The sequence below is a fragment of the Myxocyprinus asiaticus genome, chromosome 46 (genome assembly GCF_019703515.2).
Source record: "Myxocyprinus asiaticus isolate MX2 ecotype Aquarium Trade chromosome 46, UBuf_Myxa_2, whole genome shotgun sequence".
In the NCBI taxonomy this organism is placed as follows: Eukaryota; Metazoa; Chordata; class Actinopteri; order Cypriniformes; family Catostomidae; genus Myxocyprinus; species Myxocyprinus asiaticus.
This window is the reverse complement of record NC_059389.1, coordinates 22,088,325-22,160,413: the sequence shown is the minus strand read 5'-3', so window position 1 is coordinate 22,160,413 and position 72,089 is coordinate 22,088,325. Positions and strand designations below refer to the sequence as shown.

General features: G+C 38.4%; 1 protein-coding gene across 1 annotated transcript; it reads right to left on the bottom strand.

Moving 5' to 3' along the window:
- Positions 1 to 11,534: 11,534 nt before the first annotated feature.
- On the bottom strand, positions 11,535 to 52,376 carry LOC127435714 (coiled-coil domain-containing protein 33-like). The gene is made up of 7 exons (XM_051689331.1): positions 52,342 to 52,376; positions 39,662 to 39,795; positions 34,528 to 34,637; positions 26,800 to 26,901; positions 24,812 to 24,903; positions 20,966 to 21,042; positions 11,535 to 11,667 (listed from the first exon to the last, which is right to left on the bottom strand). Exons 1-7 carry the CDS (start codon positions 52,374 to 52,376, stop codon positions 11,645 to 11,647), a joined length of 573 nt encoding a protein of 190 aa, XP_051545291.1. The 3' UTR covers positions 11,535 to 11,644.
- Positions 52,377 to 72,089: the final 19,713 nt, after the last annotated feature.

Genomic DNA, 72,089 nt, shown 5'->3' with positions numbered 1-72,089 from the left:
TTTGCATTTTCCATTCCCCTTTTTGATTTGTAACTAGTAGCCACAAAGAAACTTGCAAAAAACAAATTTTTTCCTTAGATGAAATAGTTTTCCTAAAAATTGATATGTGGACAATGTGACTAATTTGTGAAATTTTAAGTACTACCAAGCTATAGAAAGTCCGATTTTTTTTTTTTTTAATCAAATTGTTTATGATGTTTCCAGGAGTGTTGTTTATTCATGTTTTTGAGACGTTATAGTAGGGATGTGCCCGAAGCCGAATACCTTATTCGGAAAGGCACGAATAATGACTTCAAATCGAATAACGGATTCATCCGAATAATATTAAAAATATTCGTATGACTGATTATCCAAGAGGCACAAGGATAAAGTGACATTTTAAATAAACATACAAAATGACAAAGGATTTATGAATCTGTGCAGTCAATATTTCTAAAGTGTAAACCTTATGAATGAAAATGCGCACGTTGTGATTTCAGATCGGATGGGTGCGGTCTCGACTCTGTTTGCGGTCTCTGTAAATTGTGCGTGTCTGGAGCTTATCAAGTGTAACATTAACTAAGATACAACATCATATACACTTTCCACTTCTTGAAATGTCTATGTTAATGTATCACACGATTCACACGTGATTCCCATTTATAGCCTAAACCTCAGCGCGATGTTAAATTCCTGACCTGAAGTGATGATTTCACGTCGGAGCTCGTCTGTCCGTCTTTTAAAGTTGACCACAATTATGTCCACATCAGCGATTAAGGAAATTATCTGGACTTTATTCAGACAAAAAGGTAAAATGCTCCATAAAGGTTTAAATGCTTCATATAGTATTCATCTATTAGGAATATACCTCCATATGTAAAACGAAGAAACTGAAACATGCTCTGTCTTTTTTTTTCTTCTTCTTTAAACTGTGCTACATCTGGTAAGGTGCTATATAAATGTATCATTATTACCATTATTATTATTATTATTGTTTAACTATATAATGTTGTCTTATCATAAAAATTCCTGATAGATTTACGGGACTTTCACCTGTTTGTAGGCTATATTGATTTTATTTTCATTTATTTTAATGTTTGAATTTGTATTTATTATTCACTGCAAAATGTGTGCTTGACATTTCAAATTTTTCTTGACACCTCCTGCCTTCAGAATAATGTTGTTATGCATGCAGAGACAAAAGAAAATTCTGTTTCATGCAGATATTAATATCTGAAATACCAGGAGAAACCACAACATATTCCACAGTTAATGTAACTGGTAATATAAATATATAAAAAAAAGTAATAACATAATATTTTTTAAATAATTGTATAATAATAATAATAATAATTATTATGAAAAGGCATATACAAGGCATATTTTATTAACAGAAACTATAGATGTAAGAGTTAGATTTAAAAATGGCCATTTCATTTAGTTTTGACGCACTTTCAGTTTAAGCCCCGCCCACACTCGGTTCTATCCGAATACAGAGACAGATACAGATAATTTTGTCATATGAACAGATACAGATACAAATACAGATAATGGGTTTGCTGCACACCCCTACATTACAGACATTACATCAGAAATTATCATAATAAATTTTGATTCAAAGTAATGGCCCGCATCATCCAATCACTGCCAACCATGTTAAAATAAAATTATATAATATAAATTCTGAATCTATGTACTGATTACCATTGTCTCATGGCTGACAAACATGTTGAGTGGTCCAAACATAATCTGCAGCCTTTGAACAGAAATTAGGAGTGCATTTGGCTGCATAGGAAAGCTATAGGATGCTCACTTGTTTCCCTGCCTTTTTTTTTTTTTTTTTTTACACCAAGACATTTTTAATGCACTTGCATTCCAATATAAATTTAAATTTCTTCTCTCCTTGTCCAAAATCCACTTTACATTCAGAAATTCGCCTTTGTCCATTCTCTCATCTTCCTGTCCCAACTCCGCTAATGATAAAACACATAAGTCGGGGAGACACTCCCAGTTCCTGAGGGCCACTTTTCTCCTTCCAACAATTTTAGCCAGCAGCAAAGGCTTCAAGTCTCTCTACTCGCCTGCTCTCAACAGTTCTTTGTTCATACTCTCATCTGTGATATCAAAACCAGTGCTCACACACAATTAACAACCTGACACCCGAAACGCCCGACTCCCCCACACAGTCTTACAGGCAGAGAGCTGGATTTGTGCAGTGTACTTGAGGCCACATGTTATTTTTATGCAAATCACAACAATAATGATTAAAAAAAAAATAGGTGTTCCCCTGAATGGTGGTGCTAATTAAAAAATTATTCGGTAATCACCTCCTCCAGAATAATAACAATAATGATAACTTGATTTATACATTTTCTGAAGAAAATGTGAGTGGTGCTTGACAGTGCAAAATGCTATGGTGTTCTGGGTGGTTGCTATGCGATTGCTAGGGTGTTTTTGGATGTTGCTAGGGTGTTCTTGATGCCTGCAAGGACATAGATAGGATATTTTGTGGCTGCTAGGCAGTTGCAGTGTTCTTTTGGTTGTTGCTAGGGTATTGCTAGGCAGTTGTTAGGGTGTTTTGGTAGGTTGTTGCTAGGTGGTTGCTAGGCGGCTGCTAGAGATGTTTTGGTTTTTGCAAGCGCATTGCTAGTCAGATGCTATGGTGATATGGGTGCTTGCTAGGGTGTTTTTTTTTTTCATCTGTTTTATCATCTACCATGTGAAAATCATAATTCCAATCAATTAGAAAAGTAATAGAAGGGTACAACAGGGCAAAATGCACCCTTTATTGAAAATGTGCCTTTTTTTTCTGGTCTCTAAGTAAACCAAGATTAACCATTTTTTTTTTAATAATTATGGAGCAACATCATTTGTGCAAAAAGAAATAATAACGAAAGGTTGTTTTGCGGGGGAACGGAGTTCCCGGAGTGAATTTCGTGGGGGAACAGCATTCCTGTTCAAACTGGCTAAATTTGTTAGGGGAATAAAGAGTATTTCTATATTTTCTCCACTAAATAGCCTACAAAAGCTTTGCAGGATCTGCACATAAATGTGTGGGATTTTCTGCATCTCTATAATCTGAAATAAGTGTTTTAAATTTTTATTTATAATAAAATGTAATTTTTTATCCATAATGACAAAGCCCCATTTTCAGCTGCCATTACTCCAGTCTACTAAGAAAATAATGTGTCACTAAATCCTTAAGGAATCATCTAATATGTTAACTTAGTACTAAAGTAACATTTCGTTTTGTTAGAATGGTTAAAATATTTGTGCTACTTCATGAAGTGTGGAAATCGCAATATAGTGTCTTTTTCCAGCTGAGGTATTACTTTTTTTAGTTACTTTACAGTAAAGTTACTTTACAATTGCAAGTCAAATTTCAGTTTTAAAAATACCCAAAAAGAAGCATATTTTTCCTCAAATTCATCAATCTATTGTTCTTTTGAGAGATGAAGGCTATTCCATGCACTTCTGTTTTGAAAGAATAACTCAAACGTGATCTAACCGGGACAGAGAGAGAAGTGGACAACCCAGATGCACAAGAACAAGAATACAAGTACATCAGAGTCTCTAAATTGAGAAAAAGAACTAGCAGCTTTAATTAACTTTAAAAGCTTTAAAAGAAATAGTCAATTGTAACATTACAAATGCCTTTCCTGTAATATTTCAATTATTTTCAATCAATTTAATGCATCCTCGGTGAACAAGTTAAGCAGAAGAAAGAAAGTCATACACATCTGGGATGGCATGAGGGTGAGTAAATGACGAGAAAATATTCATTTTTGGGTGAACTATCCCTTTAAAATGTGATGAAAATCCGCGGGTGCAAAAAATGTGCGCATCACGAGCTGCTAATGTGGCACAGATCAATTCAGGCAGCGCTTCACTTTCGGTGAATGTTCAAGTAAAAACGTCCGCTTTGTGTTGACCGCACTGTGCAGTTTAGAGGATGACAGTCTATATTCTCTTGTTTTATTTGTTACTTTTTGCTTTCACAACAACATTTGATGTAAACTAGAATATACCACTATCAATTACAGATTTTCAACCCAGCACACACGCTCCTTAAACCACAATGAAGATTATTCTTCCTTAAGAAAATTAACCCTGGTTTTATTTACAGCAGAAATCATGTTTTTGGCAGAAACCATGGTTTTACTATAGTAATATTGTAGTAATCATGACTATACCATGTTATTTCAGCAAAAAACAAAAAAACAAAACATGGTTTTAATACAATAAACCATGGTTTTACTACACTAATACTGTTGCATCCATATAGTAACCCTGGTTTTACTTTAGTAATATTGTTAATTTTCCAGCTACTATAATTTTACTACGAATACCATGGTTAAACTTTTAATGGTTACTGTAATAAAACGTCTCTGGTTACATTTCTAACCTCAGTTCCCTGAGATGAAGGGAACGAGACATTGCCATATCACCCTGTAGCTCAAGACCGGTTGCCCACTGAAGCTGAGCAGGATTGAGCCTGGCCAGTACCTGGATGGGAGACCTCCTGGGTAAAAACTAAGGTTGCTGCTGGAAGAGGTATTAGGGAGGCCAGCAGGGGGTGCTCACCCTGCGGTCTGTGTGGGTCCAAATGCCCCAGTATATTGATGGGGACACTAAACTGTAAAAAGGCACTGTCCTTCAGATCAGATGTTAAACCGAGGTCCTGACTCTCTGTGGTCATTAAAAATCCCTGGGCACTTCTCGTAAAGAGCAGGGGTGTAACCCCAGGGTCCTGGCCAAATTCCCTCCATTGGCCCTTCTCAATCATGGCCTCCTAATAATCCCCATCCATTAATTGGCTCTATAACTCTACTCTCTCCTCTCCAACAATAGCTGGTGTGTGGTGAGCATACTGGTGCACTATGGCTGGAGACGTTCCCTATCGATTCAGTTCACGAGACATTGCTGCACGCTTTGGGGAATGGAGTCCCATCACGCTGCTCTATGTAACGTAACACCCTTGGATGCACCAGGGTATAAAACACTTAGAAGAATATGTATATAAGGTCACAAGCCCGTCGGACAGTGACTCAGTATAATATCTCTTTAGTGTATTTGAAAATGTATAACCCTACATGGTGAAAACCAGACAGGAAGTTAATCATATTTTGAGGATGTGTATGAGTCATATAATACACACAGTATAATTTAACACCTTCATACCAGAGGTATGAGGGAGGTTTTATAATTTTTATTGGAAGTGCTTGTGACTTATAGTGGGAGTAAACTGGGTAGCGGCCTACACAGGCAACTGTATTAAAATATAACAGGTAGCCCACCCGTGATAAGGGGCTCGGGATCACCTGCCGGGTGTTGGAATAGTAAGTTCTCTAGACAGAGAGGACACGTGAAGCAATAGACGCCACGTCTAGGTAATATAAAACCTCGCAAATGTATTTTGTGAAGACCATCCTGCTGCAAAGCATATATCCTGTAGGGATATACCATTTGTCCATGTCCATGAAGAGGCCATGTCTCTAGCTGAATGTGCTTTCACGCCAGTGGGGCATCTCACGCCCTGTGATTCATAAGCGAGGGTGATCGCATCAATGATCCAGTGAGATAGCCTTTGTTTGGAGATGGACATGCCTTTTGTGCATCCTCCATAACAAACAAAGAGCTGAACTGACAGTCTAAACTGGCGAGTGCGCTCCACATGCATGTGCAATGCCCGCATGGGGCATAATAAATGCGCCAACTGCTCCTCATCGGAATTAAATGGTGGAGAAGAGAAAGCTTGTAGGTATCTGAGCCCTAAAGGGTGTGGAAAGCACCTTAGGCACATAGCCTTTTTTGGGTTTGATGGTGGCTTTTGAAAGCCCGGGACCGAATTCCAGACATAAACTGTCAACCAACAGCGCCTGTATATCACCAACCCATTTGACTGAGGCCAGAGCCAACAGCAGTGCTGTCTTTAAAGAGAGCACACGTAACTCAACGGATTCCAAAGGTTCTATTTAAATATTTTTAATTATTTATAAAGTCCTATTTTGGAATCGTAGCAGGGCGAGGGGGGGGTTCAAGCGCCTCAATCCCCTAAGGAACCTTATGATTAGATCATGTCTGTCTATAGAGGAGCCAGCCTCTGGGGCATGAAATGCTGAGATGGTCGCTACATAAACCTTAAGCGTTGATGGAGTAAGACCTGCATCCAACCGCTCTTGGAGGAATGTAAGGATGATGGGGAAATTCACAGGATCTTTGCTGAGTAAAGAGCACCAATCCGCAAACGCACACCATTTTAGTGCATAGAGGCGTCTCGTAGATGGCACTCTAGCCTGCAAAATGGTGTTTATTACAGACTCAGCCAATTCTGGCTCATTCGTTGCACTCCGTTCAGGTGCTATACGTGTAGGTTCCATAGCTCCGGCTGGAGATGCCAAATTGTGCCCTGCACTTGAGAGAGCAGATACCTGATAAAGATTTGAGCTGTCCATGGTGCTAGGGCAGCCAGACAGCAGCGAGTCACGGTGACCCTGACACCAGGCATGACTCGGTACATGGTGTTTGAGCCAGCACTGGAGAGGTCTCATGTGCAAAAACCTAACAGTATGACGGCAGATGCTGCCGCCATAAAACCCAGCATTTTCTGAAAAGTCTTCAGTGGAAATGTTTTTCCCAGTTTGAACTGAGACAGACACTGGTGAATGGTCTGGATGCGCTCATTCTTGAGGTGCGCACGCATGCTCATGGAGTTGAGTTGAACCCCCAAAAAGGAGATTTGTTGGCTGGAGGAAAGTGTGCTTTTCCTCCAGTTGACACTGATACCCAGGCTGTTTTAAATGGTGAAGTATAATGTCCATGTGCACGCATAGCAGAGTCTCTGATCGGGCCAGTAATAACCAATTGTCGAGGTAATTTAGAATGTGCATGCTGTTCATCTTCAAAGGGGCGAGCGCCGCATCGACACATTTTGTGAACGTGCACGGTGCCAGAGACAATCCGAAGGGAAAGACTTTGAATTGATCTGTCATCCCTTTGAATGCAAATCTCAAGAACAGCCTGTGGCGCGGTACAATTCGGATATGAAAATATGCATCCTTTAGATCTATTGACGCAAACCAATCCCGTGGGCGGATGTGCAATAAGATATGTTTCTGAGTTAACATGTTGAATGGGTGTTTTGCCAGCGTGGAGTAAGGTTAGCAGCTGTAAAACCCTTTGTAAAACCCTTTGTGGCCGTAGTAGCTCGGAACAACCTCTGTCGCAATTTTTGCAAGGAGATTGTGAATTTCTGCACGTAATAAAGGTACATCCTGTGATGGAACTGTCGAGGACAAAACACTGTTGAAGCGAGGCGGTCTGCATGCGAATCGGATCGAATACCCATGTTCTATAATTTTTAGCACCCAATCTGACATGCCTGTGAGCGCCCGCCATGCATTCACATAATGGGATAGCGAAAAAAAGGCCCAGGTATACTTAAATTTTCCATGTTTCAGATCAGATCGCGCCCGGCCAACCGTGTTACCTTCCAAAGTGTATTTTTCTGACTGCGAGCGAATACGAACGCGTTCGACGCATGCGCACTACTATGGTTTGTCATACTCTTTTAGTACAGTCAATGGCTGGTGCATGCGCCGATGATGCGCACAGAAGTGGACCGCGTCTGCGGGTCAAGAAAATCTTATATTTGACACTAATTGTGATTGCGTGGTGCTCACCATTGGGAAGCGGTTGTGCACAATGTGTGAAATGGGGAAGCAAGGCAAATTCTCAAGAATGACCTGAGCCAAAGTTAATAAGTACACTAAGGTATGGTTTATGAGTGTGCAAACATTAGAGAGAGAATTGTTTGTATGTGATCATTATGAACAGAACTCAATTCAAATGTCACAGGTGCAGATAGGCTAGAGGCCACCGTCTTTCTGCGTTTTGATGAGAAAATAATGGATGTGACATTCTCTCTATGCATGGTATGGGGAACGACCCCATTTCCTCACTCACAAGGAGATTTACTACCTCGGAGCGCAGAATGGGCATGTCCTGCAATGTAACGTGGAAGATAGAATGCTGTTGAAGCGAGGCGGCCACATCGCGAACTGGAATGTATAATCGCATACTACCACTTTTTTCAACACACTGAGAAATGCTCAGCAATGCACGCCACGGGACTGCGTAATGCACGGGTGGACGCCGAGTTTCCTGCGTGTGTTGAGGGGAGCTGACATTTATAAGACAGGAGCATATGTGCAGCTAAAAGGGCGGGGCTTAAAACAGCATTGCTAATCATAAGATTGGCGTTATGATTCAAAGGCTTCAACTAGGTCATGGAAAAGGAATTCCCCAAAGCGTTCAGCAATGTCTCGTGAACTGAATCGATAGGGAACCACGGTTAATTTTCATAAGGGCTCATAATTACATCATTAAGATAATTATTAAAACATATTTAAAGCTGAAGTATGTCATTTCTGTGCCACTAGAGCCACCAAACGGAATTGCAAAAATAAACAGCTTTCTGAACACAGCCCTCGCTTCTCACGCCATTGGTCGAGTCAGTGTTATTTTCTCTCTTCAGACGGGTCACTCAAAACAAACAGAGGAATTTTCATAGCGCCACAGAGATATGGTGTTTACAGTTTTCAAGAAAATTTAGCTATGAAGTTGTCTCTGCATATTAAACTGGGATAGGAGAAAGTATTTTAACAGAAAAAACTTACATCAGCTTTAAAGAGCAAACGCAAACATACATAACAGGGTTCAAAATCTAAATTAAACCTGAAAATAAAAAAATGTCTAACAAAGAAACATTATGACATAAAAATGAATAAGAAATATATAATTTTCCACAATTTCTAGGTCACTAATCCTGCATGGTTGTGCATTAACAAGGTTAACTCCTTTTGTACAAAAGGTCAGGTTTTCTTGCAACCACTGAAGCACACAAGATTCTCTGTGGAACGTGCTCATATCATGCTGGATAACACAGACATCCAGATTTGGGTTTAAAACTTAAGCTTAGGGGTTTGCTCCCTATCTCTTAATGCACAATAGGAATTGTGCAAGCACCACTAATAACGGCAATCATCCTTCAAAACCATTTTCTTTCTAATTTGACTTAAGAACATACATTTACCTAGTTTGAAGCACTATGCATTCTGAAAATTAAAAATACTGTATATTGAAAAATGTAAATGAATTACCGTTCCTATATGTTTAGAATAGAATGATATAGAATTCTCATATCTTGTTTAGTGTGGCACAGAATGATCTAAATACTAAAAAACATGGTCATGTGACTGATGATATTTGGGAATTGTAACCATAAAGCTGTAACCACTTTCAGCTGGTTAATCATCACTCGTAATGCAGAGAGGGATGAGAGGAGCGAGGGAGTGACAGACAAATGGAGATGGATACAGCGGCTAAGAGTGCTCCAGAGAGAGCTACTAAACCGTTCCCTGTCCCCTCCAGCCAATAAAAACGTCTGCATTAAGATCATAACGCTGTATAGCAATTATTAAAGGGCAATAAAACAGCTTTAGAGCCCTCTCCAGGCCATGAACTGTGTGTGTATGTGTGTGTGTGCTGGGCTCTAGCTATGCGACTGAGATGGATTTTCTAACATACTAAGATATTTTGTAATCCAATAACCGTGTTAAGAAATCTTGTTATCCTGATGGCTGGAGCCTTTATAAACCAGCTAGTGATCTGACTCCAAATCCATTAGGCATGACTAAGAGTAAAGTATGCCTGAATATTGCATATTAGGTCAAAGAAAAGGACCTTAGTATTATAAAGAGCTTAATAAAATGGGTAGGTTAATTGTAACAATACCAATACAGAAAGTAGTGCAACAAGTTATAATTTTTTCACTTTTCTGCATTATATGAAAACATTTAGCACATACATACAGATCAATAGCCACACGTTCCCCAGTATGGTCAATTAAAATAATTTTTAAATGATTAATTATTTTTAATTCTTAATGCTACCCTCCGCACCATAAAAGGGGGGTGGGGGGTTGGAGGAGGCAGTCAAATAGAGCTGTTCACTGATTCATACAGGCTGGTAATGATTACTCACGTCTGACCCAATCAGATGAATCACCAGGCTGACAGTGGGTGGAGTTTCTGAGGTGGTCAGGAATGAGCAGCCCTAGGCAAAAAAAAAGCATAGTAGACCGCATCAATATCGATGTATTGACAGCTTGGAAGAGTAATATATCTTAAACTATGCACACAAACAATGTGAGCTGCAAATTAGTTAAACTTTAACTGTGTTCCAAACGACACACTATACACTATGCACTCAGCCATGTAGTGTATGAATTTTCAAAGTGTAGTATCATCCCAAATGGAACACTTAACGTTTTTTAACTACACGGAAGCATTCGCCATTTAAAAGCTGACGGAAGCGCACGTGATGTGTCGCCGCTAGCTTTAGCATGTTAGCCAACCTCAGTTCAACAACATACATATTCACACAGGGGTGATGTTAAAGCATTCATCTCACATTTGTAGGTGCTGTATCCACTGAAGTTTCACTAGCTGCTACATTCTTCATTATTTACAATTATTTACACTTCTTTTTGCTGCATTTTCAGTATTAACATACTACTTGCACTACATACACTACAAAATGGCATAGAATAGTGCAGAAGTGTGCGGTTTGGGACGCACCTTTTTCTTGTTTCACAGTGTATGCATAGAAACAATGTGTTAACCACAAACGGACCACACAATTTCACTCCAAACAGTCTATAATTAAACTGAAATCACTGTTTTCTTCATGTAAACAGTAGGAACCTGTAGTGGCAGATGTGGAACTCTTAGTCCTCTCTCAGCTATCAGTTTCCTATAGAGTGACTGATCCAGGATCAGGGCTGAGAATGCCACAGGGTTCTGGACGAGCCAGCTCTCCATGTTCAGAACTACAGGGTACAATAAAAGGCATTGTTGCACTGCAGGTGGTGTTTCAAAATCAAAAAGTCACAAATAAATAGTCAAATCAGTGGCCTCTGCATTTTCTGCGTGATTTTCAAAAGTGCCTGTGTTTGATTCTTTGCTTGATTTTCAGGTAGAAAAAACTTGAAAGAATACATCACTCAAGAAATTTCTGTTATGTTTTACGCATCTTCATGGTGTTCCAAACCTGTATAATTTTCTTTTTTCCATGGAACACAAAGGGAATTATTTTGCTGAATGTCCTTGCCGCACCTTTCCATTCAATGAAAGTCAATGGGGACTGGTGCTACTAGTGTAATATCTGAACTCTTTAAATGTTATTCTGTTCCTCAAAAAAAGCTAGTGTATGACTTAAAAAGACTGGAATATTATGCAATACATAGAATAAAATTGTGTGGACTACTTTCATGTTGCTTTTTGTTATTCTTAAAGCTTGAAATCCCCAGTCCCCTACCTCTTCCATTGCACGGAAAAGAGGAGTGTAAACATTCTGCCTAACATCTCCTTGTGTTTTTCACATAAGAAAGGAAATCATAAGGCATGAGGGTGAGTAAATGACAGACTATTCTTTTTTGGGGTGAAAAATCCCTTTAATAGCTCCTATAAAATTTGACTATATTATCATTATTTTACCATTTGTTGTGGGGTAGAACTCCAGAACAAGTGCTGCCCCTCCTGTGAAGATAGTGGCACAGTCTCGACCCAGGAAGAGGAAACAGTGATTCCACACAGGATGTTCCTCAGGAAACCCTGCCAGAGAGACCTTCACATAGAACAGATGACATAGAAGATTTAAACATAAATGAACAAGTAACAGCAACAAATCATTCATGTGAAATGTTTTAGCATTAGTTTGAACTCACAATTTTTAAGTATTGTACACTTCCTACTCTATGCTGAGGGGTGAATTCACCATAAAGTGTACTCACTGTTAGTGTTAAAGGAGTTATATAATGAAAAGCAAAATCTTTCCTTGCTCTTTTGAAATAAAAAACATAGACTAACTCACAATACAAAGCTCCCGCTAATACAGACCAAAAACTGGTCATTCAGAAATCGTCACGGTAATGATCTCACAACTATGAGCTCATTAACATAAGACATTAACATAAATGTGCACTAGTATGGTTTGTGATACTCTTTTAGTACAGTCAATGGCTGGTGCATGCGCCGACAATGCGCACAGAAGGGGACCGTGTCCACGGGTCAAGAAAATCTGGGTGGCGCACGGTCAGGCGAAATTTGTATCACGCATACTGTGTGTGGCGCGTTCAGCAACGCGGACAACTGAAGTACTGTATAATCTGGCCTAAAATATACTCCATATAACTGTGCATGCATAGACAGGTGGTTGGCGCATGCAGGCTATGACTGCTATGAGACACCCGACTATTCTTCTTCAGGAGTTTAGACCCATAAATAAGTCTTTATATTCCTTCAGACTCCAGTTATACAAATGCACTGATCTCCAGACCTCCTCACACACATGCTCTTGACCTGCACATCCACTGTTGTTGTTTTTACCTTCATCACCTGATGTTAAGCGCTGATTGCATCTTCTTCTAGCATTTCTTTGTGACAACAATGGCTCAAATGTGAGTGTTGCCACCTTGTGGACCCACTTTTTAGTGCATAGGTGCATTCTGTGCATTCAAAGATACACGGTCAGAAAAATTGGGCTGCGCACGTTCAGTGCTCGAGCACTCTGCTAATGACAAGATTTGCGCCATGCGTCCTGTACGCTGACCAAAGTATACTTTGGGCTTTTCTCAGCATGTGCACAGTCCTCATCTGTGCACATCGTTGGCACATACGCCAGCTGTTGACTGTGCTAAAAGAAAATCACAGAGCAGTCGTAGTGCACATGCGTTCAACGCATTAGTGTTCGTTCGCGGTCAAAAGAGTATACTTTGAAAGCTAACGCGGTCGATCTGGCTCTATCCGATCCGGAACACTGAAAAACCGCGCCTACTCTGAACGCGCAGTATGCGCATGCGCCTGGAATTATTTGCACTAATTAGTGGGTCCACACTCACAGTTGAGCCATTGCTGTCATGATGAAGCGCTAGAAGATGTAATCGCCGCCAAACATCAGGAGACAAAGGTGAAAACAACAACAGTGGATGTGCACGTCAAGAACGTGTATGAAGAGATCAGGAGATCCCTGCATTTGTATAACTCGAGTCTGAAGGAATATAAAGACAGCGGCTAAGAGTGCTCCAGAGAGAGCTACTAAACCGTTCCCTGTCCCCTCCACCCCAGGAAGAGGAAACAGTGATTCCACACAGGATGTTCCTCAGGAAAACCTGCCAGAGAAACCTTCACATAGAACAGATGACATAGAAGATTTAAACATAAATGAACAAGTAACAGCAACAAATCATTCATGTGATATGTTTTAGCATTAGTTTGAACTCACAATTTTTAAGTATTGTACACTTCCTACTCTATGCTGAGGGGTGAATTCACTATAAAGTGTACTCACCATTAGTGTTAAAGGAGTTATATAATGAAAAGCAAAATCTTTCCTTGCTCTTTTGAAATAAAAAACATAGACTAACTCACAATACAAAGCTCCCGCTAATACAGACCAAAAACTGGTCCTTCAGAAATCGTCACGGTAATGATCTCACAACTATGACCTCATTAACATAAGACCGCCCACTTTGACACATAAACGCCTGTTCCACATTCAGCAACTTCTCACCCTGATGAATAACAGTGTGAATACAACTTTACTTGAAGGGCATCCAGTCATAATGGAAATAATTTACATACAGAAGTCTTGATCCCAAAGTATACTTTGGTTAGACAGGAATGCTAGGTATATACGTACAGAATGCATGATGCAAATTTCTTTTTCAACAGAGTGTTAGAGCACTGAACATGTGCGTCCCAATTTTTCTAAAGGCCATAGTATACTCTGGTTGTCCGCGCTGCTGATAGCTTCTCACACAGATGCAAATTTCGTCATCAGCACAGTCTGTGTAGACTGTCTGTGCACGGCCCAGATTTTAGCCCTAGGTATATTTCCATTTTGATGCGAACACTCAGCGTTTGCATACAGTCGAACGTGAGTCTGTCTAAAGGCCCAGGTATACTTCAATTTTCCGTGTTTCAGATCGGATCGCGCCCTGCCAACCGTGTTGCCTTCCAAAGTGTATTTTTCGGACTGCGAGCAAATATGAACGCGTTCAACGCATGCGCACTAGTATGGTTTGTGATACTCTTTTAGTACAGTCAATGGCTGGTGTATGCGCCGACAATGCACACAGAAGGGGGACGTGTCCACGGGTCAAGAAAATCTGGGTGGCGCACAGTCAGGCGAAATTTGCGTCACGCATACTGTGCGTGGAGCGATCAGCAACGCGGACAACTGAAGTACTGTATACTTTGGCCTAAAATATACTCCATATAATTGTGCGTGCATAGACAGGTGGTTGGCGCATGCAGGCTATGACTGCTATGAGACACCTGACTATTCCTCTTCGGGAGTTTAGACCCATAAATAAGTCTTTATATTCCTTCAGACTCGAGTTATACAAATGCACTGATCTCCAGACCTCCTCACACACATGCTCTTGAACTGCACATCCACTGTTGTTGTTTTTACCTTCATCACCTGATGTTTAGCACTGATTGCATCTTCTTCTAGCATTTCTTTGTGACAACAATGGCTCAAATGTGAGTGTTGCCACCTTGTGGACCCACTTTTTAGTGCATAGGTGCATTCTGTGCATTCAAACATATACGGTCAGAAAAATCGGGCTGCGCACATTCAGTGCTCGAGCACTCTGCTAATGATGAGATTTGCGCCATGCGTCCTGTACGCTGAGCAAAGTATACTTTGGGCTTTTCTCAACATGCGCACAGTCCTCATCTGTGCGTATCATTGGCACATACGCCAACAGACTGTGCTAAAAGAAAATCACAGAGCAGTCGTAGTGCACATGCGTTCAACGCATTAGTGTTCGTTCATGGTCAAAAGAGTATACTTTGGAAGCTAACGTGGTCGATTTGGCTCTATCCGATCCAGAACGTTGAAAAACCGCGCCTACTCTGAACGCGCAGTATGAGCATGCACCTGGAATTATTTGCACTAATTAGTGGGTCCACACTCACAGTTGAGCCATTGCTGTCATGATGAAGTGCTAGAAGATGTAATCGCCGCTAAACATCAGGAGACAAAGGTGAAACAACAGTGGATGTGCACGTCAAGAATACGTGTATGAAGAGATCAGGAGATCCCTGCATTTGTATAACTCGAGTCTGAAGGAACATAAAGACATTTGTATGGATTTAAACTCCTGAAGAGAAATAATTCAGCATCACATAGCAGCCGTAGCGCACATGTGCCAACTGCTAAATGCGTCCGGTGTGCGACCCCCTTAAGTGGACAACAAAGCAGCTACAAAAGTAGCAACAGAAAAGCAACAGAATACAGGGCATATTTTGTTACAAATTTTTTTAAGCAACCTTCAGCATGAAACCCTGTCTATTATTACATCTAAATTAAATGAATCCCTGGCTCTGTTGGCATGGAGACTGCAGTCATCAACAGTTGGTGTGGTTGTTGATGCCTACTGAGGGCTGTGTTGTTGTGCAGGGGCTTAGGTGCGAGTATGCATGGCACCTGCCCGCTGCTCTACGGGTGGGGTTGGCATTGCTAACAGATGGCCGTACCCTGAGGGCACCGAACAAACCCTGATCTCTGGCACAGTGCCCTGAAGATGAACTGGGGCTGTTTGGAAAATAGATGGTGGAGAAGGGGGCAAAGGGTACAGGACATTAAGGTCTTAAGTATATTGGGTGAAGGGTCAGTATGTTTACAACTGCAATCGATTCTGATTTAATTTAAGATAAAAGCATAAAAAGAGGAATAGCCAAACAAAGATAACTAAGACTAATAATATGACACTGGTACCAAAACTAAATTAGTAAACTACGATCACAGCCACTGTTTGTTTCAGTGTGTACGAACAAACCAAGTAAATTAACGGAATGTTCTGTGTTCATTAAAATGTTAACTCTACCTTTAAAAATGTGTATTATTTGTAGGGCTGGGTATCGATACAGATTTCCCAACTTGATTTGATTCCGATTCACAAGCTCTCGATTCAATTTTGATTTCATAAAAATTTACATTTTATTGTGATTCACTTTGGGTATATTTCAGTTATTATTCATTCTTATAGTTGAAATAAATTCTCTCTCAGTCTCTCTCAGTTTGCTCTTCTAACTTGGTGCATTATGAAAGTATTATTTAAAAAAAAAAAAACTGTAAAGCTGTCTAAAGCATCATTTTTGTGGTTGAACTACAGTTGAACACTACTGTTTAACTACTGACGGACAAATTCATGTATGTAATAATCAACATTATGCCACAAATGCTGTTAAAAAAAGAGCTTAACTTGTATTGAACCCAGAACATTCCATTAACATGAAATAAAACACAGCTAACACAACTGGCATACTAGTTCTTATTTTCAAGGGAAATTTTCGAGAGCTGTGAAAATTGGCTTGCAAACAGCAGGAGGTGAATATTGGCAGCCACAGATGAGCACTCCTCCCCTGAGATGATCAGCCCTAAAATGACATTGGCACTTTGGTCCCTCAGTGCACACAAAGGTCAATAGTGACAGAGACTCCTCACGTCTGCATCGATTCAGTCTATAAGGCCATTACACAGGGTAATTATGCAGTCAACTTACATTCTAATTATGGAAATACATGCAGATTTTAAGGATTTGGCTTCGGAATTCTAACACTGTGCAAATATGACTTCTTTGGACCACCACTAATATAATGTGTGATACTTAAGACATACCGTATTATAATATATTTACTAGCCCTTTTTAGTAGCCAGTTCAAAGATGCTCACTTGAATGGAACTGACCAAATTAAATTACCCATAGAAAATCAATTATTATTGACTTTTGTACAAAAAACACTAAGGTGTAGTGTGAAATTTCTGTCTCACCAAATGGAATTGAAAAAATAATGATGGTTTCCCCCCCAAAAAAGGTTTCCCAAAACACTTTGGCCACTGGTCGTCCAAGCAGATGGCCCCGCCCCAAACTCATGTGATTGGTTGAGTTAATTAATTAGTTAATTATTATGTATTTCAAAATTGACTAATTGTACACATGACCTGCATGAATAGTCATAATGACCAAAGAGAACTTACAGTAAGATGGACATTGGCTAGGTGATCACCTTATGTAATAGGGATGAACATGGTACAATATGGCTATCTATAGTGTCGCACATGGAGAAATGCCATAAAACTGACTGGGAACAGATGGCACAAGAGCAGGAAGACAGACCTATCATCTCACCTCTATATGCACACACAGAAATGTACACAAGCACATGTAAATACAAACACGTCATGCTAAAAATCATGTTTCTACTGTTATCCAAGCAGATCATGTGGTGAAAAAAAATCAAAGATATATTTATGGATGGATGGATGGATGGATAAAGACAGAGAGATATGATGGATGGATGGATGGATGGATAGAGAGAGAAAGAAAGAGAGAGAGAAGAAAAATGTGTGAATTGGCAGGAAAGAGGATGGATGGAGAGGTTCATGTGATCGATATGGTCAAAGCAGACCTGTGTCTCAGTGGGATACCCTTTAGCCTGAAGTAAGTGAAGGAGATGACACATCCCCATTAGACCAGAAAGCTATGTGTGTGTGTTTGTGATGGCAGAGGGAAAGTATATGAAAAAGTGTGTTGGCAAAGACTCATGGGATGTAACAGCAGAAACCCATTCCTGCCGGGAAAAGGCAGGGAAAATGCCAGTTACACACATGGGCAAACACTCCTTTATCATCTGAGAGATGCCAAAATCTCTACACGAAACCTTGTTTATTAGAAAAAAAAGCAAAAATCCAGGTTACAGTGAGGCACTTACTGTACAATGGAAGTAAATGGGGCCAGTCCATAAATGTTAAAATACACACTGTTTCAAAAGTATGGCCACAAGATTTAAACATTGTATGTGTTATAAGGATTTTAGTGTGATAAAATCAGAGATTTACCAGCATTTACCAGATTACAGGGTACCATCATTACGTTGTCATGACAACAAAGTTGTAATATTGGATATAAATTTACTCAGAAAAGGTTAGTAAGCAATGTTATCACAGTAAATCATGTTAACATGCATTTTGTTTACATCTTTGGCTCTACTTTTGAAACAGTGGGCATTTGAATGTTTATGGATTGGTCCCATTCAATTCCATTGAAAGTGCCTCACTGTAACCATGATTTTTGCTGTTTATATTTAATTTTTTGCCAAACAAGGGATGAGTCAAAATAATTTTCGGTGGTAATCAACATTATGCCACAAATGTTGTCGATTGAGCTTGACTTGTATTGAGCCCGGAACATTCCTAGATAGCCTTAGCCTAACCCTGCTAAAAAAAACAGCTTAACCAGCATACAATTCCCATGCTGGTCTAGGCTGGTTTATGCTGGTTAGAGCTCATTTGGTGCTGGTCTAGCTGATGTACCAGCATAACCATGCTTTTCAGCAGCAAAACCTAGATGGTGAAGCTGGTTTACCCTGATCTTTCTGATGGAAGCTGTTTAAGATGGTGAGGACACCAGCAAGCCAGCATCCACGGCTGGGGGACCATCACCCGAAATACAACATTAAGCTGGAGACCAGCAATGATGGTCTTTTCAGCTTGTTACTCAATGGCACAATGGTGAAGGCTCATGGCTTGTGCATTGTGGGGATCGAACCAGCATCCTTCCGATTACCAGCCTTAAGCTTCGACCACTCCACCACTTCCGTTTACCACAGTTTTTAATACATCTTTTCACACTATCACCATTGCAAATCATGTTGGTGACCACCTTGGAGAAGAAAGTACTTCACATCGTGCAACCTTAGCCCTTGATTACCTCCCCAATCCAGCCAAGAGATCTTCTCTGATGTTCTGCATTACCTCTCAAGTGCTCTGAGGACATGCATATCCAGCAGAGCTGTCCAATCTGACTTAAATGACCTCAGTACCTCAATACTCAAACCCAACGTAGACCCTTCTGATGTCAGAAAGTACCAGGCTCATTGCTCCCCTTCCTGGTCACACTTTGGAACATGCCATATGCAATGAGCAGCTGTATTATTAATAGTTGTACTTGTCACGGTCCTGTCACTCTGTCATTTGGGGTTTTTGTCTGACAGGACCATGGCATTATCATCCCATGTCTGTCTTGTGTTTCGCTGCCTGTCTTTGTGTGAGCTCACAGTTTCGGTTGGATTCCCTGCCGTGCGCTCTTCGGTCCATCTTGTTTTATGTCGGAAGCACGGTGTCTGGATCCTGACTTCCTGTCTGGTTCGGTTTCGGTTCGTGTCGGGATCCGGAACACTTGTGCTCCATGTCTGTCTGTTATTGACGTGGGTGCATCGTGCTTACGTTATCTTGGCAGCTTGCACTCACGTCAGTATTTTGTCCGGCTCTCGCGAACGCGGGTGCACATCATACTCGCGTTGCGAGTCACGAGCTGTCTTCATGTTGTGCTGAGGTTTGGTCACTTCGGTCTAAGGTGTCGGGGTGTGTGTGTTCGAACTCTCGCAAAGGTGTCCTGTCTTGTTTTTTGTCCCCTGTGTGGCGTTCGCCTCGCGATGTACACTAAGGTTTCGTTTAGTGTGAGAATGCATGGCATCGCTATGTTTGGCATTGCTACACATTCTCTCGTCTTGTTTGTTGTTTGGCATGGGTGTATATTGCCTTATTGTCTTGGTGATGTGCGCTCATGCCATTCAGGTGTTTTGTTGTCTTTTGAGAGCACGTGGCTTTGCTTTGCTTCTGTATCGCCGCATGTCTCTCTGTCTTACATCATACCCCGCCTCCTTGTTTGCCCATTATTTGTCTATTAGTCACACCTGCCCTGTCTTGTTAACCTGTTGATTTCTCTCCCTATTTTAGTCTCCTCATGTTTGTTGTCCAGTGCTAGTTCATCTTGTTTCCAGTCTTGTGTGTCTTGTGTTATCCAGTCAGTCTTGTGTAGTCGGTTGGTCCTGTTTGTTCCTCATCCCATCGCTGTCCGGTCCAGTTGGTCTTGGTTCCCCGTTTCAGTCTGCCCCAGCCCTGGATTGTTTGTTTTCCGCTACGGGTTTGTTTATGTTTGTTGTCCCCCTTGTGGGAGATTTGGTTGAGTTTTTCCCCTTTATTTTGTATTTAATAAATTCCCTTTTATTTCTTCAACTCTGCGCCTACTACCAAGGTATATGCCTAAAAACCATGGTATTATTAACATGGCACGTATCCAAAAAATATTAACATGATACCATGCCCAAAAACTATGGTAGTACATTGGTACTTTTTTCATTAGTGTAGAAAGCCCCTGTTAACCTCATAAATGTAGGTGTATTTCAGTCATGACAACTCTCAGAATAAATTTTCAAGTATTATAATGGATATGAAAGTTAGTATGTCTGGTCTTGTTGGACTTAGTTCTGCTCATGCTGCTGATGCCAAAGACTTGCTACTGTTGAAACACACAGACATGCTGTGTTGAGCATGTTAACATGCTTCTGCTGCACAATTAGACATCCAAACAATGCCTGTGAAGCTGATTAAGTGGTGCTAAGGAGGAGGAGGGTTTTAGCGAGGAAACTGGCACAGCGTGTTGCAGTGAGACCAGCTATCTGCAAACAACTGAGGAAATTCAAATGCTACACAAAGAGGGAGTACGCTAGTAGAATGGCTTAACAGATTACATGTCAAGGGACCTATCAGAATGGGCCATGAAGGATGCGAGCTGATTGGCTAACAGGTGACATGTTCAAAGGACCTATCAGCTATGCACCATGAAGTCATTTGTTTAGTAGACTTGTCATAATGGTGAGTTAAAGTAGGTAGAGATCTTAGTGAAGTACAGCTGATGTAAACATAGTGGAGTATCTTGAGCAGACAGTTTTGGAAAGTTAAAGAAGATGTAGATTTGAGATATATTGTCAATGAATGGTGAGACAGAGGTAATGTGGCTTTTGAACCTGTGGCCAGCCGTGTGCAGTGAGAGGTGGAACTGTGAAAGTACCGTCAGGCGGTTCAGGAAACAAAACTGATCTCAAGCAGATGCCTGCAACCCTCAGAGTATGCTGCAGCATGTTGTTTCTAAAAGGAGATAGACAGTATGTTAAAAATATCTAAACCTTTTTCCTGCAACTGACAGAAACACAGCTTCTATAGAACCGGTAATTTGTTTTTGAGATTGGTTGAATGTAACAACCATCTCTGCACACACACAAGAAGAAATGAACACATGAGAGCGGACAGACCACCTGCCCTCCTGTGATTACTGTTACAACACCTTCTGATGAAACCATTTGAGAAAGGTGAAGATGATAAATAAAACATGAATTTGCACTTCCATTTCGCTTGCCTTGCCAACAACTCCACTGTTATTAGCAGCACAGTGTGTGTGCATGTGTGTGCAAGACCTACTGAGGGTTTGGAGATATCAGAGGCAACCTGTCTATCAACACTTACACACTCACACCTTTTATCTTTACATTGGACTCTACCATTTTAAGCTACAGGGAGGGGTATTGTACATTAAACTACTGATGAGAGTGATAAGCCAGTAATAGGCATTTTTTTTAGGCAAGCATCACTACTATTGCTCACACTTAAGCCCAAAGTACACTTCGGTTTTAACACGAATACTTAAGCCCAAAGTATACTTCGGTCAGATTCGAACACTGGACACGTGACACAGATCTTGTCATTAGCAGAATGCTCGAGCACTGAACGCGTGCAGCCGATTTTTCTAACCCGCGCGTCTTTGAACGCGCAGACTGCACATGCTCCTGTATATGAGTGCATCGTCAAATGGAGTATACTTTGACAGGCTCGCGTTCAGCTGTACGCAGACGCTGAGCGTTTGCGTCAAAATCGAAGTATACAGGTGCATCTCAGTAAATTAGAATGTCGTGGAAAAGTTCATTTATTTCAGTAATTCAACTCAAATTGTGAAACTCGTGTATTAAATAAATTCAATGCACACAGACTGAAGTAGTTTAAGTCTTTGGTTCTTTTAATTGTGATGATTTTGGCTCACATTTAACAAAAACCCACCAATTCACTATCTCAAAAAATTAGAATATGGTGACATGCCAATCAGCTAATCAACTCAAAACACCTGCAAAGGTTTCCTGAGCCTTAAAAATGGTCTCTCAGTTTGGTTCACTAGGCTACACAATCATGGGGAAGACTGCTGATCTGACAGTTGTCCAGAAGACAATCATTGACACCCTTCACAAGGAGGGTAAGCCACAAACATTCATTGCCAAAGAAGCTGGCTGTTCACAGAGTGCTGTATCCAAGCATGTTAACAGAAAGTTGAGTGGAAGGAAAAAGTGTGGAAGAAAAAGATGCACAACCAACCGAGAGAACCGCAGCCTTATGATTGTCAAGCAAAATCGATTCAAGAATTTGGGTGAACTTCACAAGGAATGGACTGAGGCTGGGGTCAAGGCATCAAGAGCCACCACTCACAGACGTGTCAAGGAATTTGGCTACAGTTGTCGTATTCCTCTTGTCAAGCCACTCCTGAACCACAGACAACATCAGAGGTGTCTTACCTGGGCTAAGGAGAAGAAGAACTGGACTGTTGCCCAGTGTTCCAAAGTCCTCTTTTCAGATGAGAGCAAGTTTTGTATTTCATTTGGAAACCAAGGTCCTAGAGTCTGGAGGAAGGGTGGAGAAGCTCATAGCCCAAGTTGCTTGAAGTCCAGTGTTAAGTTTCCACAGTCTGACGATTTGGGGTGCAATGTCATCTGCTGGTGTTGGTCCATTGTGTTTTTTGAAAACCAAAGTCACTGCACCCGTTTACCAAGAAATTTTGGAGCACTTCAGGCTTCCTTCTGCTGACCAGCTTTTTAAAGATGCTGATTTCATTTTCCAGCAGGATTTGGCACCTGCCCACACTGCCAAAAGCACCAAAAGTTGGTTAAATGACCATGGTGTTGGTGTGCTTGACTGGCCAGCAAACTCACCAGACCTGAACCCCATAGAGAATCTATGGGGTATTGTCAAGAGGAAAATGAGAAACAAGAGACCAAAAAATGCAGATGAGCTGAAGGCCACTGTCAAAGAAACCTGGGCTTCCATACCACCTCAGCAGTGCCACAAACTGATCACCTCCATGCCATGCCGAATTGAGGCAGTAATTAAAGCAAAAGGAGCCCCTACCAAGTATTGAGTACATATACAGTAAATGAACATACTTTCCAGAAGGCCAACAATTCACTAAAAATGTTTTTTTTTATTGGTCTTATGATGTATTCTAATTTTTTGAGATAGTGAATTGGTGGGTTTTTGTTAAATGTGAGCCAAAATCATCACAATTAAAAGAACCAAAGACCTAAACTACTTCAGTCTGTGTGCATTGAATTTATTTAATACACGAGTTTCACAATTTGAGTTGAATTACTGAAATAAATGAACTTTTCCACGACATTCTAATTTATTGAGATGCACCTGTACTTTGGGCTAGAGTGTCTGAGTACAGTCGAACGCGAGCCTGTCAAAGTATACTTAATTTAACTGTGCGCGCATTCACAGGCAGCTGGCGCATGCACGCTACGACTTCTTTAAGATATTGGACTATTTCTCTTCAGGAGTTTAGCCCCATAAAGACCCATAAAGACTTTATAGTCCTTCAGACTTTAGTTATACAAATTCATCTATCTCCTGACCTACTCACATACGCACTCTTGACATGCACATCCACTGTTCTTGTTTCCACCTTTGTCTCCTGTTGTTTACTGGTGATTACATCTTCTTCGCGATAGCAACAGCTCAAATGTGAGTGTTGCCACCTTTTGGACCCACTAATTAGTGCAAATAATTCCAGGTGCATGCACATTCTGCACGTTCAAAGACGCACAGTTAGAAAAATCGGGCTGCACACGTTCAGTGCTCGAGCATTGTTCTGATGACGAAATTTGCATCACTCATCTAGTAATGCCCAACTTTCACATCTGACCGAATTACTTTGGGCTTTAGGGTAGGGGTTTGAACACAGTTTGTGATACGGGCGTGAATGATACCTTAAATCACGTGGCTTGTTAAGGAGAGGTATGCTATTATTATTCTAAGCTATTAGATTTATTTTTGCCTGCTGGTTGATAAAACAGGTGAAAAAAAATAGACTTGCATTGAATAAGAGCCATATTTAGGGACCAGAGCCATATTTAGTCGGCTCTTTTGATTTAGGCCAGTAATTAACTTTCAAAAAGAGATAGGGAAAACAAAATAAAAAATAAATTCATCTTTCTAGAAAATCAGCTGTAATGTCTATAACGTCTCAAAAACATGAATAACCAACACTCCTGGACACATACTTTCTATAGCTTGCTATTTCTTAATATTTCACAACTTAGTCCCGTTGTCCACATATGAGGACATCAGTTTTTAGGAAAACTTTTTGCTTGTTTATTAGGTGCTACTAGTTACAAATCAAAAAATGAAATCGAAAATGCACACAGAAGTCACGAGGGGGGTCTCAGGAGGATATACCTCAAAAAGTATTGAGGTCCTCCTAATGGACTCAGGCACAAACAGGCGCACAACCAATCCATCTACCCACCTACTCACTAATTCACACACTCACACACATAAAGTGAGCCCACATGAGATCACACAAGTGTCTTTTGCTTTGACACAACCCCTCCCTTTTTTATTTCAGAATGGAGATTTTAAAGTGCTATTTTTAGCATGTGCTGCAGTGAGTGTTGTCTCTGTTAAATAAGATCATGGATTTACAGTAAGTGCAATAGCATGTGACACTGTAACATGCACTCTGTTAGCTAAAAGGCAAAAATGTAGGAAACTGTAATTACTGTATACCACTTATGCATTACGAAACAGCACATTGTACCTGAATAAGTCATAATCAGCAACAATCCACGCCACAGCCAGCAAAGGACCAACTGGATCTCTAAAGGGTTTGTTCATCGACTGTAGCAGCACCTGGAGGCAAAGTAGGATATACAAACACATTTATGTCCCAGGGGTTGATTTTAAGTAAAGCTGCACTGAAAAAATTATTTTGTGGTGAAATAAATATAGCAGAAAAAGATTGAGCACTTTCTACATTAAACAAGTTAATTTAAGCTTGAACCTAAAACATATTAAGTAAATTCTACATTTGTACACAATTCAATCTTGTAATAATTAATGCTCTAGCTAATAAGTAAATATTATTCATGACTGTTTGTCATCTTTACAATGCGTCATCATGTATCAATCCTAAAGCAGAAAACTTTGTCATGTTTATTAGCTAATTTGAGTAAACTGTGGAAGGTTTCTGTTTGTCATGAGATACATGATTAAACGTGATTATAAGAAAAGTTTGAAATTTGAAATTTTCTAATAAAATGTTCATTTAAATGTTACAAAATTTATTTAAGTACCATGTACATCAGATTTGTAAGTAAAAGTTACTGTATTTCAGTAATTCAGTATTTCAGGAGATAGATTAAAGATTTTTATTGATTATAATAACAGCGATGTAAGCTTAGTCTTGGCGGACTAAATCTGCTTTATGTATGCTGCTGCTGTTTTCACGAAAACATGATGCTGCTGAGACAGAAGAGACATGCTGCTGCTACTGTACCAACATCAAGATAAAGCCCCCCGTAAAGCAGATCTAGACAGGTGGTGCTGGGGAGGTGGAGGGATAACGCTACATATGAGGTGAGTAGCAGCTTTATATATTTTGACACAAGGGAAAAGCTTCTGATTGGGTGCATAGGACAAGGTGCACCTGTTCGACCTATCAGCCGCACCGTGTAGAGTTTCCTAACTGAACTTACTTGTCATTAATTTAAATGTATATGTTAAATTTACTCGCTCATTTTAATCATTATGTCATAAAGTCGATTTTGATGAATTTTATACCTTTAAAATTTACTTTAAAAAATGTTGTGCAAAAAAGTTGCGAAATAAAAATTATGAGAATCCTTCTAGTAATTTTTTCAGTGTGAAAGATTTTTCTTGTAGTTATAAAAAGGACACCTTAACATTGTCTAGGAAACTTTTTTTTATCATGCCCTCATCTTCTATTTTTGCTACTTTTCAAATGCCTTTTTATTGTAGATTTTTTATTTATTTTTTTTTGCTTTACCCCTGTCCCAGACCCAGACTTCCAACATTAAACTATGAAAATCCATCATATAAACATATTATTACATGTTTCTTCTGTGATGCATGTATGTCCACTTGTGAAAGTTTTACGTTTATTTTCTAAGAGTTCACAAGGCCGTATGTGGTCGAAGAAACAGTCTTAAATGGTAGGGGAAAATAAATGCAAGTCCTGATGGATTTGAGACAAAGAAAAAAACATTGGCTCATTGTTCACACAAAGCACGGCTGCCCATCTCTGAGATGCATGCGGTGGCATGCACCAGCATTTTAAACTCATCAGCAATTCAATACCTCCTGGCACAGAGTAGATCAATGCAGAGATTGGATTAATAGGAAACTGTGAGAGGGCGTGATTAAGTTAGATCTTACATCACAATAACAGACGGGAGCCCGCAACAGGAAGCTGGATATCAGGTATCTCAATTAAACAGGATCTAATTAGCACAAAATACTTTTACATATATAAATAAGTCTGGAATTCATTATTATATTTTGTAAAGATAATAAACCACTATCCAGTCTGTGTTGTTGAATATGGAGGTATGAGTATCATACAACAGAAATCCACTTAATACATAAAGTGCAGGTTGTGTTAACCCCATTAGAGGATAATATGTGTGCCAGTGTGCCAGATCTCTTTATTTAATATTAAATACTATAGCATATATCTAGCCACTACTATGGATTGGGGTTGTGATGTGACACCTTAGTGAGCTGTACCTCAAATCCAGTAAAAGAAAAGCAGGGTTGTCTTGGAAGGAGGCCGAGTTTACGCACTACAGTGGCATAGAGACGCGTCCCACAGGAGGCTGCCCTGGGACGCTAGGAATAGAAACACAAGGAGTTGTAGTAAAAGACCAACAAATCAAAACAATTCAACTACATTTTCACATCCAGAGTGTCTGAGAAGGTTTTGAGGATATATTTTTTTATATTCTGAGTGTTTGAAATATCTGAATCTAATGATATATGGGTGACATGTTACAATGAATGTATATATATATATATATATATTTCTTAATATATTATGGATGGATGGATGGATGGACGGACGGACGGACGGATTTAGACTACCATATAAATACTATGATGCATGAATATCGTAATCCTTCATTATTACGGCCCATGGTATTTATAAGTTATTTGTTTTCAAATGCCACATTCTCAGTCGCAGAACAGTACATAAACCCTCAGCCATCATTGGTTTTACCTCCTTAAAATATTATCACCTGTATAATAGAGACGGCTTGTGTTTAAATGTGGTTTATTCTCTCCCCTGTGTGCACATCTGTGTGTGTTGTAGGTGACACACAAGGCCATTGAGCATGTGTGATTACAGCTCAGTGCTCTCCTGAGTGTCCTCCATTAAAACAACACTGAGAGGATCAATGTTTATGAGCGTCATAAAGCATCGCTAGTGAGGGTGAGAGAGACCAGCGTATTCATCAGAGTTGCTTTCTTAACATTGATGCATGACTGGTGAGGGTTATCCTGAAATTCATCCAATTAATCAATATCACTTTGCCTTGATTCTTAATGAAAATATAGAATCATCTTCAAGATAATACAGAAATGTTCCTGTGTACTCATTCCACATGCTGAGATACAACAATGTATTTATAATTAATAAAAAAAATACAAAAATACAAAAAAATATAAAATATAAAAACATAAAATAAAGAAATGACAAAAATAGAAATTAAAAATGTAAAAACAAAATTACTGAAAATTTAAAATAAAAAGTATTTTTTTTTTTTATTACATTTTTAAAAAAAATTATTAAACAAGTAAAATTAAAAAAAAAACTTAAAAATGAAAAATTAAGGGGGCCTGGGTAGCTCAGTGAGTAGAGACGCTGACAGGTCTCCTAAGCAACCAAATTGGCCCGGTTGCTAGGGAGGGTAGAGTCACACTGGGTTAACCTCCTCGTGGTTGCTATAATGTGGTTCGCTCTCGGTGGGGCACGTGGTGAGTTGTATGTTGATGCCGCGGAGAATAGTGTGAAGCCTCCACACGTGCTATGTCTCTGCGATAACGCGCTCAACAAGCCACGTGATAAGATGCGCGGATTGATGGTCTCAGACGCGGAGGCAACTGAGATTCGTCCTCCACCACCCGGATTGAGTCACTACACCACCACGAGGACTTAGAGCGCATTGGGAATTGGGCATTCCAAATTGGGGAGAAAAAAAAAAAAGGAAAAGAAAAATTTAATAAAATATTAAAAAGATTAAGTGTTTAAAAAAAAAAAAAAAAAAAATGCACAGGATTAAAAAAAAATGAATACAAAATTAAATCATTAAATAAAAAACATAATATATCATAATTTTTTATAGAAATACATTTGATAAAAGAAATTTAAAATAATTCATATAAAAACACAATGAAAAATGCATCCAGTGAATCAATCATTTTGGATTGATTCTATATGAAAAATAGAGGAATAGACTTATTTACTCATTCCAAAGGCAAAGATACTAATAATAAATAACAAAAATATAAAATATAAAAAACATGGAAAAAAAAAATAGAAATAAACAAATTCAAAAAGTTGCTGAAAATGTAATATAAAAATTCTTTTAAAATGTACGATTAAAACACTTACAATAATTACTTCAAATGTACAATTAAAAAAGCCTTTAAGAAAATTACAAATAAAAGATTAAACATTTTAAAAAGCGTTTAAAATTTAAATAATAAAAATGAAAAAAAAAAAAACATTACAATCTTAATATTATATATTATTTAATTATTTAAAATTATTATTATTATTATTTTAATAATTATATATATATATATATATATATATATATATATATATATATATATATATACACATACACACACTCACTGAGCACTTTATTAGGAACACTATGGTCCTCAACATGGTCTTTTGCTGTTGCAGCCCAACCACCCCTAGGTTCGACGTGTTGTGCATTCTGAGATGCTTTTCTAATCATTTTATTCATTGCACTGCTGCCACACGATTGGCTGATTAGATAATCGCATGAATAAGTAGGTGTACAGGTGTTCCTAAAAAAATGGCCAGTGAGTGTATATATACACTACCGGTCAAAAGTTTGGGGTCACTTGCCTGAAATGTTTCTCATGATCTTAAAAATCTTTTGATCTAAAGGCGTATGTTTAAATGTTTGAAATTAGTTTTGTAGACAAAAATATAATTGTGCAACCATATTAATTTATTTCATTATAAAACTAAAATGTAATAAAAAAAAAAAAAGTTTTGGAAATTAATGACTTGGACCAAATAATAAAGAAAAGCAGCCAATAAGTGCCCAACATAGATGGGAACTCCTTCAATACTGTTTAAAAATCATCCCAGGGTGATACCTCAAGAAGTTGGTTGAGAAAATGTCAAGAGTACATGTCTGCAAATTCTAGGCAAAGGGCGACTACTTTGAAGATGCTAAAATATAACACAGTTTTGATTTATTTTGGATTTTGTTAGTCACAACATAATTCCCATAGTTCCATTTATGTTATTCCACAGCTTTAATGACTTTACTATTATTCTAAAATGTGGAAAAAAAAAATTATATGAGTAAAGAATGAGTAAGTGCTGCAAAACTTTGACCGGTAGTGTATATATACAGTATGTAAGGAATTCTTGGCGACGGACCACTGAATTATTGAAAATTAATGCACACCCGAGGTGGTAATGCGGTCATGACGTGCAGCGGAGTGACCATTGCACCTCGGGTGTGCATTATTTTTCAATAATTCAATGTGCCGGAGTCAATTATTCAGCTTATACCCCGTTTACCACATCTTAAGACATCGTTCAGGATTTTATCTCAAGATATTTTCTGGTTTTAGTCCCTAAAACGCTCTTGTGAGTGGAACTACTTTCTTCCACCATGGATTCAGCGTCTTGCTCTGATACAGCTCAACTCTTCGTTGCTACAAGCAACAGAGGATAGCGTGGCTTGTGCTGATTTACTGGAGTACTTACTGGAGTAACAAGTTAGTGCTTTTGTGCGTGTGTGTGTGAGTTTGTTTTTGAGGGATCGAAAGAGAAAAGCACAGAAACTGAGAGAGATTGCCTGTGTGATTACCTTTATTTGTTGCAGCCCTCGTCCGAAGTAACATTGCTTCAAAATCGGCAAGATGTAAGTTTAAGCAGCAGCGAGTGTCACCATATTTCTGATGTAATCCATAACAACTGTTTTCAACCCTACTGAGATGCCGGTGATTGACACGAAGGCTCTATTTTTCAAGTGTGTGCGTAATGTGTATATGTATGTGTGTCCACATGTGTGTGAGAGAGCTTAAGAGAGGGGGAGCGCAAGGGTGTTTCCCACAGATATTTCAGATAATGTAGAAACTGTTGCATTGATCAAGCGTATCTAGCTTTGATACAGCTCAAGCCTTTGTTGCTAGTTTGAAAACATCACTTTAGAACTAGCAATGGTGGATGCGCTGCTTTTTGTCATTGGAGTAACAAGGTAGTGTGTGTGTGTGTGTGTGTGTGTGTGTGTGTGAGCGTGCGTAAGTGTGGGGGAGACGAGGGAGCTTTTCAACCGAAATTGAAATAAATGTAGGATATTATAGATATTGTTTGTCATTCTTATCTGATGTACTTAACCAATGTCTTTGTTTTAATTGGTCATTTTGTTGTGGTAGCCTGTATGGCTCTTTGAAATAACTGAAATAATTTGGCGAAGTGATATGGAACAGTTATGAGGTCAAGACCTGGAGCTACTTTATAGCAGTGCAATTACGTATATATAAATAATTGCACACCTTAGAACGTCCGTCAACCAATCACAATCAAGCATTCAACAGACCCGTGGTATAAATAAATAAATACTTACAGTACTGTGCAAAAGATTTAGGCACATAAGATGTTTCACAAAAACATTTGTCTTAAGATGGTTATTTATATCTGCTACTTTAGTGTGTCAATAGGAAATATACATTTTATGCTCCCAAACAATCCTTTTGCAAATAGAACAGAACAGAAGAACAGGGAGCCCTGCAATAGATGTCATGGCCCTCACAGAGCCCCCACTGAACATTGGGTCAGTCTGGGATTACATGAAGAGACAGAAGTAACTGAGACAGCCAATATAAATAAAAGAACTTTGGCAAATTCTCCAAGAAGCTTGGAACATCCTATCTGCTAACAACCAAGAAAAACTGTGTCCAGGTGTAAGTAGGAGAATTGGTACTGTTTTGAAGGCAAAAAATATTGATTTAGCTCTTTTTGTGTTTACTGGACTTTGTATGACATTAATTGATTAATGATAACTATATATATATATATATATATATATATATATATATATATATATATATATATATATATATATATATATATATACATTCACCGGCCACTTTATTAGGTACACCTGTAGACCTACATATTCATGCGATTATCTAATCAGCCAATCGTGTGGCAGCAGTGTAATGTTTTAAATCATGCAAATACGGGTCAGGAGCTTCAATTAATGTTCACATTAACTATCAGAATGGGGAAAAATGTGATCTCAGTGATTTAGACTGTGGCATGATTGCTGGTGCCAGATGGGCTGGTTTGAAAATAGAAAATGGTACAAAAAACAAAAAACATCCAGCGAGAGGCAGTTCTGTGGGCCAAAATGCCTTGTTAATGACAGAGGTCAGAGGAGAATGGCCAGACTGGTCCATACAACAGGTGTACCAAATAAAGTGGCCAGTGAGTGTATATATATATTTCAAGTTAAAAATATATATATATATATTTATAGAATAATAGACATTTATATAATAGAAATACAATTTTATCAAACATATAAATAAAAAATATTGTTTAGACAGGGCTAGTAAAAAAAAAAAAATAAATAAATAAATTTTATATACAGGTGCATCACAATAAATTAGAATGTCGTGGAAAAGTTCATTTATTTCAGTAATTCAACTCAAATTGTGAAACTCGTGTATTAAATAAATTCAATGCACACAGACTGAAGTAGTTTAAGTCTTTGATTCTTTTAATTGTGATGATTTTGGCTCACATTTAACAAAAACCCACCAATTCACTATCTCAAAAAATTAGAATACATCATAAGACCAATAAAAAAAACATTTTTAGTGAATTGTTGGCCTTCTGGAAAGTATGTTCATGTACTGTATATGTACTTAATACTTGGTAGGGGCTCCTTTTGCTTTAATTACTGCCTCAATTCGGCGTGGCATGGAGGTGATCAGTTTGTGGCACTGCTGAGGTGGTATGGAAGCCCAGGTTTCTTTGACAGTGGCCTTCAGCTCATCTGCATTTTTTGGTCTCTCGTTTCTCATTTTCCTCTTGGCAATACCCCATAGATTCTCTGTGGGGTTCAGGTCTGGTGAGTTTGCTGGCCAGTCAAGCACACCAATACCATGGTCATTTAACCAACTTTTGGTGCTTTTGGCAGTGTGGGCATGTGCCAAATCCTTCTGGAAAATGAAATCAGCATCTTTAAAAAGCTGGTCAGCAGAAGGAAGCATGAAGTGCTCCAAAATTTCTTGGTAAACGGGTGCAGTGACTTTGGTTTTCAAAAAACACAATGGACCAACACCAGCAGATGACATTGCACCCCAAATCATCACAGACTGTGGAAACTTAACACTGGACTTCAAGCAACTTGGGCTATGAGCTTCTCCACCCTTCCTCCAGACTCTAGGACCTTGGTTTCCAAATGAAATACAAAACTTGCTCTCATCTGAAAAGAGGACTTTGGACCACTGGGCAACAGTCCAGTTCTTCTTCTCCTTAGCCCAGGTAAGACTCCTCTGACGTTGTCTGTGGTTCAGGAGTGGCTTAACAAGAGGAATATAACAACTGTAGCCAAATTCCTTGACACGTCTGTGTGTGGTGGCTCTTGATGCCTTGACCCCAGCCTCAGTCCATTCCTTGTGAAGTTCACCCAAATTCTTGAATCGATTTTGCTTGACAATCCTCATAAGGCTGTGGTTCTCTCGGTTGGTTGTGCATCTTTTTCTTCCACAATTTTCCTTCCACTCAACTTTCTGTTAACATGCTTGGATACAGCACTCTGTGAACAACCAGCTTCTTTGGCAATGAATGTTTGTGGCTTACCCTCCTTGTGAAGGGTGTCAATGATTGTCTTCTGGACAACTGTCAGATCAGCAGTCTTCCCCATGATTGTGTAGCCTAGTGAACCAAACTGAGAGACCATTTTGAAGGCTCAGGAAACCTTTGCAGGTGTTTTGAGTTGATTAGCTGATTGGCATGTCACCATATTCTAATTTTTTGAGATAGTGAATTGGTGGGTTTTTGTTAAATGTGAGCCAAAATCATCACAATTAAAAGAACCAAAGACTTAAACTGCTTCAGTCTGTGTGCACTGAATTTATTTAATATACGAGTTTCACAATTTGAGTTGAATTACTGAAATAAATGAACTTTTCCACGACATTCTAATTTATTGAGATGCACCTGTATATATATATATATATATATATATATATATATATATATATATATATATATATATATATAAAATGACATTGCATTGACCACAGTGCTGTGAAAGCTGTGTTAAATGAATAGTTAATGTCTTTCAGTCTGTTCATGAAGGGCCTGTGAGGAGAGAAGTGCAGTCCAATCATGTGTGAACACATCCGCACTCTCTCTGTGGGTTTGGGCGAGACGCTGACAGCTAAAGGGCAAAACTCAGAGAGAGATGAACAGAAATAACACTGCACAGGATTCAAAAGCTGTCTGTCCACCTCTGTCTGCTTGTCTAGCTTTTCTCACTCTGTCTGTTTCTCTTTCTTATCCTGTAACTCTGAACAAAGCATAATTCTATTTCTGTTCCTAAAATGCCTTCTAGACAAAAACTCTTTCCAACACTCTATTGGTGCTTCGCTACCCTCCTCTACTCCACAACAGTAGGTGCAGCCATATTGGTATACGACCACAATCTCATCTTTGTTTATCATATTTAATATATTTATATGATATGTATATCACAGTCGATCACCAACTCGACTAATAGCTAATTTTGGAAAATGGACAACACATTTAAAAACTCTAAAATATACATTTACAGATATTTGGCCCACAATCTAATAATTATTCAGGACAATATCCCTTTTAAACAGATTACTGATGTTCAAATACCATTACAATACACAGCCTGTGAACCCCACACAGACCAACAGAGCTGCAGGTATCTTGCACCCTCACTGAAGCCCAATGGTGGGGATGATGGGCTGTGTTCAAATCACTTGAATGCTTTGGCAGCCCACTGTTTCACCTCATTGCAGTGTGTGGTAGGGCTGGATGGCCAGAGGTAAAGTCAAAGCTAAATGTCAAGAGCAGGGTGGTGAATTGTTTCATGTTATATTCTGTCTACGATGAAGAGGTTGCTAGTAGGAATTGATGAAGGTTAGTTTTGCAATTCTGACTTTTTTTGCAAGTCAACAGCATTTAAGACTTACCTGCATTAGCTCAAGGTGATAGTGATGAAAGGGCTTTAGCTGAGACACAGGCAGCCGATAGACTGCCAGGAGCTCTTTGGTTCGACCATCCACCACACTGAAGATAACATCTGTTAAAGAGAGATGTTATCATACTATCATACTAAGAAACATCATACTATTAGGCTGTCTCAAAACCTAATGGGTTACCATAACTTGCCTACCGTGACATCATTTTTTGGGCATCCACAATGGACACACTGCAATCTAACAAAATTAGTGTACCTTAGAAAGTAGCATGTGAACATTAACTGAAGCATTAGAAATTTCACTACCTACAATTTGACAGCCTTTGCGCTGGAAGCATCCCTATGATGTCCAAAAAGTGAAGGTAATCATCTTACAGATGTAAGACTAATTCACACTGCCCCAACAAACTCCAGCGATACAAAAAAAAAATTGGTTGTTGAGTTTGGTTGGGTCATTGTGTTTACCCTGTTGGTGTTTGTTTGGGCAGTGTGGAAATGACAGTTATGTTTCTCAACAGCAAACTTTAGGATGTTTGAAATGTTGGAGCTTGTTGGCGTTTGTTGTCTGTTACTATAGACTGTACTTTACTGTTACTGTAGACTGCGTTATCTGCGTATAGAGAGCTGCGAAACTGCAACTCTGTACATATCGTAAATGGGTCATTCCTACAATTCGGTGACATTCCGGCTTTGAAACTTTTGAAAAATAAAACATACTTTTGCAGGTTTCTTCATGTTTCATCATTACAGGGACATATTAAAGATTGTATTAGTCATACTGGTCAAGCTAAATTACTAAAAATTCAGATGACCATCCAGTTAAATGGGCAGCATCAGGGTGGACAATAACAGGGTGGATATTCAGTGGATAAATTAGCCACTACATGCTCTGTGAATAATAAGTAGGAAACATATTTGCAAACTAATATTTGTGATTTTATTTCTATTAACATAAATACTGTATATTGAAATTTTAAAATTATATGAATTTCCCATATATCTTCCCATAAGAGGGTGGACATTTTATGCTTGACCACATACACCGATCAGCCACAACATTAAAACCACATGCCTAATATTGTGTAGGTCCTCTTCGTGCTGCCAAAACATCGCCAACCCACATCTCAGAATAGCATTCTGAGATGCTATTCTTCTCACCACAATTCTTCTCATTTTCTGTTCTTGGCTAACAGAAGTGGAACCCAACATGGTCTTCTGCTGTTGTAGCCAATCCACCTCAAAGTTCGACATGTTGTGCATTCTGAGATGCTATTCTGCTAACTACAATTGTACAGAGTGGTTATCTGAGTTACCGTAGACTTTGTCAGTTCGAACCAGTCTGGCCATTCTCTGTTGGCCTCTCTCATCAACAAGACATTTCCGTCCACAGAACTGCCACTCACTAGATGTTTGTTGTTTTTGGCACCATTCGGAGTAAATTCTAGAGAGTGTTGTGCATGAAAATCCCAGGAGATCAGCAACTACAGAAATCCTCAAAACAGCCCTTATTTTGCAGTGTGTTTGGCATATTTAGTTAATTCATTTTATCTGATACTGCTTCAGCATGAGGGTGACTCTCTCTCCTGCTCCACTCACTGTCATAAATTCTCTCAGTTGATGATGGTGGTGACAACGGTTGTCAGGGGTGGGGAATGGTAGAGTTCAAGTGATAATGCACCAATTACAACAAAGACTCTCCAATTTCACAAAACAGCATCCAATACAATTAAAGGGAAACTAACAAAGCAGTAGATTATGGACTTCTGAAGCAGCAAAACAAGGGGGTATACCAAGGGTATATGCAAATATTGATCCTTAGAAGTCATTATATGCAAACAGCCCTGGGAAAAAAGTAAGCATACTGAGAAAATACACTTAAGATACACATAAGCTACATATAAGTTACACATGCATTACACATATGTAGATTATGTGTTATGTGTAGCTCAATATGTGTTTGACAGCCAGTTGTATCTCATGAAAATTCATAGTGAAAATAATGAATCCTGTTCTTGATTTTTCCTGAATTATTACATAATCTCTTTAATTTATGAAAAATAAAACATCAAAATATATTTTATTTTATTGCTTTCTACTTGTCTTGAAAATATTTGTACAATTTTACACTAGCTGGGCATTTTGTACATTCATTTTTGATAGATATAAGTGCCGGGTCTCTAAAGACCAGAATATGTAAGTGTTTGGGGAAATTACCATGCATTTAAAAGTTAAGCTTAATGCGATTTAGCCAGGCAGAACCTGTTTCTTGATCCACATCTTTGTTGGTCCTGGAGCAACATTCCTATGAAATGACCATAGTCCAAAACTTATCCCAACCCTTACATACCAATAAAATCATCATCTAACCTAACCCTAACCCTAACCCTAACCTAGCCCTAAGCCTAACCCTAAACCTAGCCTTAATACCAGAGGGATTGGTTGATAAGAGTGCTATTCAAGCCACTAAACCCAGCCCAAAGCCTAAACCTAACCTTAAAATCAGATGAAAATAATTGATTGGAATCAATGTTGTTCAAACCCCTCAACCCAGCCCTAAACCTAACCCTAAACCTAAAATCAAAGAGAAATGATTGGCTAATAAGAATTTAGTCCAAGACCCTGAACCCAGACATAAGCCTGACCCTAACCCTAAACTTAACCCAAAAACCAGAGGAAATGATTAGATAATAAGATGATTAGATGATAAGAATGCTGTTCAAGAACCTAAACCCAGACCTAAGCCTAACCCTAAACCTAACCTTAAAATCGAAGGAAATGATTGGTTGATAAAAATGGGGTTCAAGAACTTCAACCCAGCCATAAGTCTAACCCTAAACCTAACCTTAAAATCAGAGAGAATGACTGGATAATAAGAATGTTGTTCAAGCCCCTAAAGCCCTCCCTAAGTTTAAGCCTAACCCTAAACATTACCTTAAAATCAGAGAATCACTGGTTGATAGAAATGTTGTTCAACCCCCTAAAGCCCTCCCTAAGTTTAAGCCTAACCCTAAACATTACCTTAAAATCAGAGAATGACTGATTGATAGAAATGTTGTTCAAGCCTCTAAAGGCCACCCTAAGTTCAAGCCTAACACTTAACCTAACCTTAAATTCCCAAGAAAATGATTAGTTGATTAGAACTTTGTTTACGCCCCTAAGCTCAGCCCTAAGTCTAAGATACTGTAACCCTAAACCTAACCCTAAAAGCAAAGGGAAATGACTGATTAATAAGGATGTTGTTTAAGCCCCTAAACTCAACTGTAAGCCTAACCCTAAACTTAAACTTAAATCACAGATAAATGAGTGGTTGCTAAGAACAGTGTTCAAGCTCACAAACCCAGCCCAAAGCCTGACCCTTACCATAAACGTAACCTTAAGATCAAAGAGAAATTATTGATAGATAAGCCTGTTGTTCAAGGCCCTAACCCAGCTCTAAGCCTAACCCTAACTAACCTTAAAATCAGCTGGAAATAATTAGTTGATAAGTTGTTCAAGCTCCTAACTCCAACCTTAAACCTGGCCCTAAGTCTAAACCTAGCCCAAAAAACAGATTGGTTGAAAGCAATGTTGTTCCATGACCAAGAAGGTACAACAAGATTGATCCAGGAATATGTTCTTCTTAGTAAATCACATTGTGTATGAATGTGGTGTACGGATAAAAAGAGATTTCAAGACTATACTGCGAAAAAACAATTTCTTCATAATCTAGTGGTCTGAAGGGCGCTGATCCAATGAAGACGTGCAAATTCCAGGTCATTGCTTAGTTTCGGCCTCATTTCCACCTCGAGGTAATCCATGCCATCTTCTCTTATTTAGCAGCCAGTGTGATCATCTTCAACTGCATCCAGTATCAGAGGAAACTGCTCCTAGACTCCCCAGCATGGTGTCTTCAATCTTATATATGTCCAGCAATGATTGACTTCATTTCCAGCCTATAAGATTCTTTCCAGGCCTGGGGAGGAGTGCCAAGCAAACCCATAAGAGATGGACAACACTCAGTGCATAAGAGACATCTCAGATTCTTCAGAAATCCAATCAGTGGACACAATCAGAATTCCACATGCGTCCAGAGCAATCATTCCTCTCTCACTCTTTCTCTTTGGTAGAGCCATTAATCCCGGTGTGTAATTATTCTGTCAGTTAACAGAAAGCATGTGGCTAGAATAATCAGGCCCACACTCTGCAATTATCATCAACACACGGGCCCTTTCAAAACACAGCCTTATAGAGCAGGGGAAAGCAATTTCACACCGATAGATCTTTCTGTCATTCCTTTCTTTTTTCTTTATCTTTCTCTCTTTGCTCATGGTAGAAAAAGAAAACAACTTGTCGATTAGTATTCAGTATGGGCCAGTCAAGTGCAACAATGGTTCTGGAATATCCACCATATTTATTTTTTTCATTATCTAGAAAGGGATGTAATTAAGAATACAAAATGTTTGCTGTGTTTATCTGTAAATTTGTTCTTGAAAGTTCAGTCAAAGGGAAGTTGAGGTCTCAATCTGTATGGTATAGGTATGATTGAGAAAATACAAATCTGAATTAATGACAAAAAGATGAAAATATTTGGGCACAGCCTTGTCACTATTTTGTGTGTCTGTGTCTGCTGTCATGTGTAATCAAAGTCCTTTTTAAAGCAAGTCAGTCCATTTGGCGGCCATCTTGGTAATGCCCATGGGGATTAACTGAAATCTCCAAAACTGTTTTTCAAGCTCATGTTTCAACAAATCCGACAAAAGTAGCATCACACTTTTTGCTTCTTTAGCTCAAATTATGCTAAGAAACTGTTTTTTTATGTTGACAATAGAATGCTTTTGCTAATAGGATGATTGGCTCTTCTACTCTAAAAGTGTGGCTTAACAAGTGGCCATTAGACTTATGTGGTCTTGTCTTTGCCTTCAATATCACATTATTTCCCTGTCCTGTGGCAGAAGTTTGTTTCCATGATATGTTTGTTTGAATAAGGGCACAGCACAGAGTTACAGCAGGCCACTTCTCTGCAGACTTATTGTTTCTCTCAATTTGGCTTTCATCCTATGGTGTAACATGCATTCTGCATCTAAACCCACACGTCATTACACAATAATTTGATCCTATTTGCTTGTGTTAGCTGAGAGGCGGCTCACCCTTCCCAGAGGTCTGCCCATGCCGGAGCTCAACTGAGAGTTTCTCTACCCATGAGGGGTTGTGTGTAGGCTGCGGTGGGCAGCGGGTCACTGCATAGCTCCTCCAATCACAGGGCCCGTCCACTTCACTCCTCCTGTACAGAAATATACAGATAATGCACAACTAATTACTTAATCATTACTTTATTGTTAATTACGCTTTCTGATTCTGTAACAGTTCAAATCAGAATACACCTTTACAGAATCTATTTGTTTTAAAAGAAATTATATTTGGGGGGCCTGGGTAGCTCAGCGAGTATTGACGCTGACTACCTCCCCTGGAGTGACTCCAGTCAGGTCTCCTAAGTGACCAAATTGGCGCTGTTGATAGGGAGGGTAGAGTAATATGGGTTAACCTCCTCGTGGTCACTATAATATGGTTCTCGCTCTCGGTGGGGTGCATGGTGAGTTGTGCGTGGATGCCACGGAGAATGCCGTGAATGTTTCCGCGGTAACGTGCTCAACAAGCCACGCGCAGATTGACGGTCTCAGACGCGGAGGCAACTGAGAATCGTCCTCCACCACCTGGACTGAGGTGAGTCACTACGCCACCACGAGGACTTAGAGCACATTGGGAATTGGGCATTCCAAACTGGGGAGAAAAGGGGAGAAAATAAAAAAAAAAAGAATATTTTCTATAAAGTTTAAATTACTACAATTATTATTATTATTATTAATTATAGTTATAAACATATTATGAATGACAAACTAATATAAAATTGTATTATAATATATTATATTATATTTTAGAACAGCTATAAAAATAAGCTTAATTTTCATACATAAAATGCAGCTCAAAGTGCTTCAGAGAATATAAATATAAATAAACCAATTATAGAATATAAGAACATTAAGAAAAAAGCATAAATAACACACACACACACACACACACACATATATATATATATATAAACTTAAAATCTATAGTCCAATATAAATTTGTAAAAAGTTCTATATTTTTTAGGCATAATGTCTATAATCAGATTGAATTAATCTCATTCTCCACCATAATATTTATATCAGAGATTAGATGCACATGCAATCCAACCATCATATTTAAATAAATATGTCCATGTGGTTTAATTTTGCTTTTACACAATTAGCCATCATAATCCTTTTGGGGGATTTTGCACTAAATATAATCCTTCAGAAATGGACAGGTTGGCAGTTCACCAGTCTAGAGAAGTTTTTATAAGTATCCCTTTGCCATTCCAGCTCGCTATACCCTCAAAAACAACACTCCGCCTTATACAAAACACACAGGGAGCTCAATTCAGCCTGCAAATGCCCACTAATCACACAAATCCTTCCTCTGAAACCTTTGAACTGTTTATTAAAGAAGCTAACACCGTATTTATTCTGTTGTGGGCTAAAAACGGCATAGAAAACAAATATATACAGAAATTTTGCAACAAGCCCCATTGTAATTTGTCTGACCATACATCATGTGTGTACATGTGTAGGTAATGTGACAAAGCAATACAGAGACCCTGCAATGAAACTACCTCTGTTTTTGGACATGTACACATGCTGCATTGATGTGTGAGCAGCGTACAGAGGCTGGGATTAGAAAGGGGCCCATCGCAAAGACAGCTGAGATCTAAAGAGAGATATATCTGCCTAATCAGCTGGACTTAATGCGAAGCATACTTCAGAGACAGGGGAAAGAAAAAATGGGTAAAGATAAAGAAAGTGAGAAGGCAAGATAATTGGAGTTATATTGAAATAAATAGGAAAACAATGTGCATTTGCAGCATGATGGTGAAAGTTTTAACTTGTGTGAATTGCACAACAACTGTCTTTGCTAAGGCAAGCATCACTATTTTTATTGTTCATACTTAGGGTTAGGGATTTAAACAAACCTCTAAACCCAAGTTTTAAACTGTGATATATAACTCGTCCTGCACTGTATGCCACAGAGGACTTTCAGTAGGACTCCAGTTTAAACACATCACTTGTGACATGTGAATAATGTACCTTTCTCAAACCCACTCTTTAGACATAGCCTTTTACAAATAAGAAAATATATTGTACAAAAAAAAAAAAGAAAATGTACAAAGCTCTAGAGAAAGGGGGGATGGGATGGGGAAAGCACCCAAGATGAATTCCAGCATTGTTCAACATGTCGGAACATGTGCACTACCCAGCATGCCATGTCTCAGACCATAATAGACATTATGGTCTAAGGGACCATTCAGACAGAATGTAAAAAAAGCTAGATGCAATGCAACGAATGGAACAGAATGCAGGTGTCTTGAGATACATTTTTATAAGGCGAACTACTTTAAACCTAAAAAAGCATCTTAGGCCACATCCACATGAATACATTTTTAGCTGTTTTATTTTTCTTAATTTCATCGTCTTCCAAAGTATGGATGTCTCTGTTTTCGGTGGAAAACACCAATCCAGTGATAATGACATGTGTGACCATAGAAAAATCTATGCATTTTTAACTGAAAATGAGCTGGGTAGATTACTTCGGAATAGAGAGCACTTGTTTGGTGGGCTTTGTTAACCGCAGTTCTCTGATTGGTGGATCTTTCTCTGCTAGTTCATCACCAGGAAGTAAGGTATTAAATATGATTTTAAAACGATGATGTTGAAATAATGTGGACTAATGGCTTCAACAAAGGCATATACCATCGTTTATTCTCAGCCTCAGATGACACGCCCACGGACCGGCCACAGTTTGTGCACTAAACGTCTGATGCTTATAGCACACAATACTGGAAAACGCTTTCTCAATCAACTAATCGCAAATCTGATTGGCTGGTTTAATGGAACTTCCAAGAGAGACACACACAGGACATTTTATCAGTCCACATGGAAGCCAAGTTGTGTTCACAAGTTTCCGCGTTGATAGAATGAGCAATTCTGAGGACGAAATAATCACAGAATTTGCCCAAGTTTGCCAGGTTAGTGACATCAAATCTTTTGAAGAGTTTAGTTTGAGGCAAGTATCAGAAGGTGAAGTGGCTATCCACAAGCAGAGCTGCATTTTCTGCTTTGTCTACTGAAGTTATGACTGTGAAATTCTCTATAATGAGGTTTTCTGTGCTGTACTGAGAATCTCTACACATTTTTTGCTATTCACCGTAAGTTTTCTGTGCAATTGCTCGCGGAGACTCACACGCCATTATATTAATTATTTATTAATCTTATTATGGTATGATACATCTCCGAAAACTCCACCCCTAAACACCACATAATGACAAAATCTACTGTGATTGGTCACTTAACATGCCAGTTAGATGGCTTTTCCTGTCTAAATGGGTGGTTCCTGTCCAACTGAAGTGGCTATAGACCCCAAACCTATGGCGTAGTCATAGTTCTGGCTACGCGAAACTAACCATCGATGAACAACCACAATGCTTCTGATAGGTCAGCCTATAAAGGTTTCTAAGTTATCGTTGAAAATCAATTCGTTTATGGAAAAAAAATTAATAGGACTTTTACTTTCGGAACCAGATTGATGCGCTCTATTGTAATCTGGTAGTGATTACAAATACATGACAAAAATTTTAATCAGTAATGTAATTGCTCAGATTGCATGTTTTAGTTAATCTAATTTAATTACTTTAGGATTACTTCTAACATAACTTGTTTTTTTATGTAAAATTCCTTTGAGTAAAGCCCCATTCACACCGCCAGTGACATTGCGCGAGACAGCAACGCAATCCCATTCATTTTCAATGAGCTGCCATGGCCGTTGGTGACAGAGATCGCGGTGGAGAGCAACAAGACAAGTTGAGAAAATGTAAACTTTATGCAAATGACGAGCAACATTTATGAGCGACTGCCAATGAGAGTGAAGACAGCAGAGCTCACGACATCTGTCTCCTGGCAGACTGGGGACGAGTGCACGCATGACGGAGGAGAAGTTTCAGCATCGTGAGGGATTTTTACTGTTCTATATCATTTGTCTGTAACCACATGCATGGATATAATAAAACAGTGATGCGTGGAAAAGCATGTCAGAAATGGTCTGTATTTCGAGTGAGTTTGATTCATTCATTCATGATAGATTGATTGTCTTATTAAGGATTTAATGCACTGAACACTGCTGCACATTTTATAAAACACTCTACACTGCAGAATGTACAATTTTTGAGACAAGAGAACTGATTCCTTGTCAAACTGTAATGATATCTTAATTTAAACGGTATTAGGTCTCACCCGTGATCACATTTTTAAACGTTATTGCCAGACGTGCAGTCCTCCAATAATGCTACAACGACAAACAGCAGGAATGCCCACTAGCGACACAGATCACAGAGTCTAGCGAAACCAAGCCACAAAGTCGCTGGCAGTGTGAACGGGGCTTCAGATGGTCTTGTACCACTGTACATCTAATCTGATTACAGGTACTTTAAAATACAATGTAATCTACTTACAAGTACTTGATTTTTGTAATCTGATTACATATCCAGATTACATGGATATAGAACGCCTAAAGAAGGAGGCGCTCATGCACGAGACACTGAAAAACAGTAAGAGATGTCACAATGCTCAAAAACATCAGTTTGCGCTGTTTTTTGGGGGGGGGGGGGGGGGGTTTGTAAACATGCACTAGACTGACGTCTTTGACCTTTGCGAAAATACAAAAAAGCATTCTGTGTGAATGCCACGTTAATGTGTTATAAACACATTTTTAGACCCAGTCCAACAAATGTATAGGACATTGTTGTTCTAAGCATCACAAATAATGATTTAAAGTTTGATAAATGTACAGAATCAAGTCATAATTCATGCGGAACACAAAGTTCAACTTTTACGCTCCATTTCTCTACGTACCAAAAAGAAGACTCCTGAACAACTATTTATTAAAAGTCTCTCTGGAAGCTGAATAAAATCAAAACAGTTTTGCTGAGAGAGAAACTTGCATCAATTACAGAAACTACAAAAGTTTCTAAATAACTTTGTGAACCAGAAGACGGATACGTTAATAGTTGCCTTAAAACAACTGAGAATAAGGCAGGTCTTGTAAAAACAGTAATGAATCATTACCAATAAAAGCAGCTTCAAATCAAGTACTTCTTTTTTAACAAGCATTTAATTTCTTCTTCTTCTTTTGTTCTTTCCCGGTGATGCTGGTTGTTTTAACAAGCCTGCAGCTGTCAGGCCACATTAGCGTCAGAAGGAAAGCAGCACCCCGAGGATTCGGCGGTACTGGGAAATTTCTCATTAAAAGTGCAGCCAGTCAGAGGAGCTCCCACTGCGGCCTCTCAGACGGGGAGGGGCCGGTCCAGAGACCACTCATCTTTTTGATTTACCTCAAATATGATACAACAAAACTGGAGAGACTGTCACTATATCCAGACAATCATTTAATGTGGGTACAAATGAAAGTAGAGTGAAACTTTTGTGGCCTGTGAGCAGGGTTTTTGTAGTTTTCAGTATTTAATTTAGCTTTTATTTCTAATTTGTTTTCAATTTGTTCTTTCCATTTAATTATTTTTAATTGGTTTTGAACAGCGGGCCAATAACACAAAGCTCATGCTTGAATTAAAAATCAACCCAAAGATAATGCTAAAATAAAAATGGATGCACACTAGTACTAAAATGAAATAAAAGGAACAAATATTTATTTATTTAGTGATTTAATTATGAATCTAACGATTTTATATATATATATATATATATATATATATATATATATATATATTATTATTATTATTATTATTTTTTTTTTTACATTTTCATTACGCATTTAATGATTTAATTAAATCTTTATTTATTTATGTGATTTTGAGTAATTTGGCCATCCACAGTTTTTACTGTTAATTTTTTTTTTCAGTGTTTTATTTTTATTATTTGATATATGTTAGGGTTCCAAAGTTAATGCATTAACTGATCCAACTAAAATATATTTATAAAACAAATAATACGGGTCCTGGATGCTGATTGTTCAATAGCCGTGCATTATTCATGATAAAGCACATCTATGACCTGAGATTCTATGGGTCTGTTCCAAAAGCTGCCTTCCAGCTGAACATGTACACTTCCTTTCCCATGCTATATTGTGAATACAGTCATGGCAGAAGGGGTTGCAGGCACTCTGCTATGCTTTCAGCTATCACTATATTACATTTCTGTTTTTTTTTTTTTTTTTTATGTATAGTTTTGGAGTCATGGAAATGCATTGTAGTTTAGTTTCTGTTTTTTCAATTGTGTTGAAAATATTTAAATTTATTTATTTTATTTTTTATTTTTTTCATTAATGATAGTAACACTGGCTGTGACCAAGGTTACTGAGTTGCAAAAGTCAATATTTCAGACTAAAACTGATCTAATTCTAAAAGGTCATAAATGACTTATGACTACTGAGTGCAGCTTAGAATGACAGAATTACCACAAGGTCAAATGCAAAGCTTTTTACTCCTTTATAATTTTAAAGGATTAGTTCACCCAAAAATGAAAATTCAGTCATTGTTTACTCACCCCTGTGTTGTAATAGCCCCATATGACTTTCTTTCTTTTTCTTAACACATAGAGAGAAATTGTGGAAAAATTGTTGTGCTCAGTGAAGTCATACAATATGTTCTGTTATCGCTATCACTGTGGAGAACCTGTTTTTAGATAAACAAATCGAGTTTTCACTTGAACGTCCCAATATTGCGAGGGGGCTGCGTAACTGTTGCTCTCGTGCCCTATCATGAACGCGCACAGGAGATCAACGGTCAGTGAACATTTTCACTAAATAATACATTAGATTTCAGTTTGTTTATCACCAAACCTTATCATATGCTTTCATAACAATCACGAGTTGCATACAATAATTTATTAGTCTTCTGAATTTTACTTTTGTGTCCTTTTGAAGCTTGAAGAGGTAGTCACCATAAACTGCCACTGAATGACTTCACTGAGCATAATATTTTTTCACAATTCCTCCCTTTGTGTTAAGAAAAAGAATGACAGTCATATAGGGTTATAACAACACAGGGGTGAGTAAACAATGACTGAATTTTCATTTTTGGGTAACTATCCCTTTAATGGATTATTATCCCCCTCCATGTGAATTCCAGCATTACACCAGACATCCGGTATTATGTGGAGAACTAAACAAGCAATTATAAGGAAGACTACAATCTTGATTCAAATGTTATTACTTCAGTTCTGTTCAAATGTTCTGTACTCCCTAAAATGAATTGTCGGCTGCATAAAAAAATAAAAAAAAATAAGAGATTGCAAGATTAAGTTTACAGATCTATGACTTACTGGCTGAGTAACATCTTATAACATCTGTCATAGTTCAGTCTGCCCGGCATCTACTGTCTGGCAACTCCTCCACATTCTGTTCATTTCTGCAACAAACCATCACTAAGACTTACTTCAACACCCAAACGTAACTTACTTTCTTCTTAAAGTGTTTAGAAATGAATTTATTTGGCAAAAACGGAGCATACCATGGGGCATTAAGGTTTTTTGAGATTTGATTCGGTCATTTGGCAGTCTCTTTGAAAATGCAGATTTAGTCATGGTTATATATTAGTTTACAAGGCTACTTTATGAAATCTGCTTGGTTTTTATGATGTAAAAATGTGGTGTACTGTATATGGAATACAGAATTTTAAGTTTTCTATGCCAAACTAATTAATATTTAAGTCCTTTTTAACTACAAATCTCCACCTTCACTTTCACGTTCTTCTTCTTGTGTTTTTGGTGATTTAAATTCTTTGTGCATATCACCACCTACTGGGCAGGGAGAAGAATTTATAGTAAAAAAAGTACTTAAAATTGATCTGTTTCTCACCCACAACTATCATATCGCTTTTGAAGATATGGATTTAACACCTGGAGTCTTATGGATTACTTTTATGCTGCCTTTATTTTTGGATCTTCAAAACTTTGGTACCTATTCACTTGCATTGTATGGACCAACAGAGCTGAAATACTCTTCTAAAAATCTTAATTTGTGTTCTGCAGAAGAAAGAAAGTCATACACATCTGGGATGGCATGAGGGTGAGTAAATGATGAGAGAATTTTCATTTTTGGGTAAACTATCCCTTTAAATATGTTAATACTCTTAGTGAATTTAAAATGGTTGTTAAATCTAAAGGAACTAGAATATTTTGATTAATTGTAAATTAATCAATTAATTGTTGTAAATAATGGTCTTTCTTTATGTTTTTATTATCTTTTGTACTGTATAGATCTTGCTGCCTTTCTTGGCTAGGTCACTCTTGTAAAAGAGTTTCAAATGTGCCCAACCTGCTTAAATAAAGGTTAAATAAATAAATGTAAAAAAATAACTGTTGTAAAAAATACTAAATCCTAAAAAATAAAATAAAAGTAAAATTATTGTAATTGTAAATTAAACAAAGAGGTTTCTTAATTTTGCTTTATACAGTATTAGGCTATATAATATTTAATCTAGTTTATTTTAGAGCTATTTCTCTCAAAAATTAAAAAAAAAGAGATTTATTTAAGAAGACTTCAAGAGTCGATGTCAGGTTTGACGTCAATGAAGTTATTCAGCATTGTTTTTCCTATGTCTCATGAATGATCATCATAGAGCTATTCAGCTTGTAGTCCAATATCCCGGAAGAGAATTCGCTATGGGTTCCCTCTGGATTTCCCTATGGGTTTTTAAACTTATGAGAAAAATCAGGTCTGTGGTAAACATTACTTGTTTACCAAAGATCTTATTTTTCTCATAAGTTCAAAAACCCCATGAATTTTCAATTTGTTGTAAACTATTCCTTCAAAATGCCTCACTGAAGGCGTCTGGCAGTTAATTATAACAGCACTGTACAACATACACAGTTTATTTCTGTAGGACATCATTCGCAGGATACTCCTCCCAGTTTGCCTCAGTCGCTATCCTAGAGATCACAACCTCTGTTTCACCCTGATTTACTTAGGAGAGGGGGCACTGGGAGCATCCAAACAAGGCTGGAGTATAAAACAGTCTTTGTTCTTATTCTGTAAATAATAATCTTGTTTTCTTTCTTTCCGTCAGCTCCCTTCCCCCCTCGCGTTGTCTCTCTCATAGCTCCGAGAGCCCAGGTTTGTGTAGAAGCTTTCGATTTGCCCCCCGACTGGCCTTCCCCCCTCCCCCATGTGCCTCAAAGCCAGAAGCAGATGAAAAATTTATGGCAAAGTGCCTTGAAAAAGCCCCCTTCTAGTCTATTTGAAGTGCAGCTCTTCCTCTGAAGTTAGCCCCCTCTTTGCACTCAGATGCTTGTTTTTGACCCTCAATGTGTCACCCACTGATGAAAAGTAAACAGGGTTGCCAGCTGGTGTAATTAAGGAATTGATCCACTATCGACTATTGACTGGAAGTCTTTTCTGTTCAAGTGGCCTCTTATTATCAGTATTATAATTAGTGATGGAAATGAAGCCCCTCCTCACATCATGTACATTTGCATAGGAAACCCTTCCCACTTCTCCGATCGCAGCCCACTGCATTTCCCCGCAAGGTCACACGGAACGATCTGGATTTATTATTCATAAGTGTCTCATTATTTGGGCATCAGATCAAAAGGTAGAGAAACATTAGCACAGTGTCTCTTTTGGTCTTGAGGAAAAGCCTCCAGCTAGCCAAATGGAGAACAACACTGAGATAGATTTACAATTCAAGCCTTCACTTCCGAATGCCAGGAAAGACAGCACTCAGGGCATTAGATTCACCACTCAAAGGGCATTTTTACATGTAATGGCATGTAATTTAGTTTAACGCTCTCATAAATGGTAAATGTGGATATCCTATGTTCTAGTGTTGTGAAAAACTCCCAAGAACTTTTATGGAAAAAATTTTAAAAGGACAATAGACATTTCTAGGTACTAAGGTTTATTTTTAAAATCTACTTTTTTATAAGGTTTCACAGGTGTGTCACTACTTCTTGTCCCATAAGTATTCTTAGGTATTTCTACAGCATGTAAAGCTTAGGTTCTTGCATTTTTACATTTACATAGACACTGAAACATAAAATATTGACGTATTAACAGTATGTACAGTGTACAATATTCATAACTACAGTCTTGACCAAGACAAAATAGGTATCATTTTAAGGCTTAGAAGCTGTACTTTACAATGCATGTAGGCATTATGACCAAAACTGAACAAGTGCTTTGAAATTTCAGACAAATCAGAAATGTTCTGTTTTGATAATTTATTAATAATTTTGCACTGTACATATTACTGTAATCGGTAAAAACATCAAACTGATCAAATAGCCATGTGTCATACACTGTTGGAAAGCTCTCAAAAAGTAGAACACAACCAGCCTATTTGTTTTACTCACATACAAAAATATAGCGAGTAATAGCTAAGTACATGTCTTTGACATACATGTTACATGTAATCAGGTGTTGCTTATAAGCCGAGTTTTGCTTATAACTTCACAAAAAATAAACAGAACATAAAATATCACATACCATTATTTAGAGGAGTGGATTCCCTTTAAAACAAGCCCTCATACAACGTAATCAGATGCAAAGATCATTAGATAATCAACATGAAGCACAATGTGCACACAGTTATAAAACATGTTAGCTTTCCTGGATCAGATGACTTCATCGGAAATGATATAGTACGTTGTCTAGCATCATGGAATGCTAAACCAATCATGTTAGGATTCAGATCGCTGCAACCAGAGGTGGAATTCATCCAAATATGGGTAGAGAGGATCATTCACTCTAATTACATATGGCCACCAAGAGATGGCACCAAGTACGTGACACAGACTCAATGATGACTCAAATGACACAGAATGGAACTGAATGAAATCTCGTTACTCATGCCTGCATGCTTTGGAGAGAGAGCATACCTTTAGTCATTGTTTTATTTGCATGTATTATTAGTTCTTACGTACAATTATTATGTTTTATTTGTTTGGAGAGGCTTTTGGACACTTTAAGATGTTTTTGGACACTAGGATTAATTATTTTTGTAATGCTATAACTTTTGATTGCTTTGTCGTATCAACACAAACTTTCGCTCAGTTACAGGTGACATACTGTAATTTGGAAAACAAAAAAGCAGTTTTTCAGAGCTATGTTATTTATACCCCAAGATATATAATATCAAATCAGAAAAATAATTACATTTAATTTTTGGCTCTAGGTTTTATTAAATTGTTCAGCAGTTTCTTAGGCTGAGAGTCTCATAATTTATCATAATCTATATCATTAATTTTTTTTAAATGTGTGCTTTAAAATGATACAAAACAACTGACCCTCTTTGGTTTTTTTGTCGAGTTATAAGCCTTTAATTTTGGGTATGCCACTGAAACACCTTCAGAGCTTAAAGTGTTCAGCATTCCAGTTAGATGTGAATCTTGACAATGTGCAGCTATTGTCAGCAGCAAACCTTTTGAACGTTCATTGTCTTAAGTAAATCTGCACATATATGGGTCAAAGCTTTGACCCATGATAACCCATAATAAGGCTCCACGCTGAAAGTTTCCTTTGAGTACACAGCTGAACAAAGTGTTACTCATTAACTTTTGCATTGAGTCATATACTGTTATCTAAATTATAGCATTTTTGGATGTTTGTACAAGTAAAGGTACACTTAAAACTTCAAATCAGTCATAAAACTGTTCTCGATTATTTGAAAATCTGAGCTATTCAAAGTTTTACAAATTCAAATCCCACTGCTCAGTATACCTAAAGGTTACTTGTTCTTTGACATCACCTCACACTGCAAAAAAAATTTTCTTAATCAGTATTTTTGTTTTGTTTCCCAGTAAAATTATCATAAAATCCTTAAAACAAGATACAAATACTTTATATATATATATATATATATATATATATATATATATTGTTTTTTTTCAGAGCAAAATCCCCCCAGAAATTCAGTGATATTGTTAAAGCAGACAATTCGCATCCACAATCAACAATTAGAGCAAAGGTCAAGTAACTTCATAAAACATGTCCTAAGGGCTGAAAAATACATGAACTTTTGTTTTCAGATGGTCTAGTCTAGTTCACTGTGAATCACTCATGTGTCTTTGCACATGGCACTCACAACTCTACAAACACACACACACATAGACGCTGGAACATATTATTTTAGAATGATGTGCCCAGCTAGGCTTGCAGATATTGCCCATTGTGGCATGAATCTACTCTCACACCAGATGCTAAAAGCGCCATTACACAGATTGCTCCAGGTGCATTGGGAGGTTGAGGTCAGGTTTTTTTCCACGACAATCTGATCAACAGCCATTACGCTTCAGATAGAAAGAACAATTACACCTAAATGACCATCAATTGGTAGTTTTGCAAATCGAAATTGTGCAAATCATTCACAAGCTAGACAATATGACAGTGTTTTATAAGTTCAGGCAGGCAAGCATGAGTTTGTTTGTTCAGTGTTAGTGATAAGCCTTTTCTAGACAATACATAATCTATATTACTAAACAAGCTTTTTCAACAGTTTTGCTGCATTCCCCATATGAAAATGTACTTTGGCAGTAGCATAGTACAGCAATGATTTTAGATACTTTGTACTTTGGAAAATCTTGGTTTTACCATGATACATGTCCAAAAACATGGTAATGTCCTGGTACACATCAAAATAATCATTGCCACAATACATATCGATACATCGCCACTTATTATAACACACACGAACGCAATTAAAACCTTCTCAAGAACAGGCAATGTTTCTTCTGTATTAGACACTTACCTGATGAAAGCTAATTCTAAAAGTGGTACGGACATGTCCCACACATAAATTATGCCCAAGTGCATGTCCAGAAAATGGTATTGCCATGATACCATGTACAAAAATACATGGTATTACCAAGGTACTTTTTGTAAAAGGACTGCGTATTCACAAATCCAAGTGACTTCAAGAGAATGAGCTTATTTATTCATTAGCAACTTGTTAATTATTCTATATTCTGCCTCTCTACTTGACCAATGGCAGATGGCATCTCCAACGGAGCAAAACTCATTAGGAAAAACAAGGAAAAAAGAGAGGTATCTGCCACACTGATGTTAACAATTACACAGAGCTCATAAATAACAATCATATTTTGAGGTGACCAGTATTTTGAGAGCCAATTATCTCAGCAATTCACTTAAATATGTAAAATAAACAATGGAGTCTTGAGCAGTGGGGTAATTATGGAGTGTTGTTACTCACACAATAACAAATGGCAGAGGGACGCCTCCATCACTGAGGGGGGGCAGGCTGATGGCACCATGCAGGATGACACTCAAAGTCTCCACCCCTGGGCGGGACACATGGCTGTCTTGGAGGAAGGAGTGGGTGGAGCCTTCTCTCATCAATAGAGACTCTGTTACCTGGTTCAAAGTTTGAACAAAGAGTAAAAATACAGCCTTGATTATCTTTGCACAAATTTGATTGGGGATTGGAGGTTTTGCAAATCCCTAACCCCAAGTATGAGCAATCGTAATTTTAATCATTTTAAAAATACCTTTAAAAAGCAATAGTTTCAAATCAGTCGATAAATGTGTGCACTTTGGTTTAACAGTTTAAATGTTAGTGAAATGTGAGTATATAGCAACATAAGGGCCAACATAACAAATCAACCCCACCATTTTGGAAAAAAAGAGGGCTTATTTAAAGTATTTTGTATATTCCACTTTAAATCAACTAATTATGCTAAATGAAGATTTCTTTGTAGAAAGAATAGGAAGGAGACCTTGGCTAAGCAAGAGCCAATCCATTCAATAATAGTGGTTCCTAAGCAACAGGTAATTTCACAATAGACACAGCTGTAGTTTAAATGGCTATTCACAGTAGGAGCTGTATGCAACGTGTCTAAAAGTCAATGTACTGCTGCATCACACAGCAACCTTGAAATACTCCATATTGTTTAAAGCACTGGGGTGATGGCTACTTTTTTCCAACTGTAATGAAAGGCAAAAAAAAAAAAGCCATAACGTCAAGACAATGAAACCACATCTGTCTCGGACAAAGCACCCTTCACATTGGCTAAATAATCAACATTCTCTCAAAAGGAATCAGGTTTCCAAGCGGGAAACTAAAGTCTGTTGGAATAAAGGATTTTTGGGGGATTTTTTTTAATTTTTCATCTTCTTATGAAATAAGCTTCTTAAAAGTAGGCAGGGAAAAGAAAACAGTGCAAAGACACAACTGTATCAGTAAGCTGGTGGGTTCAGGCATGACATTGTTTGAAACTGAACAAGAGTTCCATTGAAAGTTGCTCAACTTGAATGCTTAAAATGCAATCACCCTGAGACGTATAATCGGAAGGGGATTTTTTGCAGCTGAACTTTCACTTTAAGGCCCTGAATCGCTACCTACTTAAGCCATCATGCTTACTGGTCATTTGACTGCCAAGGGATTGTCATTTGTTTTGGAGAACTTGGAGCTAAATAAACAGTTTTAAAAGTTTTTGTTTTCGTAATTTTGAATTAATTAGATTAATATAGGGATTTTTTTTTTATTTATTCCTAATGTTACCTTAACAAAAAAGTATGGTGATGGTATCAGATGGTAATTCCATGATAACTTCACAAAAAAAACCAAAAACAAATATACAAATATATATATATATATATATATACACACTTAATCAGTATTTTTTTTCTTGTTTATCAGTAAAAATCTAAACATCCTTAAAACAATATAAATTTACTTAAGAAGCAAAATTGTGTAAGATATTAAGATATTAAGATTAAGATATCTGTTTGTTGTTTTAAGCATAAACCTCTATAATTTGTTAAATTTATGCTTAAAACATAAAAAACAACTTAATTTCAGATATATTCTCTGAAAACAAGCCAATATCTTACACAATTTTGCTTCTCAAGTAAATTTGTCTTGTTTTAATGATGTTTACATACAGTGGCAAGAAAAAGTATGTGAACCCTTTGGAATTAGCTGGTTTTCTGCATTAATTGGTCATAAAATGTGATCTCATATTCATCAAAGTCACAAGTACAGACAAACACAATGTGCTTAAGCTAAAAACACACAAACAATTATAATCTTTCATGTCTTTATTGAACAAATCCTATGAAAAATTCACAGTGCTGTGAAAAATGTAGGTGAACCCTTGGATTTAATAACTGGTTGATCCTCCTTTGGCAGCGATAACCTCAACCAAGCGTTTCCAGTAGCTGCAGATTAGACTTGCACAACGTTCAGAAGGTAATTTGAACCATTCTTACTTACATAATTGCTTCAGCTCAGCCATATTGTTAGGATGTTCATTGAGCATTCTGCTGTGTGCCCTTTGAGTCATCTTGGCTAGGCAGCCACTTGTAGGGAGAGTAGCTATAGTATTAAATCTTCTCCATTTATAAACTACTTGTCTAACTGTGGACAGATGAATATCTAAGCTCTTCGAGATAACTTTGTAACCCTTTCCAGCTTTATGCAAAGCAACAATTCTTGATAGTAGGTCTTTTTTGCGAGGCATGGTCCACGTCAGCAGACGCTTCTTGTGTATAGCAAACTTAAAATGTTTGAGTGCTTTTTATAAGTCAAAGTAGCTCTAACCCACACCTCCAATCTCGTTTCATTAATTGAGTGGCAGGTTTGCCAACTCCTGCCTCTAAATTCGCATTAGTGTGGGGTTCACATACTTTTTCCCAACCTACATTGTGAATGTTTGAATGATGTGTTATTAGTTAAAACAGATTGTGTTTGTTAATTATTGTACCTTAGATGAAGATCAAACCAGATTTTAAGACAAATTTACACATAAATGCAGGTAATTCCAAAAGGTTCACATACTTTCTTGCCACCGTATTTATTGCAAAACAAGACAACACAGATTAGGAAAATTCTTCTGAAAGATGGAGTTATTTTCATGTATCACCAAAGTAATTTAAAAAAAAAAATTTTAAAAACATGGTGCTTCATTGTTTGTTTGTACAGAGCATAACTAATCCTGAGCTACAAATTCTCTCTTGCAATTTTCTTCCAATTATAGATATTTGTATGCAATAAAATAAAATAAAATCTACATCAATATAAGCAATTTAAGTAGTTTGAAAATAATTCCAATACATTTATTTGCATGAGAAAATATTAGAACAAACGGTTTCTTGACAAACACAAAATTATTCAGAAGAGGACTGGATATGTTTCCTTTTTATTCTTCAAAAAGTCTTCATTGACACATCACTACATTGTAACAGAGACATGTACAAGCACAACACAAAACAGTAAACATCATGTGATTTAAAGGACTTTCAAACACAAGCTATCTACAGTACAGACGTTGTGAAATAACACTGAAAACATTCTTATCTGTCGCTTTTCAGTGAAGCGATTGGTATGGAGGACAGGTCTGCATTCTCTGCTCAATGGCTCAATATAACCTAACACTGACTCAAGCTATCCACACTCCCCCATCTCCAGAGACTGCAGACTGGTCAATAATTCAGAAGTCGAGGAAGAAATTATATAAGCACGGATGGAGAGCTGGAAAAGAAAGAGGGAGGCAAGTGGAGAAAAGATGAGTCGATTTAAGAAGTATTTCAAAATAGACTGTTATGGATATAGCAAAAAGCCACAAGAAGGCTTTTTATGTTCCTGTAGCTCAAACGGTAGGGCATTGTGCTAGCGACGCCATGGTTATGGGTTCAACTCCTCGTAAACTGAGAAGACATGTCAACGTCATATGTGCAACATATCAGACCCGCCCAACAATTAATAAATGTAACGGATGAAAAATAGGTTTGAAAGATCGAATCAACTTGTAACGCACATGGATTAAATTTATGGGTGAAATTAAAAACAACACTAGTCAACATGATAACCATCAATAAGTCATGATGAACAACCGTCTGCTTCTATCTAACTCCTGATACACTATCAAATAAAAAAAGCTGCTTCTCTCAACAGTATCCTGATGCCTTTAATTTTGCAAGAGACATCGGTAATGCAGTTACAGCTGCTGACAGGATTAGAATCTCTAAGAGTAATGATTTAGGTCATTAACAAGTGTTTACATTCATCAGTGATGCTGCTTCATTTAATATTAGATTGAGTGGCTGGAAGGCTGGCAGACAAACTTAATTTACTGTTTAATTATTCCAAGCACTGTTATTAATCCCAGCTAAAGATAACACATCTCGTTATGTTGCATTCTAGGCTGATCTGTTTTGCTATGAGTGAATAATTAAATGTGTAATCACAGTTGTTTTGGGAGGCTGAATTTACTGTAATGATTTATGTTTTATTAAGCTTTCAATGTAACAGGATTGTACATAATAATTTTGTACTCCCATTACAACATAGCTTATTCTAAACTAAACACATGCTTCTGGAACAGCTGTACTGGTTTTTGTTTTGGCTGAATTTAGAGCCAGGTTTTTCTGAAATAGATGAATGGAGAGATCGTAGTTGATATAAATGAAGAGATTCACCATCTATCAACTTGCTGCATGATATTACTCTCAAAATATGAACATAAGAGTGACTTAAAACTTCAATATGTTCTGCCCAAAAATTCTGTTTTAACAGGATTTATGTCAACACAGGAAAGAAAACTGTGCTTGTCAAGTGATTTTCAGACTGATCTCACGGTGAATTCGGCGACAATAGGTTGAAAGTTCTGCTGCTGAAATTGGTCTGTGCTTACCAGAGTTCGAATCACTGCCCAGTGGCCAAAGCTGGAAGTGTTGTTGCATATGAGCACATGTGAGCTCCAGTTTGCAAGTGAAATGTCCACAGAGTGCCGCAAAAAGTGAGTTGTATTTTTAGTTGTAAATGATGTACTACAGTCAACAGGAATGCATATTTTATTAACCATGTGCCATAACCCAAACCCCCACTCTAAACCTAAAGGCCTATTTACACCAAGACCGAATTTTCAGTACACTATTCACACCGGGTCATTCAAATCATCTGCCAATAGTCCGAAAGGTTTTTTTATGGAGAGCAGTCAGATTTTTTTTTCTTCGGACTGCAATGAAAACTAATTGACCAATGAGATAAGAGTTTAGAGTTTTCAATTCAACTGGCAAACGCATGTGCTGCTCTCTTTTACTTGTCTCACACACAAAAACGTGCAACTATGCAGTAAATAAAATGGAAGCTGTAAACACATTCTTTATTTTTTAGAATATTTATGTAATGTGTTGATATCTCATATTATATAATATACCTGTTGTTCTGATATTATTTCATATGTATATCACTGTGCCTGTTATATTTTCCAGGCATTCAAAATAGCAGTGAGGTTCACCAATTCGTTTTGGACTACACTCATAGTAAAATATTGCATAAAAAGACTCTTTACATGCAATACTTTTCTACAAGTGTAGACAAACAAATTGCCGAACCACACTGCTTTTTTTATTGCAAAGATAAAATAACACAAAGTATTTCTGTAATTGTGCTCTTTTTCTCTCCATGCACAAGAAACCCTGAATTCAAGACAAATATGCAATCATTAAATAAAGACCACAAGGCTGTGCCTTATTTAATTAGATTTTTAATGGTATGCATCATATTTTATGCTCTACCTGTTTTACTTAATGTACATTATTTCATATGTATTTATATTATTTATATTAAGACAGAAGACATGAGATGAATTCAACAGTGTTCTTTATTCATCTAACTTGCACAAAAAAAACAGATTCTATATCCTTTAAAATGCATCAAAAACATGAGCAAAATGCAACCTTAAAATCGTGCTCACAATTGCTTATGTGAACACTTCTACTTCCTGGTTCCAACTGCACCAGAATCCGTGACTTGGAGGTCTCTCGTGCATCATGATATCAGTAGCGCTAGAGATAAATGTGTTCACACTTGAACTGATGCAAAAATGTCTGATGGTGGATGGTACTTGTCAGTAATTCAGATGAATGGGGTTGATTTCAGGGTACATAAAATTTCGGAAGCAACATGTCGATATTTAGTGTGATCATGTATCGAGTTCTTAAATCCATTCTGTAGATTTCTCCCCTCACATTTAAAAAAACGTGAAAAAAGTGTGTAGGTTTCATGTCTGGGCTTAGTATAATTATCATCAGTTAAACAAATTAATTTTTGTAAAAGAAACACGGCAGTGATCGCAAGTTGCAGCATGAAAACAAGTATGATGATGCAAATGTATCAAAGTAAATCTTTGATGAAAGGACAAGCTGAGGCATTCTGTTGTTGATAAAAGTAGAACAAAGCACAATCACGCTGAACACACTCGACAGCGCAGCACGTTTGAAAACTTGCGCAAACAGCCAAAGGGCGAGAGCAGCAGAATTCAACTGACTCAATAAAAACGAGGCAAACTGAGCTTTGCGCCTCACGTCTCCAGAGGAAAAAAGTCACTCAGCAGGGTTTAAAAGCCTCCCCTTTATCAGGCTCCTCTCAGCGCTCTGACTTTGAAATATAATGACGCTAGTTTGTAAATCTCTCTGTGAACGACTGGAAAAAATTTGTAAATGCCACAAAATGCCATAGAGAAGATATCTTGTAGGGAGGGTTTTGGATATGTGGAGTTTAAAGCATTCAAAAGACATTAACTTTTTATTGTTCATTAAAATCTCCTCGAACAGACTAGTGGAAATACATAAGCCACAGAGGCTGTGGTAGGTCTTAGATCAGGGGTATTCAAACTTTTTCAGGCCAAAGGGCCCTTGGTGGATAGAGCTGAGACACTAAAACTGAGTATTGTATTTTAAGATTGCCATATAAAAATTGTGTATAGTACCATTGCAACGCCATTAAAATAATCAGTAATTATAAAACATCATATACTTGTACATACAACAACTATCCAGTAATTACTTTGAATTGTTGGGTCAGTTTATGTCAGACATGACGAATGACTGACGAAATTAAATCGAAATGAAGTAAAAAGGAATGACTTACGGTTCAGTATGTTTTTGATTCACTAAGAAGAACCGGCTGATAAGAGTCATTTGATAGGAAGCTCTGTATGTTTTGCAGTGTAAATACAAAAGAACTGAAGAGTCATTAATTCAGGAATCGGGCTGTACGTTTTGCACTGTAGATTCAAGTGAACCAGCTCATAAGCGTCATTTGTTTGGTAATCTTACTACACTCATTAAACTGTATGTTTTGGGCTGTAGATTCAATGAACCAACTCATAAGAATAATTTGTTTGGGAATCGAACTACACTCATCTCACCATATGCTTCACACTGTAGATTCAGATGAACGAACTCATAAAAGTAATTCGTTTGGGAATTGGACTACACACGTCATGCTGTTTCAAGCTGTAGATTAAAAAGAACCAAAGAGTCAATCATTCAGAAATTGGGCTATACTGGCCACACTTTATGTTTTGCACTGTAGATCCAAATGAACCAACTCATAAGAGTCAATCATTTGGTAATCGGACTACACTTGTCATGCTGTGTTTCATGCTGTAGATTCAACTGAACCAACTAATAAGAGTCATTCATCTGGGAATCAAACTACACTGGTCATTCTGTATGTTTTGCACTGTAGATCCAAGTGAACCAACTAATAAGAGTCATTCATTTGGGAATTGGACTACACTCATCACTTGAGAAAAAAGAACCAAAGAGTCATTCATTCAGGAGTTGGGCTAAACTCCAACTCAGAAAAGTAATTCGTCTTGGAATCGAATTACACTGTTCACACTTTATGTTGTTTCGCACTTTAAATTCAGATGAACGAACTCAGAAAAATAATTTCTTTATGTAGATTCTAGATTGTAGCTGTAGATTCAAAAGAGCCAAAGAGTCATTCACTCAGGAATTGGACTATACTGGTCAAGTTGTATGTACTGCATTGTACAGTAGATCCAAATGAACCAACTCATAAGAGTCATTCATTTGGGAATTAGACTACACATATCACACCATATGTTTCATGCTGTAAATTCAAATTAGCCAACTACTAAGAGTCATTCATCTGGGAATCAAACTACACTGGTCAATCTGAATGTTTTGCGCTACAGGTTCAAATGAACCAACTCATCAAAGTAATTAGTTTGGGAACTGGATTAAACTCCAACAATCATTCAGGAATTGGACTATAGTGGTCACGCTGTAGATCGAAATGAACCAACTCATAAGAGTCAATCATTTGGGAATCATTCAACACTAGTCTCGCTGTATGCTTAGCACTTACGATTTAGTAACGTTGTAGCATCCACATCAGCTGGAGAATGCATTTTGGAGAAACATTAACAGAACCGACAGTCGTGAAAATTATTCAGTTCCGTTATTTTTTTTAAACGGAATCGGTTCCCAACCCTAGCAAGCATCAAGTGGTTCTCCTAAAATTAACTGTTATCAAAGACTAAGTACTTTCAAGTAAAAAGATGATCAGTGTTTCGTCTTCCTCAATTTATAAAAGAAAACTATAAAACTAGATCAGTCTAAAGCAAAAGCAACAGTGACTAAACGTGACATGATTTATAAGAAAGGAAACAGATTGATAATGGAGCCATTTAAAGGACTGGAGCCTCTTTGTTCCTGAAATCACACCAGCAGGGATTAACGCTGCAAATCTTGTCTCGGGGGAAATGGCACGCTTGTGACTAACAGGTTTGTTGGCTTTAATATGGCTCCATCCATTTCTGAGCAACATATCCACATTACAAGTTGTCTTTCATATCTGAAATTATTTTGTTTTTTAACAATAAACAAATCCATTGGCTCAATGCTTCCTGAGAGAGATTAACTAACATTTCAAATTAGTCTGTTTAAATTTTGTTTTCCACCATCGGGGAGCATTAACAATTAAATACGTACCGCAAATAAGATTGATTTAGTCATAAACAACAACAGAAGTGACCTCATCTCCATTAGCAGAAGTCACTTCAAAAGCAGAAAGGCAATCAACACCTCCCTTTATAATTAGTAGCAATATGAGTGTTTTTGTAATATCTTTTTCTCCATAGCCTGTTCGGGGGCCAGCATTAAAGGGTCATAATCTCCCACCCTTATACACACTCACTTACACACAATCCCACACCTCCCTCCATCCTCTCTCAGGGACCTGCGCATGCAAATGACAATCTGTTATGTTATTAATGAAGAGGCTGGGTCATGTGACATGTTCCTGAGGGTGCCGTGTCCTTGATCGGGGGAAGTGCTGTGGATGAGAGGATTGTTTTTAATCCTCGCAATTATAAATTACGTCCCCGCCCAACTTGTTTCAAAATGTGTTTTTGTTAACAGATAAACTGTAAGTTAGTAAAAGTAGTCTACATAACTTGTGCCCTGTATTTCAAGTCTTCTGAAGCCATAGGAAATCTTTGTTTGAAGAAAAGAGCAAAATTTAAGTCATAAATTGCACAAAAAAAAAACAACAAAAAAAAAAAACAGCTACACTACAGACCTCAAATTTTATTCACATTTGCGCATATTCAAACCTACCATCGTGCCAGGTTTGACGTCAATCATGCCAAATGTAACTGGTTTTTGCATGTCTTGTAACCAATCATCACATGCCAATTTTTAACATGTCCAAAATGTAAATGAGTTTTGAGAACTGTGGCACAGGGAAAGATCTTTCATGATCGACATATTCAATTATGTTGTATGGCTTTAGAAGACTTGGAATATAGAATATATTCAGTCATATGCTATACACAAGACAAACAAGCTACATTTCTTTGCTTATTAGCAAACTGCCTTAAAATATCTGGGGGAGAATCATGTAGCATGATATTTCCAGTCATCGACTTCCACACAAAGAAGATAACACACAGACATTTTAGTGGCATTAGTTGGCTATCAATTTCATAAGGGAGTATTCAATGAGTAAATGTAATATTTTGAATGCAAGCTGTCTCATGGAATATAAAGTTCTTCATAAACCACAAGTGCACATCTGTCCAAGTGTCCACCGAGCTTTCTGAAGCTGCTCATGTCTGGTATGAGATATGACTCAGAGTTAAGGCTGTATCAGTCAAAACCACAACAATGAGATCACTATATTTAAAGGAGCTGGTTATCTTGGAATTGAATTGGCCTTTTCCATGTCTCCGACTACACTAGCTCTTAGTAGCTCTTTGCCAAAACTGTTAACAGACAGCAGTCTCTTAGTGCATTTCCTTTAAAGATAAACTGAAGAATTTAATTCGATATACCTGTCGGTGGACTTTCCTGTAAAAATACAGATAAAAAGAGGGAGAGAGATGGAAAAAAGAGGGAATATTTATCATTTCAAGTCTTATCAGCATGGTTGCAGTGAGAGAATTCACTCTTAAGCAAATATTCATAACATTTTGTCAAGGCTGTACTCCTGACACGTATAGCTGTGGTGCATAAGTGGGAAATTTAGGTTCGAGTCTGGCATGCAAAATTTCCTGATTTCATCCCCCCTTTTTTTTACCTGATAATAATCCCATACTTTCCTGAGATTCTCCACTTTATATTTCCAATAAAAATATTAAAAATAAAAAAAAATAACATTTTTTCACTGAGCTTTAGGAAATTACTTAACGGACTTAAAGGGATAGTTCGCCCAAAAATGAAAATTCTCTCATTATTTACTCACCCTCATGCCATCCCAGATGTATATGACTTTCTTTCTTCTGCTGAACACAACACTGTTTAGAAGAATATCTCAGCTTTGAATGTCCACACAATGCAAATGAATGGTGACCAAACTTTTAAAGCTCCAAAAAGCACATTAAGGCAGCATAAACGTAATCCATAGCTCCAGTGTTTTAATCCATCCCTGCATCCCAATTCACCTACTTATACTATGCCCTTAAAGTGTGCAAGTATATACGTGATATACTATCACGTCATTAAATCGTGCCTTGAAACAAAAGACCCTTCAGCTGGGGGCCTGGGTAACTCAGTGAGTAAAGATGCTGACTACCACACCTGGAGTCGCGAGTTCATATCCAGGGTGTGCTGAGTGACTCCAGCCAGGTCTCCTAAGCAACCAAATTGGCCCGGTTGCTAGGGAGGGTAGAGTCACATGGAGTAACCTCCTCATGGTTGCTATAATGTGGTTCTCCCTCTCGGTGGGGCGTGTGGCGAGTTGTGTGTGGATGCCGCAGAGAATAGAGTGAAGCCTCCACACGTGCTATGTCTCCATGGTAACGCGCTCAACAAGCCACGTGATAAGATGCGCGGATTGACGGTTTCAGACGCGGAGGCAACTGAGATTCGTCCTCCACCACCTGGATTGAGGCGAGTCACTACGCTACCACGAGGACTTAGAGCGCACTGGGAATTGGGCATTCCAAATTGGGGAGAAACGGGGAGAAACAAATAAATAAAATAGACCCTTCAGTCGCATTGTCACATGTATTCTGTCACCATACACCGACCTGCCAATCATCCTGTTACAGTTATCATGACCTGCACATTCCTTGTTTAATTTTTACAATCATTCATTCATCATTATTCATTCCATTTCATTACCGATAACCTATAATACTTCCTTCCTAATTGGAGAAGAACAGCGTGTCGTTGAAGATCTATCATGGGGTGTTTCGTGCGGAGAGCCTGTTTTGATATAATGGTGCACGTAGTAAAGTGTAGTAAATGCAAATCAAACTTATCTCTTTTCCTATCGTTATCTCTTTTCAATTTGTGATGTTTACAATGTGTTGCAGATGAAATATAACACTGATAACCGTTATATTTAAAGTTAAAGAGGTGATCTTATGTTTCATCATCAACTAGAGTAAAAAGCTAGCATTATCTACTACTTAACTTGAATGTTATACCAATCTTTTTTTTCCTTTGGCAGTGTTACAAATTGTATACATCATTACAACAGTCTCTTGAAAAATAATCTGACCTCTGCTATATACTGTACAATAAATGACAAAAATAAAAATTAGAACAGACAATTGTGTTTTGTGTGTGTGTGTGTGATAATCCCGTTTTGTTTTATTTTATTTTTTTATCACCTTTTCTCTCCAATTTTGGAATGCCCAATTCCCACTACTTAGTAGGTCCTCGTGGTGGCGTGGTTACTCACCTCAATCTGGGTGGTGGAGGACAAGTCTCAGTTGCCTCCGCTTCTGAGACCGTCAATCCACGCGTCTTATCATGTGGCTCGCTGTGCATGACACCGCGGAGACTCCACATGTGGAGGCTCATGCTACTCTCCGCGATCCACACACAACTTACCACGCGCCCCATTGAGAGCGAGAACCACTAATCGCGACCACGAAGGGGTTACCCCATGTGACTCTACCCTCCCTAGCAACTGGGACAATTTGGTTGCTTGGGAGACCTGGCTGGAGTCAGGCTGAATCCCGTTTTTAATCAATATGGTGTGCTGACACTTTTCCTTAGATTATTTTTGGAAAAGAAGTTCTTAACGATACACAAGAGCATCCACAGTAAGCAGTACAAGTAGATGGACATAAAAGAATGCATGATGACAAAATGAGGATTATTATTCATTCATACCCTTTTCTGATCAATGTAAATGCAGCCACTTGATCATTCGCAATTTAATGAGCTGATCAGCATCTTCGTCCGACAACAAGAACAAAGTAGTTACTCTTTACAGCGTTCAACCAAACTTACATAAAGTTTAATGTTGTTTTATGTTGTAAAATCATGAAGAGATGATGCACCATTGGTCCCACTGCCATGTTTGTTGTTTTTCTAAGTATAACAACTGTAGTTCTGAAGCGAATGGTGAAACTCCTCTTCCGTCGAGCAAGGGATTGTGGCCAATATTAGCCAAAAGAGTGTTCACGGATCCACACTTCTCAAAAATTTACCAGAAATAGTAGACCATTTGGGGAACTTTGGGACACTCGTTTCCCCATACTATGATTTGGGACACCCTAATTCTCATCTCGGGTACTGTTTAGGGTGGATAGCGTCCGGATTGAGACGCAGGGCATGTGTTATGAAGCAATCCAATCGGTTTTTGGTGAAAACATGACCCCTTTTTCACTGTAAATCTTGAAGTCTGCAGTTCCTTAGTGATCATGATTTCAGGCTTGATTACACTTCCTAGCACCATCTAGCCCTCTATGCATGCACCAAGCACTAGGAAGTGTAATCGAGCTTGAAATCATGATCGTGCAGTGACAAGATGTAAAGTGTAAAAGGAGTTATATTTTGGTCTGTTCTTACCCAAAATCGACTGGATCGCTTCAGAAGACATTGATTAAACCACTGGAGTCTTATGGATTACCTTTATGCTGTGTTTATGTACTTTTTGGTGCTTCAAAGTTTTGGTCACCATTCACTTGCAATGTACAGATCTACAGAACTGAGAAACTCTTCTAAAAATCTTCATTTGTGTTCTGCAGAAGAAAGAAAGTCATACACATTTGGGAGTAAATGATGAGAGAATTTTCATTTTTGGATGAACAATTCCTGTAGCAGAAATTGATTTTAGGGAAATGCATACTGATGGGAAATACAAATGTGCCGCAAGTATCATAATGTTGAAGGAATTATGTTTTTTTGTTATGATTAGTACGGTTATTAGCCAAATAAATGCAATCTATTTTGTGGCAAGGGAACGATCTGTATATCTATACATTTTATTATCTAAAATGCAGATCAGCTACTGTATGACTAATTTCCAAAAATCCTTGCGCTCATTTGAAGTGGCTCCCAAAACAAGCTTCAGCTGCTGTATTGTGTTTATGTGGTCTGGGAAAGCCGCAGGAAGAATTTGTTGCCAGGATTTCTCTGCATGATCTCAGCTAGAGAAAGGGAAGGAAAAACACCATGCAGTTTTCCTTATGCCTGACCAAAATAGTAAAAAATTACTCAATTCACACACTACCACAGCCTGAAATTGACCCATGCTTTACTTTACTTCAAGCAACAAGTACTAGAGTAAAAATTCAGTATAATAAAACTTTTTTAAACCTGAAGCAAAATAAATCTGAATGTCTGTTGTTGTTTTTTCTGGAAAAAACCCCCCACAAAAGTGCAACAGTCTGAATATGATTATTACAAGCTTATCATATGGATATGTTAAGCATAAGAGTAACACTTTCGTGTTTCCCTAATATAACATAGCAGAAATTACCAAAACCTAGCGTGCTCAGAACCGTTCAGCCCGTAGAAAAGCGGCTTTCAATTATTACTTTATTGTAAAAGTAAGGTGACACAACACTCTTTATTTATCTGCATGTAGAACAAACTGTGATAAATTATGATAGTTTGCCCTGGATTCATTCACAATCCTGTGCAACAAGCCATACGGTCCCTACAGGAACTGTGTTCATTTGTCAACATGAGTGTGTGTGTGTCTTTGTTTTCACAGAGTGGGGCGTAATGGAGGGCTACAGTCATTGATCTCCGTAGGGGGTTCAGAGATCGGACGGTTCCTCTCTCTCCATGGGACTCTCAGATGAAACGCAACAGGCTGTCGGGTCATTTGTATCGGGATGACGTTCACAAACATTACGCTCACTGTTCCCCGGCTTCAAAGCTTTGGTTTCACATCTGAACGCAGCAATCCAGATCTTCTCGTGGTCAGCTGGTTATGAAAGGAGGATAGGTTTTGCATGCTGGGTTTCCATCTAAATGTTTTGCATTTTTAAAGAGCATTTCTAAAAATTTGACTAAAGAAAATACGAATCAGTGTGCGTTTCTATCCACTATGTCATGTGCCTTATCTTGAGGGAGCCTGCCTTGTCTTGATGGAGCAGCTAAATGAGCTCCCTGCTTCCGGGAGAGTTTTATTTGCAGAATGGAGCAATCGTGCCTTGTTTTATTAAATGCTTCCAGGAGACACTGCAGAATAAGTGAAATATCTCACATAATGAGAGCTGAATTGGGCTGCTATGCCCATTCACCACCAGCCTCTGAATACCTGGGAGCAGCCAAGCTCAAAATGTTCTGCCGGATTGTGAGGACCCACTTTAAAGATCAGCTCTAAGTTAAAAACTTCTGAATGTCAAGGGCTGTGTTCGAAGAATTATGTGTCAAGGTCAGGCATTTTGTTGGGCCATTCACATCAAGCTATCGCACACTCATAACAACAAGTGCACGAATGGTCAAAACACATCATAGTTTGGCAAATAAACCACACATTTTTCATCAAGTTTCCATCAATTTAATGCGCATTATAACTAATGCAAAACTCTAGAAAATGTCTTCTCCTCCGCACGGCAAGTGTTTCCATTCAGGATTTTTTATGCGCAATTTCAAAATGCACATACATTTTTTTCATGGAAATCCAGCTTATGAAAGCATTTTCATTGACAAAAGGTATTTTCACAATGGCATTAGGGATGGGAATGTTCGATTAATATATTAGTCAAGTACACTAACCTCCAAAAAACAAGTACCGTAATCAATTGCCCATCAATTAAAATGTAAGTTAAAAATAACAAGTGTGACATGTACGTGAAATTTATATTTTGTTTTATTCACAAACGTAACCAAGAATGGTTTTAAGATCAGATAAAAAGATAAAAACTGTGCTTTTCTTTTGGGGGAAAAAAATGAAATGAAAAATATTCATTAATAAAAATGGGGGGAAAATCTTTAAAAATAACAATAAAAAACACTAACCCGGAGCTTTCACAGAAACCAGTACTGAAGACATTAGGGTAATGCACATACATAAACTCTGAGTCTACATAAAGGCCATCTTATTTTTATCATTTCACATATTATTCTTCAGAGAAACAAGTGGTGAAACTTGGCTTTTTATAAAATGTGCTCTGCTCATGTTCAGAGACTTTATGCACATATACGTTTACTGGTCTGATAAGGTTCTGAGTTTCTTATAACGCTTCACATTTTCTTTTCACCATAAAAGCAGATCCTCACCCGTTGGTTTGCCAATAGAGTAGAATTTGATATGAATCAAAATATGACAAGGATTTCCACACTTGGCTTTGCCTGAAAGCACACACCAAATTACGCCATTACAGCTCCTTCTCTCAAGCAACATCCACAGGGCCCCCCAGTGGACTCAAATTGTAACTGCAAGATTTGGGGACTGTTCCTTGTATCTGTCTGCACCTCGCAAGATGACAAGGAACACCCAATACACAACACGGCAACTCCAAGTAAGATGATAGTCCATGCAAAGTCAATGAGAATTTCAACATGTTAGAATTATCTTTTACAGTTACAATGAATTGTTTCTGCAATTCAACCTTTATCTGAGGTCTCTCTGATGCTGATAAGGCCCTTCCACAAGGAAAGACTTTCACAACACTAGCTTTCTTAAGTACAGAAAATAACAGCTTTATAGCCGGTGTCGAAATCCCACTGAGATAAGACAGAAGGAGCCTTATATCACTCTGAGATTGGGACTTCACTGACAATCAACTCCAACTAAATTGATGCCAAGATTTAATTCTGTCAATCCCAGATGGACAAAACTGAGTCCACAATATTGTGCCAAATCTATAACATACATTGCAGTCATATTGCCTGCTCTGTAAATGAAATTCTGCAAAACAAACTCTTGAGAATATTTCATTCGCCCTGTTCCTTCTGGCCTTCTGCAATCAAATAACAAATAATATGTATGGATCCAGGCTAAACCAAATCAAATCATTACAGTAATTGCTTTTTTTAAAGAACAGCACAATACTTAATGTAAAAACTAATTATATGGCATTTAACAGCTGCAATGGAAACTGTGCATCACCATAGGTAATAATAATAAGAAACAACCCAAGCAAGTAGCTGTCCTTAAAGATGAATTGTTTAATGTCCAATTGGGATTGCTTGGGAAACCTGATTGAAGACAATCATAATTTTTGTAATTCCATGTCACGGCTCCAGTGAGTTTGTCAGTTTGTTTTGTTATTTTCTCTCCCTCATGTCTCGCAGGCGCTGCCGGCATACATGTTAGTGTTTCCATGGGAACATTGATTGTTCCCAAGGGAACGCTGACCATACCACTAATTAGCATGCTAGCAGCACCTGGTTCTCCACTAATTCACTTCCTTCTTAAGCCCTTCATGTTCTCAGTATCTTTGCTAGATTGTTGTTTGATGTGAAGTAACTTATCTCACTCTCTCTGTCTAGTTGGTCCTGTTTTGTGTATCTGTTTGGTTGCCCGTGTGTCGGGAGTGTGGTTGCCTTCCAGTTTGCTGTACGCTTGTTCTCTGCACTCACAAATCTTCAACAGAGGACTCCTCGTCTCTGCCCACGTGTCGGGATATTGATTTCCTTCCAGTCTGCTGGACATTGTTCTCTGCACATCACTACGCCTCAACGGAGGATTCCTACGAATCTGCTCCTGACTTCCATAATGCACATACTCACCTACGAACACACTCTTCGCAGATTTGCCCATTGCGCGGCCATGGTGCGCACACATCCTCAAACCCCACCCCGCAACTGCAGCCGGTGCCCGGATCCTCAGGTTTTGCCAGCACAGTGAAAGTTCATATTTATTGTTAATAAATTCTTTGAACTGTTCCTCTGCTTTTAGGCCTCTTTAACTCGCTCTCTGGCAGAACAATCTAGCCAGGATGGACGCAGCAGAGGAATCTACTCTTTGCTCCGCCCTCTCTCAGCAGGGAGCTTTACTGGGACGTCAGCAGGATCAAATCTCCGCATCTAACCGGGCTCTGGAGATGGTGGCGTCGCAGCTCGCTGAGCTCACCTCTGTCATGCAACAACTCCACCTACCTCCCGATACTGGTCCCACTCAGGAAGCATCCTCACCAGCTCCGGCAGTTCCCCACATTTCTGGGTGCTCAGAGGCTCATATCCCTCCTCCAACCCTGTTTTCAGTGAAGGCGGGATCCTGTAGCACATTTCTTTCACAATGTTCCCTGTTCTTCACGTTACAGCCCTCTGCTTTCCTGTCGGCGACAATGAAGGTGGCTTGTGTGATCACACTCATCACCGGAAGGACTGGTGAATGGGGGACCGCCATGTGGGATAACAGACATCCCTGTTGCGCCTCTCTTCACGCTTTCTCCATGGGGTTCTGCCAAGGTTTTGATTGCTCGGTTCAAGGTCGGAAGGTGGCAAGGGTCTTATCCAGACTGTCTCAAGGAGATACATTGAGTCTCAGATTATGCTATCGAGTTTTGCACCCTGGCTGCTTCTTGTGAGTGGAATGACCACGCCATGTGGGACCGGTTTCTGCATGGGCTTTCCAACGACATCCAGGACGAAATTTATCTTTTGGATCTGCCTCCACACTTCAACGATTTGGTGGATCTGGCTATTCAAATCGAGCAACACCTGGCCCTACGCCGTCACCACCACTCTCCACCTACTCGGGCGGCTGACCATCCTACCCGGTCCGCTTCTTCGGCCAGGTCACCAGAATCATGACCCGACACAGAGCCCATGCAAGTCGGAGGAACTCAGATTTCACATAGGTAGAAGCAGTGACACCCCGTTAATGGACTATGCTTTCATTGTGCCTGGTCTGTTCATCTCTCTGCTTCCTGTCTGGTAAAAGACACCGCTCGTCAGTAGGAAGTGGGTTACTGGCGAGCGTAACACCTTTGGAAAAAAACCCCAGACTTCGGACACTTCTCCCGGCCTGGCTGCAGTATGGATCTACCTGTCACACGGTCTCAGCCCTGGTGGATTCCGGAGCCGAAGGGAACTTTATCGACATCGACTTGGCTTCCAAATGGGGGCTTCCTATGGTCAAGTTGGATGAACAAATCACTGCCCACACTCTCAGTGGCACACTCCTGTCCATCAACACCCAGTCCACTAAGCCAGTCAACTTCGTCTCTGGAAATCATACGGAGCAGCTGTCCTTTTACCTGATCCAATCTCCATTGGCACCGGTGGTGTCGGGCATCCTTGGTTGGTAATGCGCAATCCACACATAGTCTCCTCTGTCCAGTCTTGTGTTTCGTTGCAGGATGAACCAGCGGATTATCCGGAGTACCGTTGACATACCATGACTTGAGGGCGGTGTTCAGCCGGTCCCACGCCGCAACCCTTCCTCCTAATCGCCCATAAGACTTGTGCGATTGAATTGCTTACTGGCACCTCACCTCCTCTGGGATGACTTTATTCACTCTCGGCTCCCAACAGGGAGGCCATGAACAGGTATGTCAATGATTCTCTGGCAGCCGGTCTCATCCACCATTCCTCGTTGCCGGCAGGGGCAGGGTTCTTTTTCAAGGAGAGGAAAGATTGCTTGCTTAGACCCTGTATAGATTATTGGCGGCTGAATGACATCACGGTGAAGAATCGCTATCCTTTGCCATTCATGTCCTCAGCTTTCGAACTCTTGCAGGGAGCGTCCATCTTTACGAAGTTGGACTTACGCAATGCTTATCACCATGTCTTAATTAGGAGGGGGGATGAGTGGAAGACAGCTTTTAACACACATAGGGGGCACTTTGAATATGTGGTCATGCCTTTTGGATTGGTCAACACCCCCACCGTCTTCCAGGGGCTTGTAAATGACATGCTTAGAGACATGGTTGATCGTTTTGTGTTTGTCTTGATGATATTCTGATCTTCTCCCAGAATATCCAGGACCATGTTCAGCACGTCAGGCAGGTGCTTCAGCAACTGATAGAGAATCAGCTGTTCGTCAAAGCAGAGAAGTGCGCTTTTCATGCATAG

Excerpts from the sequence above, each read along its gene's own strand:
- LOC127435714 (XM_051689331.1), bottom strand. The coding sequence starts at position 52,376 with ATGTCCGTACCACTTTTAGAATTAGCTTTCATCAG. Across the intron at positions 26,902-34,527 it reads ATCACCTTGAGCTAATGCAG|CGTCCCAGGGCAGCCTCCTG; the intron begins GTAAGTCTTAAA and ends TTCTATTCCTAG. Across the intron at positions 11,668-20,965 it reads GTTTCCTGAACCGCCTGACG|GTCTCTCTGGCAGGGTTTCC; the intron begins GTACTTTCACAG and ends TTCTATGTGAAG.